Raw genomic sequence first — 72,089 nt, forward strand, 5'->3', positions numbered from 1 at the left:
CAAAATCTCAGCAATGTTATTTGGTCAGAAGTCTTTTGGAAAAACAAATGGTGTAAGGTTCAAAATCAAAACTGTGAGCACAAACAACTCATTTATTCCAACCGTTTTTGGAATAATTAATAATGAATGTTGTGATAAAAATGAGGCAAATAAGAAAGACAATAAATCTTCCTTGATTTGTTCGTTTTGTGGAAATGCAAATCATGTTCAAGATAAGTGTTGGAAATTCAAGAGGAATAATAAAAGGATTGCCAAACTTCAAAATGACATGCAAAGAATGAATCTGGTCGTGGGTAATCAACAAGGTACTCCTGAAGACAAGAAAAAATCCAAAAGAACCAGATTCAGACGAGGTAAGAAGTCTGTTCGTACAACAAACCTTGATATTTCATTGTGTGATAAAAGATGTGAGCATTCGGCTCACTCCGTATTATTTAATACTAGTGATGTCTACATCCTCATCTTTATCTTGAGAAAATGAGGATTACAGCAAGGTTGCTCAAGTTTTGCATTATTATTAATTTATTATGTTAAGAAAATATCTTCTTGTTAAAATAGATAATGGATCATGAACCGTAAAAGACTTGTTCAAAGTTCTTCTAGGGTTTGGTTGTCCATAGGTCTATTTACATTCATTTGTGATCAAAATGCCTTCACTGCTCGTATCTTTGAAAAGATACAGTTTCATGGCTCCTGTGACTAGAGGTACCACAAAAAGGATGCATTTGAAGCAGCTAATGTGTATCTTTGTGAAGGAATCATTTCCTCATGGAAGAAGAAGGAGAGATCCACAAATGATGAAGAAGGTTCTTCCTCTAACTGCCTCTTGTTTGTTTGTCATTTTGATAATAACTTTAGAGGTATGGTGAAGGATTTCATCAACAAAAAAAATGATTTAAAATCTCAAATCATTTTATCTTTAGAAAAGATAACTCACTATGAACGTATGTTGTCTCTAACAAAGAACACCTTGTGTGGACTAAAAAGTGAACTTAGTCAGTTAACAAATATTTCTGAAGATCTGGAGGAATAGAACGATCCCATAATCAATGGGTTTTTCAATAATGATAAGGAATTCTCAGTAGATGCTCTGAGAAAGCTCTACGATGTCTAGGAAACTTCTTATGAGAATTTATTCTTGTGTTTTAAGAAGGATAACTAGGGTTTGGAATAGAAATTATTGTGAGTACACATAGCTATTTCCAACGATTTTCAGCTTGCAATGTTTTTAGATTTATTTATTTAAATTCTAAAGTTTATTTGGAAGATGATTTTGCAGTATTAATCTTTATGGTTTTATATATTGCAATTTGTTACGGGATATGTGTGTTTGCATCGGTGAACTATGATTGTCCCATATTTGCTCAAAAGTCAAGTCTATCATATGTCTTTATGCAAATATTGATAAAAGATAGAATGAACTTTTGACAACAAAAGTTAAGCCTATTATGTCATTATGCAAATATTGATGGAAAATAGGATGAACTTTTGTTTCCAAAGATCAAGTCTATTACATGTCTCTATGAAAATATTGATGAAAAATAGAATGAATCTTTAAATATTCCGCAGTATTGGTTTTTCCCTGATCCACATCTTTGTGTAAGTACTGTGCGGCTCCATAAGTTCTCTTATGTTGAGCATTTCCGATTAAATTAATGATGGGTTCTCTTGTGGTTAATTTAATTGAGTATTTTGGATACGAAATTCATGTTTCATGTGATTTTTTCATGTCCAAATAAATCCTTCTTTTCTTGTGAAAGTAAGATTGCTCTTGTTGTTCTTTTGGGAATGACATTTTATGGGGGAGAGTTCTTAATTGAACTTGTGCTTAATTGCCAAATCTTTGTGGGGAGTGCGGACGTGGAATCTTGTAGGAGTTTTCATGTATCTTTATAAACTCCTTGGTGAATACACTAGTTTCGGCTATGTGAAATCATCGAAACAAAGTTGATATGTTCTCTTTTGGTCATGAAGTATCTCTATGGAAATTTCATTAGGATCCCACTAGTTGTCGTACCTTTGCCAATTTATATTGACAAAAAGGGGACAAAATTAATGTGTAGTTCACACTACAAATACATATAGTTTACAGATCATTATGTAAGGGGGAGTGGTTTTCATGTGAGATGAAGTATTGACTAAGGGGGAGTGATACATATCACCATAGTATTGTTGTCAAATTTGTCAAAGTTGTGATATAAGTGGACTTTGATGTTATATAATAATACCGTGACACTGTATAAAAATGATTGAGAGCTATTGTTTTCTCATTGTTATAGCTACGGATCTTCAACAACTATGATGCTGAGTTGAACACATTCAGAATCACTGGAGTAATTGGAAGTGACGAAGATTTCGAGTAATGTTGAAGAACCAAGTAAATCAAGCATTTGGATTGAGAGCTACAAAGTTTATTTATTTGTATTCCATATGTATTGATAGTTTTGTCACTAAAATTGACAAAAAGGGAGATTGTTAGAGCACTGCTCGGTCTAACTCGCAAGCGTTGATATCTCAAGCTTGCTTGTCAAGTTTAGTTGCCAAAACTATAAGTCTTGATTTTTAGTCTACTTATAGCTAAGTCTCAGATTAGGATAGAATGTGTAGTTGAGCATTAGACTTTACGGCGTTCATCGATTGAAGACGAAGAACTACTAAAGGGAGCTTGTGGAACTTCATCATCAAAGGTATGTGGAGACTTGAACTAATCTATCACTCAAAAGTCCATCTACTCTATCTCCTATTTGAGACAAAAGTCATATATATACATAGACTTCAACTATGCACATTTGATATTTCGAGCTGAATTTAACTCGCTTACATATTTCTCGAAATATGTGTTTGTAAGATTTTGTTTTAACCAAGTTCATCTTATATTCTTGACGAAAGTCAAAAGATGATCATGTGAAAATATCCTGGTAACATCTTACGTGATTTGTGTGAGACAGTCATTTGATATAAACTCGGAATGTTTCGTATTGATCATTTGATCACTTGAGAACTGCTTTGAAGCTAATAGTTTGTGTGAGACAGCTATTGTCGTCTTTCGAGAATGTTTCAATGGTTGAAATGATAGTTTAGAACAATTGGATAAAAGCACAATATGCGTACTTACATATGTGTAATCTAAATCCGGGAACCATGGTATGCATACCCGTATGCGTGCTGATTGGTTTAGTAGATGTCCGGGAACTAAGTACGCATACCAGTAAGCGTGCCGGCGTGAGGTTTATGTTCCGGGACTTTACTGAGTTTGGTGGTATGTGTACCCGTTCGCATTCTGGCGAACCCAAACTTAGTTCGGCCACTAAGGTATGCGTACCCATTTGCATACTTGAGTGGGTTATGTTATAAAATCGGTTTGTTCATGAACTAATACATTTATATATTAAGGAATGCAATCTTTTGCAAACCGTGGATATAATGTTCATGACTTGATTCGAGTGAATCAAAATCGATTTTGCTTCAATCGTGTCTTATATACTTCTATGAGAATATAAACAATTGAAAAACTCTAGAACTAGTTTCATTTGAGTCATTTGAACTATTTATGTTTAAGATGAATAAGGTTGATATGAAAGTGTTCATATGGCTAACTTTTGTTAACTATTATTGAGCCAACAAAGGTGTACACGTTTAGGTACGACTACTCATATCTAAATGAAGTGACTTTTCATTTGTGTGTAACAAGCTAAGGTCTATCTAACGGTTGAAAGATACTGGCTTGAGTCTAATCAGGTTTTCTTCTAACGGTGAAGACTATATAAAGGATAACTCTAGCAACTGGAAAACCTAATCCCCACACCTCATGTGTGATACTGGTTGCGATTAGAGTCGATTCTCCTTTAACCTTAGGTTTTTCCAAAACCCTGTAGGTTAACGACTTGAAGACTTCATTGGGATTGTGAAGCCAGACCCAATTATTTTCTTTGTAGTTGTGTGTTCTGATTTTGTTGTTTTCTATCGTGATTGAGTACTATCTTCTCTAAGATTTGCTCGAGATTTAATCTCCGATAGGCAAGATAAAAAGTAGTCACAAACATATTCGTCTCATCGTTTGTGATTCCACAATATCTTGTTTCGTTTCCATACGATTAAGATTATTGTGAGGTCATTGATATTTCTAGACTGTTCTTCGGGAATATAAGTCAGGTATATCAATTGGTTCCTGTTCACCTTGATTTATCAAAATACGGAACAAAACTCATAGGTATATCTGTGGGAGACAAATATATTTATTTAATATACTTTTCTGTGTAAGAAAGATTGGTTTATCAAGTCTTCGACTTTGGGTCGTAGCAACTCTTAGTTGTGGGTGAGATCAGCTAAGGGAATCAAGTGCATAGAGTCCTGCTGGAATTCAGAGACGTAAGGAGCGTAACTGTACCTTGATCAGTGTGAGATTGGTTAGGGCTCAACTACATTCCAGTCCGAAGTTAACTTAGAGTAGGCTAGTGTCTGTAGCGGCTTAATACAGTGTGGTGTTCAAATATGGACTAGGTCCCGGGGGTTTTCTGCATTTGCGATTTCCTCGTTAACAAAATTTCTGGTGTGTCTGTGTTATTCTTTTTCCGCATTATATTTGTTTATATAATTGAAATATCACAGGTTGTGCGTTAAGTTCAATCAATTATGAATCCAACCTTTGGTTATTGATTAAATTGATTGACACTTGGATATTGGTTTTTGATACCGTCCAATTTATTTCTTATATTCAATCGGGCTCGCAAATTCCTATTTGTTTGATTGCAGATTGAATTGAGAAATTGAGATATAACTCCTTGATAGACTTTTTTTAAGATTGAGTCTGACTGTCTAGTTGATTCTCTTGAAAGTATATTGCAGTTAGTCCATATAGATTGCTAAGCGAAATATTGGGTGTGGTTGTTAGACCCCCGCTTTTTCACATGCATAATAGAAATTTCGAATCAAGTTTATCTTGGTAATTAGTTCTCGAAATATATATGACTAGGCTTAATGAACATTTGTTCATACTTGATGAATTTTGGTTAAGAACAATTTATTGTTCATAATCTAAACCGTGATTCAAGATTATCATTCGAAAATATCCTGGAACGGTGATATTTTTCATTGATGTTATTTGGGAATTTTTGAATTGATTATTAGAGAGATATAAAACTATTGTAAATCTAGATACAGGACATTATGAATACCAGTTCACATACAGGGAGAACTGTTACAAGTCCAGAGACGCAGTACATGTACCCAGTACACGTACCAGCGTAGCTATAGTTCGGCAACGAATTTTTGGTACGCATACTGGTATATAAAAAGTCTATTGATCGTGAACCACGAAAGGTACGCATACCTAGTATGCAAAGTTGAAAAGATCTGGTAGTTTCCAAACCAAATTAGGTACGCATACCCAGTATGCAAACCATAAAAAAAATTGTGAGTTCCTGAACTCGTTTTTGTCTTAAGGGTAACCATACCCGGTACACGTATTATGACAAATATATTCACGAACAGGTACAATACACGTACCAGGTACACATACTTACCCTATCGAATATTTTTAGATGCATCAGAATTATCTCTATGTGATAATCGACATTTGAACAACTCTCTAAAAATACTATCTATACATTTTTGATCATATGTATGACTAAAGAAAAGTCTTAAAGTGTTATATGAAAATGGTTAAGCTTATCATTCAATTGGTTAGTTTCGGCTAACCATCATGAACATGTTAGTGTACATGGTTCGGTTATGGTTAGTCCTAACCAGAGTGCATATTCTAATATGTTAATCTCAGGTCAAGATTTTCATATAATGGTGATTATTGATTGCTTGGTTCCAAATCTATCTTATCTCAAACCTAACGAAACCTTGATCTTGAAAGTCTATATAAGGGAAACCTCAAACAACTGGTGTTAGAGCACTGCTCGGTTGAACCCACTAGCGTTGGTATGTCAAGTTAGTTGTCAATTTTAGTTTCCAAAATGCATTCTTGATTTAGAATACTAAAAATAGTTTCGGACTAGAATAGGTCTAAGAAGTTGAATCGAACCTATCATTAAAGGATGAAGATTGAATACTACAAGAAGACATCAACAAGTACTTCATCAACAAAGGTATATGATTGATTTCATATGGATTCTTGTTCAATTCTACCTTTCTAACCTATCAAGATAAATTCTCACTATATGAAACAATTCCAATGACGGTAAATGTACATTTATGTATATATACTTGAGGTTATTTGATTCATGACCTTAGAGACAATAACCTTTATCCTTACAAAGAATCTCATGTTATAGATAATGATCTTATGAATCCAACGAGCCAAGAATCACTCAATTCCGAGTTCGAACGATGAAGTTATGAGTGATTTATTAAAGTAACAATTATAAGTGTTGCTGTAATGTTACAGTTCGTTAGTAGGAAACAATCCATGGGCTGTTTGTAACAGTTCACGGATTTGGGCCCAATTACGTGACTAAAAGCTATTTTTGGACAAGTTGGTGACGTTTCCTTGTCTAAGCAAGATGGCTATTAATCCAAACATATTTGATTACCATATTAAAGTGTTTGTGATAACTTTTAATTCCTGCCTAAGTTAGAATGTGATTAATTCACATAAATAAATATTTGCTAATTAATTATTTATGCATAATATTTGTAACTTAGGAAAGACTCTCATATTTAGGAGACTCTCATATTTTGGAAGCTATTATTCATTATAAATAAAGGGTTCGTGAGTTTACACGTTTTTATCCCCTTTGGAAAATTGGCGTAAGCTTTGCAGGTTGTTTCCATGTCTTCTGTTCTTCATGAACAAGAGTGAGATAAAAGTCTTTGTATTGGGGATCACAAAGCCGAGTTGGATTTAATCTTCGTGATTGATCACACAAATTGTAATCTAGGTTTTTCACCTCTTGTCCATTCTAAGGTTTTCTCTTCTGATATAAAACCATTAAAGAGTTGTTGATCATAAACCCTAGGTTTTGGTATATTTCAGTTTCCGATCGTATACCAACACTTGTTGGTCGAAATCGGAGACTAGAAAGAAAAACTTCTATTGAGGCATCTCGTAATAATCCTTGAGAAGTTTTAAACAAGATATCTCTAGATTTATTCTAGTTGGTCTTGTTGTAGAGTTATTAGGTTTCTCTTCCTTTATTGAAGAGTATAATAATACCTAATATACAAGTTTGTTTTTGATATTAATTTTACCTAGTAATTGTTTTTACCAAAACAAACACAAGATTTCCAAAACCTTGATTCATATCTAAAGGGAAATCAAACCGGTGTCTTGTGCAAACAAAATATCGAATCGTATCAATCGTGTTGTGGTATCTTCTAAAGAGAGCCTCGGGTTCTGCTAGAAGATTTGTGTGAAGAATTTCTAAAGAGAATCGGTATTCTGCTAGGAGTTCTACAAGTGCTGAAGAATGTATTACATCTAGTCCGAATAGGTAGTAGGAAATTGGTGTAACATCTTATAATCAATGTGTGTTTATTCTGGAGTAGGTCCCGGGGTTTTTCTGCATATGTGTTTTCCTCGTTAACAAATTTCTGGTGTCTGTGTTATTTATTTTTTCTGCATTATATTTTATTTATATAATAGAAATATCACAGGTTGTACGTTAAGATCAATCAGTTCTTGTATCCTGCCTTAGGGTTGTTGAGTGAATTGATTGACACTTGAACATTGGTCTTTGGTACCGTTCAAGTTAATCATCTTATATTCAATCGGTCTCGCAAATCCCTATTTGCTGATTGCGGATTGAATCAAGAGATAGAGATATAAAACTCTTTGATATACTTTTTATGGATTGAGTCTAACTGTCTAGTTGATTTTCTTGAAAGTATATTGGAGTTTGTCTATTCAGATTTCCAAATGAAATATTGGGTGTGGTTGTTAGACCCCTGCCTTTTCAATTGGTATCAGAGAAGGCAAACACGCTAAAACCTCATAAGTCTGTGTTTGTAGCAATCTGGTTCTATGGACAGAGGTGTTATCTCTATAAACGTACCGTCAGTCTTCGATGGAACGAACTATTTATGGTGGAAAATTGCAATGCGTTCTTTCATCCAAGCGCGAGATTTTCAATCATGGGTTCGTATTGTTAATGGTTATGATCGTCCATCAGTTTCAGTAGATGGTGTAACTGTTGAAAAGAATATTGGTGATTATAATGATCTTGAGATTCTTGTTTCAAAGCAAAATTCTGAAGGATTAAATACGGTCATCCACGCCATTACCCCAGATCTTCAGCACCACGTTAATACGTGTAATAAGTCTAAAGATGCTTGGGATATCTTAGAAACCGTATTCGAAGGGAATGCCGCAGAGAAAGAAGCAAGGCTTCAAAATCTAGCTTCTGACTGGGAAAACCTTCGCATGTCTGATGAAGAAACATTTGATGAGTTTAACCAAAGACTTTATCAAATAGTTAACTCCTCATTTGCGTTAGGAAGAACTATTCCGGAGAAAGATATTGTGTGCAAAATTCTCAGGTCTCTACCATCAAGATACGAGTCTAAGAAACATGTCATTGAAGAAGGAAACGATCTTTCTACACTCTCCAGAAATAATCTTGCTGGAAAGTTAAAGATCTTTGATAATGAACACGCAAGAAAAGAGGTGATTTCTCTTAAAGCTGCAAACAATTCTGAATCCTCTAAGGATAAATCTGGTTCGCCAGATACTAATAATGTTACTCCACGATAATTTAGAAACTTCTTGAGAGACAGGAAAAAGAGTTTTTCTAAAAGTGAAACATCTCCTAAGGATGATGTACAATGCTATAATTGTCGTGGTTTCGGGCACTTGTCTTCAGTATGTCCTAGTTGGAGTCGTAGACAAACGACATATGCAGCAGATTTGCCTACTCTTGATGATGAACCTGAATATTATAATCCTCAAGAGATCATAGGCGAGGTTGCATTAGCTTCGGGAAAAATTCTTTCGGATACTGATTCTGATTCTGACGAAGAAGTGTTCCATGTTGATCCAGTTGCTAATAATCTTCTTAAAGAATGTCATAGGAAACTTTCAGAAGATGAGAGCACCATTTCCATTGGGAAAGTTAAATATGACAGACTTCATAGTCGGAATAAATACTTGCAAGACCAACTTGATTCTAGTGGTGCAAGAGATTATCTCAAAGAAATAAGAAAGCTTAAAGAATAAATTGCCGAAGGTCATGATCGGGAAATTATTCTTCAAGCAAAGCTAGATAACTTGGAAAACATTAAGATGAACTTGTTATTTGATTCAGAACGAGAAGATCTCCAAGTTCAATGTGAATCATCCAAGAATGATCTAGTTATTGCGCTTGAGAAGGTCAAAAGTTTGGAAGAAGAAAACTCGAGCTTAAAAGAGAGTTTGTCTAGAAATAACAGCTCAGATAAATGAACCTCGATATTGGGATCATGTAGAATTCATCGTGATACACGGGGATATGAAGGAATAGACGCTCCTAGTATTTGCAAAGAGGTAAAATTTGTCAAAGCTAAAGTTTCTCCTCAACAAAAACCTTCCACGGTTGACAAAAGTGAAGTATCTCTACCAACTGAAGATGACGAAAAAAGGAAATTCTGTCAAATTCTAAAGCAAGCACATACACATTCAGGTAACACTAAACATAACTTTTTCTATTATACTAAACATTGTTTTTATTGTGGAAAACCAGGTCACTTGCAGAGGAATTGCAGATATCTTAAACGAGATAAAACTAGATCCAATTCTGTTAAGATGACAAGATCTGATGTTCCAAACAGGAGAAAAACTGAGTATCATAATATCAATTCTTCTAGTATTCCCTCCAAGAAATTTCATAATTATATTGGGGAGAAAAAGAAATACGTTGCTCCAAAAGCTACTCAGAAATGGGTACCAAAGAAGATCAATAAAGCAACAAGTACTATTAAGAAGGATCTCTCAACAAGAGTTCGACAAGGGATAACATCTTAAAAAGGTATGAAACAGTTACTGAATGTTTCGAGGAAGTTTTTAAATTCCTAGAATCCGTGTATGATTTTGTTTCGAATACCTGTGGTGAGCAAGATTTTGTTCACCTCAACACAACTTGATTGTATTGAAAGTGCATCCTCACCAAGAAGCTCTAATAAATGCGGTGAGGATTGCAAAAGAATTGGGGCGCACATATTGTGTTTGGTAATTTTTGAATATGTGGAACAATTTATTGTTTCAAGCTGAGTCTAACTCTCTTACATATTTCTCAAAATATGTGTTGGTAAGCTTTCGCTTTAACCAAGTTCATCTTTACCTAGTGACGAAAGTCATGTTATGTTTCAATCACTTTGAAAAGTGCTCTAACGAAAAATGGTTTATGAATAGCAACTATATAACGTCCTCTGAGAATGTTTCAATGATTGAAATGAGAGTTTAGATTATATAACCATTGATGGATATAAGCATTATTGTGGAAATACATATATGTATAAGTCCTATTCCTTGAGCCAAAGTTTGCGAACTTTGTTGACCAAGAGAACCGGAATTATTTGCACAGTTTGCGAACTCAGTCCGCGAACTGGCGGAAGTTCTCATCCGAGAATATCTGCTGGAGTTTGAAAACTCACTCAGCAAGCTCAGTCCGCGAACTGGCGAAGTTCTCAAACCCGAGAATTTCTGCTGGAGTTTGTGAACTCCTTCCGGGAACTTAAGTCCGCGAACTTGAGTATGTTATATCTAAAAACGATTGTTCTTGAACTCATCTTTATATTGATTAAGGAATGCTTTTGCAAACCGTGGCTATAAAGTTCATGAACCGATTCGAGTGAATCAAATCATTTTTTCTTCGATTGTGTCTTATGTAGTTACATAAGATTTGCTTGCAATTGAATAACTCTCTAACAAGTTCATTTGACTCATTTGAACTAGTTATGGTGAAGAAGAATATGGTTAAATACCACGCGTATGATTCTTAATTACCTAACTTGATTTGTGATTAAAAAATTCTTAAGCATAACAGGTTAGAAGCAATAATCAAAACTATTGGATGATGGTTTTTATTGTCAAAGAATATTTTTCATACTCTTATGGTAACCATTCTTGGTGTAAATCCTTATTGAAAATGTTATTCTTCCTTCTAAGCATATCAATTCTTGTTTATACAAGTCTGTATCTTAGAAAAGATGATCACAATACTTGTTCTTCATCATTACATATTGTGTATTATTACCATGAGATAGTTCCATTGTTGGTAACACGATCTAATGAGAGACTTTCAATGATTGGTTCTTAGTTCGTATCTCCTTGTGGGGTTTCTAAAATCCATTATATAAATCCTTATCTCTGGAGTAAGGCCACTCTTGTTGTTCTTTCGGGAATGACATTTTATGGGGGAGAGTTCTTAAATGAACTTGTGCTTAATTTCTATATCTTTGAGGGGAGAAGCGGTTGTGGAACATGTAGGAGTTAACTTGTATCTTAATAAACTCCTTGATGAAGTCACTAAGTTTCGACTCTGTGATATCATCTAAAGTAAAGTTGATATGTTTTCCTTTGGTCAAGAAGTTCCTCTATGAAAATTTCATTAGGATCCCACCAGTTTTCGTACCTTTGCCAATTTATATTGACAAAAATGGGGAGAATTATTTTGTAGTTCACACTACATATACATATGGTTTACGGATCATTATGTAAGGGGGAGTGGTTTCCATGTGAGATGGAGTATTGACTAAGGGGGAGTGATACATATCACCATAGTATTATTGTCAAAGTTGTGATACAATTAAACTTTGATGTTGTGTAATAATACTATGATGGATCTTCAACAATTACATGATGAACACATTTGCAAGAACCAAGGAAATCAAGCATGTAGGATGTTAGAGCTGTAATGCTTTTAACAAGAACAATCCATATGTAAAATGGTTTTGTCACTAAAATTGACAAAAGGGGAGATTGTTAGAGCACTGCTCGGTTGAACCCACTAGCGTTGGTATGTCAAGTTAGTTGTCAATTTTAGTTTCCAAAATGCATTCTTGATTTAGCATACTAAAGATAGTTTCGGACTAGATTAAGTCTAGGAAGTTGAATCGAAGCTATCATTAAAGGACGAAGATTGAAGATTGAAGAATACAAGAACACATCAACAAGTACTTCATCAACAAAGGTATGTGATTGATTTCATTTGGATTCTTGTTTAATTCTACCTTTCTAATCTATCAAGATAAATTCTCACTCTATGGAACAATTCCAATGACGATAAATGTACATTTATGTATATATACTTGAGGTTATTTGATTCATGACCTTGGAGACAATAACCTTTATCCTTATAAAGAATCTCATGTTATAGTGAATGAGCTTATGAATCCAGCGAGCCAAGAATCACTCAATTCCGAGTTATAACGATGAAGTTATGAGTGATTTATTAAAGTAACAATTATAAGTGTTGCTGTAATTGTTACAGTTCGTTAGTAGAAACAATCCATGGGCTGTTTGTAACAATTCACGGACTTGGGCCCAATTACGTGACTAAAAGCTATTTTTGGTCAAGTTGGTGATGTTTCCTTGTCTAAGAAAGATGACTATTAATCCAAACATATTTGATTACCATATTAAAGTGTTTGTGGTAACTTTTAATTCCTGCCTAAGTTAGAATGTGATTTATTCACATAAACAAATATTTGCTAATTAATTATTTATGCATAATATTTGTAACTTACGAAAGACTGCCATATTTAGGAGAGTCTTGAAAAAGGAAAACAGCTTTGCTTAGCTTCCAAGCTATTGTTCATTATAAATAAAGGGTTCATGAGTTTACACGTTTTTCCCCTTTGGAAAATTGGCGTAAGCTTTGCAGGTTGTTTCCATGTCTTCTGTTCTTCGTGAACAAGAGTGAGATAAAAGTCTTTGTATTGGGGATCACAAAGCCTAGTTGGATTTAATCTTCGTGATTGATCACACAACTTGTAATCTAGGTTTTTCACCTCTTGTCTATTCTAAGGTTTTATCTTCTAATATAAAACCATTCAAGAGTTGTTGATCATGAACCCTAGGTTTTGATAGATTTCAGTTTCCGATCGTATACCAACACTTGTTGGTCGAAATCGGAGACTAGAAAGAAAAACTTCTATTGAGGCATCTCGTAAAAATCCTTGAGAAGTTTTAAACAAGATATCTCTAGATTTATTCTAGTTGGTCTTGTTGTAGAGTTATTAGGTTTCTCTTCCTTTATTGAAGCGTATAATAATCCCTAATCTACAAGTTTGTTTTTGATATTACTTTTACCTAGTAATTGTTTTTATCAAAACAAACACAAGATTTCCAAAACCTTGATTCATATCTAAAGGGAAATCAAACCAGTGTTTTGTGCAAACAAAATATCGAATCGTATCAATCGTGTTGTGGTATCTTCTAAAGAGAGCCTCGGGTTCTGCTAGAAGATTTGTGTGAAGAATTTCTAAAGAGAATCGATATTTTGCTAGGAGTTCTACAAGTGTTGAAGAAGGTATTACATCTAGTCCGAATAGGTAGTAGGAAATTGGTGTAACAGCTTATAATCAGTGTGTGTTTATTCTGGACTAGGTCCCGGGGTTTTTCTGCATTTGCGGTTTCCTCGTTAACAAATTTCTGGTGTCTGTTTTATTTATTTTTTTCTCATTATATTTTATTTATATAATAGAAATATCACAGGTTGTACATTAAGATCAATCAGTTCTTGTATCCGGCCTTAGGGTTGTTGAGTGAATTGATTGACACTTGAACATTGGTCTTTGGTACCGTTCAAGTTAATCCTCTTATATTCAATCGGGCTTGGAAATCCTTATTTGCTGATTGCGGATTGAATCAAGAGATAGAGATATAAAACTCTTTGATATACTTTTTATAGATTGAGTCTAATTGTCTAGTTGATTCTCTTGAAAGCATATTGGAGTTTGTCTATTCAAATTGCCAAACAAAATATTAGGTGTGGTTGTTAGACCCTCGCTTTTTCAACTGGGATATTTGAATCCCTGACACTATTCTTGTGTGTCATAGTTGTAAAATAGAGTCGTCCTCTCCGTAAAAGCCTTCTAGGGTTTAGCGACTAAAAAGACTTCATCAAGGGATTCGTGAAGCCAGGTCCAACTATCTTTATCTTGATAGTTCGTGTATCCTGATCTTATTTTGATTGCTGAGCTTTCTCTAATAAACAAGATAGATACAAATCACAAAGTATCTTCGTCTCAGAATTTACGATTCCACAAGTTTCGACTTGTGAGGTGAATAATAATCTAGGCTGCTCTTTGAGAGTCATAAGACCAGATTATGAGGTTTGCTATACTTTGTCTATTTCAATCGATTTCCTACCTCATCTTGATCTTTGATCAGAACGGAAATTACATATAAGCTTATCTGTAGGAGGCATATTGGTTTAAAGTCTTCAATTGAGTTGAAGCGACTCTTAGGATATAAAGGACGTCAGCTAAGGGAATCAATTGTGCGGAATCCTGTTGAGATTCAAGAGGCATAGGAGCACAAATGAAACTGAATTTTTGTGAAGGTTTAATTCCTGTCCGAAGTTCTGATAGCAGGCTAGTGTCTGTAGCGGCTTAATACAGTTTGATGTTCAAGTCTGGACTAGGTCCCGGGGTTTTTCTACATTTGTGGTTTCCTCGTTAACAATTTTTTTGGTGTTTGTGTTATTTCTTTTTCCGCATTATATTGTTTATCTTTATAATTGTAATATCACATATTGTACTTTAATCAATCAAAGTAGATATATCCATCCTTGTTTGTTATATACGACTTGATTGATTCTTGGATATTGATCTTTGGAATCGTCCAAGTACTCTCACACATAATCAGGTTCTCGGACTTGCTTCTGTAAATATTCTAATTGTGAGAGAAAGAGATATAATCTCTTCACACAATTTCCGATTGAGATTCATTAAGTTGGACTTTGGAATTGTATTCAACTTTAGTCCACACAGGTTGCCTAATAAAAAGTTGGTGGTGTATTTTGGTACCTCCACGTTTTCAGAACTGATCCTAGATTTTGTTGGGAGTTTAGGTAGATCGATCCCTACCTATATTGGGAGTCATGGTAGAACCAGTCATAGCCTACATTAGGAGTCGTAGTAGAACCGGTCCCAATAGCAAAACCGATTTCCGATAACCACATCTAACTAATATAAAAAAAAAAGGTAATTTCAACCGATTCAACCGTGGCGCAGAATCAGTTTGGAGACCTCATGAGTTAGCCCAGTTGACCAGGATCCCGACTCTCAAATAGGAGGTCAGCGGATCGAGTCTCCGCTCACGAGTTTGGAGATCTCATGAAATACTCCTCTTATGTAAATCTAGTTTAATTTAAGTTGTTAATGTATCTTCTTTCCTATTTAAAAAAAAAAATGTGGCGCAGAAAAGGACTATCTTGCCCCTTCATGTTTTCTATTTTTCTTCTTTGATTTCGTTGAATTATTAACAACCAAGGGGTGAGTTGACTACAGTAGAGAGTAAATTAGTTTTCCATTATCTTTTTCGTCCCAAAACAATTATCCAGATCAATTGAGAGTGAAGTCTTTGATCGATTTAGATAAACCCTTAATGATTCAATCAATGTAATTATTATTCACGACATCAAAATTGAAACCCCAAAAAATTGTTCCAAAAAAAAAATACTCAATCAACAGACTCTACTTTCTGCCATAGATAAAACTAATTTTACCATTTTCTATGTAATAACTCTAGGGTTTATCTGTACTTAAAAAACTAACTTAGAACAGAAGAAATTGGTATGGTGTAAAGACATTGAGGTGCATCTCGGTGAACCCATTACAAATTCGAGTAGATAAAGCGCCTCAAATAGGTTGTTGCTCATCAGATTTCGAATCATCTCTACGAATTTGTCTTGGAAGATGGTAATATGGTTCACATACATTGGTATATTTAAGTTATTATTAATGGATAGTATTTTTAAAAATTAATTTATGAATTTTAGTTGTTTGTGTAAATGCTTAACAGGATATTACAACTTGAATTTATTTTAGTTTGGTTGTTTTATGAACTAATTTTTTTATTTCAACTTCTTAATTCGCCGCTGCAATTATTAACCACCAGATCAAGAGTGACTAGGGACATTTGTCTATGAACTATCAGCATCATGGAGCAGAAGGGTGATGGTGCTAGAAGTAGATAAGTAATGCCAAATAGGCAAGCTTAGTATCAAGTTCATGTGTAAAATTGCACTCAGTTAAAAGATATGATATACAAATTGTGCGTTCTTAATTAGAAATGTCAAACACATGTATTTTTGTTTTTCATTTTTTTCTCGCAGAACCGTGAGGTTCAGGCGCATATTTTGCGTGATTTTACTAGGCTGAGAAAAATGTTGTATTAGAGAAAGTATTTATGTCTTACAAAAATACAATATATGATATATATCACATAAAAAGTTGCATATGAAAGTACGTTTTCTTTATGTAAATGGATTTTTGATCGAAAGACTATTGAATAATTTATTATTTTGTTTTGAAACAGATTGGCAGACACATCGCGTGTACGTCTAGACTAGTATGCTTTAGAGTTTGTGTGAGTTATAGGAAAATTCTAACTGTTGATATAATTTGAACATGTGCATAATTCTTATCGTTAATTATTCAAATATATTCCTTGATACTCATGGTGATCCCAATCGAAATATTGAAGAATCTTTTAATTAAGATTTTTTAATCATAAAGATATCTCTAGAAAACATATTATATTGCAATTATTCAAATCTTTATGGTTTTTCTAGAAATTAAAACATATCTCTAGAAAAACTATAATAGTAAGTGCTAAGCTAATATTAGATATTTTATACAAAGATTTCGAAATTACAGGTTGGACATTAATTGGAAATATGAAATTCGACATTCGGTATTTTATTGCATATCTTGAGAATATTTTCGGTTCTGGAATTTCCCTGTTGTCCAAACATCCTTGGTATATATAAACAGTGAAGTTTATTCTTCTTACAAATGGTCCTTAGCCAGGAAAACTTCATTTTTGTTGTTTCTGGTGCAACCGACTAATAGTATTACTTGTAATACTATTCGGAGAGGAGAGTACCCTAATTAGGTGAAATCTCTTACGTTCGCTCATTTAAAGACTTATGTGGGATCAAAAATCTCTAGAAAGTACCGTTGGGGGGAAACTATATAATTGCATTGTTATTTTAGTTTCCGATTATTCATTTGATTGACTAACGGTTGTTGAACTTTCCATTGCACCTAGTTCGATGATTCTTGAGAACCTTCTCTTCTGATAAGGTCGCTCAAACTAAATCAAAAAATCAACGAGATCTTTATAGCTGTTTTTAGTTCTGAAGAAAACTTGTGATCATCCATTGTTAACAGACTCCGTTCTGCGTGTTATCGATTATGAAAAAGCGGGGGTATAACAACCACACCCAATAATTCGTTCGACAATATGTATGGACTAAAGTCCAACTTAATTCCGAGAGCACCAACTTAAAAGCGAGACTCAATCAAGAATTAAATAAAAGAGTTTATATCTCTTTCTCAATGAAATCATCAAATCAAACAAATATAAATCTGCGAGCCTGATTGATATGAGAAATAACTTGGATGGTACCAAAGACCAATGCCCAAGTGTCAATCAAGTTCTATCCAACAAACAAGTTCGGATTTATCAACTGATTGAACTACACACAATTTGTGATATTTCAGTTATATAAAAATATACCGCGGAAAAGAAATAACACAGACACCAGAAATTTTATTAACGAGGAAACCACAAATGCAGAAAACCCCCGGGACCAAGTCCAGATTTGTACACCACACTGTATTAAGCCGCTACATACTATAGCCTACTACAAGTTAACTTCAGACTAGAATGTAGTTGAGCCTTAACCAAGTTTCACACCGATTAAGGTACAGACGCATTCATTACTCCTCTAGAACCACGCCGGATTCTACGCACTTGATTCCCTTGTGATCAATCACGCACATAACGGATTCTGTTAACAAGCAGTCGGAAGATATTTTGCCTAATTAGGGTACTTTCCTCTACGATTAGACGGCTCCACCAGAAACAACAAAAAGATGAAGTTTGATTGGCTCTTAGGATAGTTTGCTATAAATGAAAATCTAGGTATTTATAGACCAAGCATGTTTGGACACCAAGGAATTTCCAAAACCGAAAGTTTTCTCAAGATATGCAATAAATGCCCATTCGGTTTTCATAACCCTAGTAATTGCTTTGTCCAATATTTCTCGAAATCTCCCAAAAGAAAATCTCCAATTAGTAAATGCACATTACTAATTTTTATTCTCTAAAGATATGTATTTAATTTCTAGTAATTAAAGCATATAAAACTAATAACCTTAATTAAAAGATTCTTAATTTATTTTGGAATAGGATCTCCTTGAGTACTGAGGAATATCTTTGAACAATAAAAGATAAGATTTACTGTACGTGTTCAAAGAATGTTGACATCTATTCTTTGTAAATCCTCTTTCATATTTACAATCTCAAAATTGATTATACCACACTTCCAAACAAGTTTAGAATTGGTTCATCTGTATTCCAAGAGAACTATGTGATTGATCAAGATCATATTTATGGGTTCAATCGGTTCTACCAATCACTGGGATCGGTTATACCCTAATATGGAAGCACTTGTGATCGGTCACATAAGTTACCAGGACCGGTTACATCATTTACCAGGATCAGTTATATCAATTACCAGGACTGGTTAACATATGAAAAAGCGGGAGTCTAACAACACCACCCAATATTTCGCTTAGCAATCTATATGGACTAACTCCGAAATACTTTCTAGAGAATCAACTAGACAATCAGACTCAATCTAGGTAAAAGTATCTCAAGGAGTTAATATCTCTCTCTTATTTTGATTTACTCAAGCTAATAGAAATCAGCGAGTCTTTAATCAAACACAAGGAATAACTTGGATGGTACCAAAGACCAATATCCAAGGATCAACCAATGACAATCAACAACCAAAGGTTGGATTACTCTAATTGATGATCTAACACACAAACTGTATCATTTCAATTATAAAGATAAAATAATATAATGCGGAAATTGAAATAACACAGACACCAGAAATTTTGTTAACGAGGAAACCGCAAATGCATAAAACCCCCGGGACCTAGTCCAGATTGAACACACATTGTATTAAGCCGCTACAGACACTAGCCTACTCCAAGCTAACTTCAGACTGGACTGTAGTTGAACCCCAATAAGTCTTCCACCGATACAAGGTACAGTTGTACTCCCTACGCCTCTGATCCCAGCAGGATACTGCGCACTTGATTCCCTTAGTTGATCTCACCCATAACTAAGAGTTGCTACGACCCCAAATCGCAGGCTTTGACAATAAACAAATCTGTCTCACATAGACAAGTCTATCAAAGTATCAATATGTCTCCGACAGATAAACCCTAAAGGTTTTGTTCCGTCTTTTGATAATAATCAAGGTGAACAGGAACCAATTGATAATCCGGTCTTATATTCCCGAAGAACAGCCTAGAGTTATCAATCACCTCACAACAATCTTAATCGTATGGTAGCGAAACAAGATGTTGCAGAATCACAAACAATGAGACGAAGATGTTTGTGACTATATTTTATATTTTGCCTATCGGAGATATCAATCTCAAGCCAGTCAATCTGATTGTACTCGTACAATAGAAGATGCAAGATCAGATCACACAACTACGATAAAAGTAGTATCGGTCTGGCTTCACAATCCCAATGAAGTCTTTAAGTCGTTAACCTAGTATTAGAAGAAGAAAACCAAAGGTTAAAGGAGAAACGAATCTATCACGCAAACTAGTATCACACGTAAGGTGTGGGTATTAGTTTTGCACAATACTAGATGTATCCTTTATATAGTCTTTCAAATCAGGGTTTGCAATTAAGTTACCTTGGTAACAAAGCAATCAATATCTATCGTTAGACGAAAACCTGATTTAGTTCAAGCTAATATTTCTCAACCGTTAGATTTAGCTTGTTACACACACTCGACAATGCACGCTTCTAGGTTTGTTAACCGTACCCAAACGTATGCACATGTTGGTTCAACAATAGTTAACCAAAAGGTTAGCCATATGAGCATATCATATCAACGATGTTCTTCTTCACTATAACTAGTTCAAATGACTTCAAGATGAACTAGTTAGAGAGTTGTTCAATTACAAGGAAATCTAATGTACTACACAAGACATAATTGAATCAAAGATGATTTGATTCACTTGAATCGGTTCATGAAATTCTATAGTCACGGTTTTCAAACTGCATTCCTTAGTCTTTTTAAGTTTAAGTTCATAAATCATCTTCAGATATATAACCTTCTCAAGTTCGCGGACTAGGTTCGCGGACTGAAGTTACCGGGCAGAGTTTACAAACTCCAGCAGATATTCTCGGGTATGAGAACTTCTCCGGTTCGCGGACTGAGTTCGCGGACTTAGCTTCATTCAAGTAGTTTGTCAACTCCAGCAGAAATTCTCCGGTTTAAGAACTTCGGCAGTTCGCGGACTTGGCTCACGTTATTCTTCCGGTTCTCTTGATCAACAAAGTTCGCAAACTTTGGTTCAAGGAATATGACTTATACATAAATGTGTTTCCACAACAATGCTTTATGTAATCTAAACTCTCATTTCAATCATTGAAAAATTCTTAGAGGACGTTATATAGTTGTTACACCATTTCTCGTCAAAGCAATTTTCAAAGTGATTGAAACATATCATGACTTTCGTCACTAGGTAAAGATAAACTTGATCAAAGCGAAAAGCTTACCAACACATATTTCGAAATATAGATAAGAGAGGTATACTCGGCTTGAAATACCAAATGTGTATAATCAAAATCTATATATATAGCATACGACTTCTTGTCTCAAAGAGTAGGAGATAGAGTAGATAGACTTTTGAGTGATAGATAAGTTAAAGTCTTCACATACCTTTTTGTAGAGAAGTTCCACCGGTTCCTTGAGTAGTTCTTCTACTTGTATGATGAATCGCCATGAAGTCCTTGAGCTCAACTACACTTTCTATCCTAGTCCGAGACTTATCTATAATACACTAGAAATCAAGACTTATAATTTTGATCACTAACATTGACAAACATGCTTGAGATAGCAACGCATGCGAGTTCGACCGAGCAATGCTCTAACACCATATACACATAGTATTGCTTGTGATCGGTCACACCAGTCACCAGGATCGGTTACACCAATTACCAGAACCGGTTACACCAATTATAAGGATCGATTACACAACTTCTCTGTGATCGGTCACACCAATTACTAGGATCGGTCACACCAATTACAAATATCGATCATACCATCTCAGGTGATTACTTATGATCGGTTACCCTAATTAATCAAAACTAGTCATACCAAATCATAAGTCAGACATTGTGATTAGTTGTACCAAGATACATAAAAAAGTTACGATCGGTTCTACCATCTCACACATATTGGTGATCCAAAGATTTGCAATGAATAGCCGTACCAATAAGCCTAGCGATTTCCCTTTCGATTCATAAAACAAGTTCATGAATGTACTTCCTTTAAATAAATTTAAAACATTGCTTCCTATGATGAAATCTTCAACTTTACCCATACACATAATCATAACAACATTCATAAGATTATGTTGATGTCATATCTATGAAGTTCAGAAGATAAGTGTTATACTTCGTAGTCTAATTCCTAATAGTATGATCATATGATCATGTCTCACTACTAGAGTAATATATCCATATACAGCTTCGCAGTTATGTTTTCAATATAGCACGACTTGAAAGATACGTTAGGAATGAATAGATCAAGTCAATATTACTAACCTCAAGAGTAAGGATGATGTCTTCGTTGTAGTTCCTTACTTCTTTACGTTCTTCAGGTCTTCGAGTAATACTTGTATGTCTCAATATTCCTATACTTTCTAGTCTAACCAAAACGAAGTTGTCTCTATTACATAATCAAGCGACTCATAGATGAGTTTTGATTCACTACAATATGACAACCAAATTTGACATACCAATGCTTGGTGGATTCGACCGAGATTTGCTCTAACATCAGACACTTTTAATTATAAAGAATATACATTCAGAACCGGTATTGTGCTTCTGCCATCCTGTACCTAGTTCCGAATCCAATATAATGCTCCTCGATAGATTGCCTATTAGTGTAGACTATAGAGCGACTTATTAATTAATTCTAATAATATATTCACCAATTGAATTCCTAGAAAATACTCTATTTTTTACGAAAATATATCACTACTTCTATTTATACCTTTTCTCCGCAAAATTCTATAAATTAATGGTGGATACTTGCCTTTTAGACATATGAGATACCACCAGTTAGCCCTAAGAAAATGGCGTGAATGCTGTAAAGCATATCAAAATATGGTTTAAAGAGAATAATGATAGAAAGAGAAATAAAATAGAAGAAAAATAAAAATTAGCGGGACCGACTGGCCCGGTTGTCCGGTCCCCATCTTTTTGGTTAAGTTATTATTATTATTTCCTTTATCTTTTTTTTTTTTTTTTTTATGGAGATCACATTTCAATTCATTCAAACGAAAATAGTAATTACATGATTGTTTACAAGATTATCAAAAACACCAAAATACAAGATAATCAAAACCCAAATGCAAATGACGACACCAATTGCAAGTACATCACGAAGGGAAAGAGCCATGAATTGCAAAGACATCCAATTTTTGTAGACGTGGTAGTGGTGAATGATGGTTTGAACTGAAATCAACTCCAACCATTTAAAATTATTATCTTCTTCTATAAGAGATGCTCCAGATAAAATGGTGTATTTTGCCAAAATCTTGTGGATCTAAACGAATCTAGATGCCCTAAATCCCTCTTGTTGAACATAAATCTAAGGCGACCCCGAGCAGAATCGTTGATGTTCTTGATGATTCGATAATAGCAAGCCAAAAAACACCATGGAGATTTGAAAGAATTGTTATTAGAGCGAAGAAAAAATCGTCATAAACACGAAGAAAAGGTCGCCCAAAAAACGGAGAAATGTGTCCACAGACACCCAAAACAACAACAATAAAACCTAAAAATATAAACTAAATTATTTTTATCATAAAAAAACTAGAAATCCTTGCTCAGATCTAGTCAAGATGAAGAAGGAAGTTCTAAGGTTTTTTCTCTTTTATGAGAGAGGAAGAAGAGGAAAAAGAAAAGAAATATTATTTCCTTTATCCAGGACTTCCTCTTTCTACCCAACTTTTGTTTTTTGGTCTTTCTACCATATCTTACCAAATCTTGCTTCAAAGAGCATGTGATGTACAAAATGAATGGTCCTGCTACCATTCGGTCTTTACATCATTTAATATATTTGAATATTTTCAAATCTTGGTCTTTATACCAAAAATGATACTAAGTCGTTCCACTAATATTAGGTCTCTCAGTCAAGATCAAATTCTTCTAAAATATACCAAAATATGCTAAGAAGACCAAGAAAAATACAAAATAATTATAAATGGTCCGTGCACCATCCAACCATCATGGTCGGTCCCACTACCACCAAATAATCGGTCCTCCTTCCACCATTTGGTTTGTGATACTTACACCATTCTGGTTACCCCTTTTCCACCATTTTGTCTGGTCCCTCTTCCCACCATTTGGTCGATCCTCCTTCGCCACTTCTTGGTTGCTCCTTCTACCATATTAAGTTTTACTTCCTAATGCTCTGATTAGCAATAATTCATTGATCTAGCTACCATCATTAATATTATAATTTGATATCCAGATAGAAAACAAGGATCAAGATCAGGTCGTGAAGATTTCTTGGCGGCAAAGTAATGACGCTATCAACACGAGTCAATACGCGGAAAGCCAAGGACAAAAGTGTAGTTTTATAAATAACCGCATTATAATTAGTATAAAGTCCCACTTGCAAGGACAAGTAGTGGATCTTCTTCTCTTTCCTTAATTGATTGTCTCTAGAACTTTCTCTCTCCTAATGGAAAAACCATGTAATTTATACTCCAAATCTCCATTAATGGAAATAATCCCAAATCTCCGTGGACGTAGGTAATTAATGGCTGAACCATGTAAATAATTGTCTTTTTTACCTTTATGCAATCTACTCCTAACATCAAAACTAACCTCATGAAGATCCAAAAAAATTATGCATCTTCACTAGTTTTACTTATAATTATGTTAACATCCTAGAAAACGTAAAATCTATTTAGACAATTTGATTGACAGTTAAGAATACCACCATAACCATGAAAATTTGATGTTATGTAACGAAATTTTAAAATTAGGTTTTTAAATATCGACCAGTTATAGAAAATCTCATTGACAAAAAAAATGTGATGTCGCACCAAACATTTGTTTACTTATTAACTCCCATAAAAGTGAAAACTTACGTTTGCACGACAAGTAGAAAAACTTTTTCGGCCCTTCTGCTCAAAGTTGATTTTGGTCTAGATTGGCCCAAAGCCTTCCCGGCTGGGTATCCTTTCGGATATTCATTATGGACAAGGGCGAGATAGGTTTGGATGTTCATTAGCGTCATGGGTGAGCAATAGGTAAAGCCCGTGGATTTGGTGCCACCCGCATACGATTCATATAAATGACGGGCTGTAAAGTTTCATCCATATCCGATCTATCATCCGCGGATTTGACATTTGCGGATGAGCGGGTGGATTGTCTGGATACAGGTGAATCCAAATTTTTATATTCAAGTAAGATGAAAGAAAAACAAATAAAATATTATTTAATTAAACACCCCGAAGACAAAGCCAAACTCAAATCCAAATCCAAAAGCTTTTAGTCCCATAAAAATTAGGGTACGCTAGAAATGAAAAGCAAGACGTAACTGTCATGCTAAACATCCTTACATGTTTAAACATGTAAGTTACTAAATGTAAACATCCAGAATCATCCTTAGATACTTATTCTTACATGTTCAACTAAACTTTTTTCGTCTTTCTACTAGGAACATGTGTAATCATGGATGAATTATATGAATTACAAATACTGGGTATAAATTACTAAATTTACTTTCGTACCTTGTATAGTTTTAAAAATACCCATAACCTAGTGGATGTGGGTGTTCAATAGACTTCTAAACATTCATCCTCACACGATCCAATATTTAATAGATTTTCAAGAACTAACCCATACTATCCACTCATGGATAGCCCAGCAAAACAATTACGATTGGCGAGTTGGGCCATACTAACATGGACAAGACCTTAGCTGATACATGTGTATCTTCCTTTTCCCGGGAACTAGTGATTTTCAAGATGAATTGAGGATAAAATCCTACTTTAGGAAGGATTTCCTTGTTTAGGATAAATTCCTAGTTAGGGAAGAGTTTTGTTTTAAGCAATACTCTTAGTTTAAGTAATATACCTGGAAAAGGAAATAGTTCCTAGAAGGTTTGAGAAACCAAACTGAAAGCTATAAGTAGAGATGTTTAGCTCATATCTAAGATATCTAGTGTAACACCCCGTGTTTTTAGCATGGCGCATGCTAAAAGATGCGCCATGGATTGAGATGAAGCTTCATCCAAAGATTCTGTTGCGTAGGAGAATGAACATTGGGCCTTGGACAATGGGTTGGCAGTGAACAACCAACATGGCTGGAAATCGGGTTGGCAGCGGACAACCAACATGGCTGGACATCGGGTTGGCAGTGAACAACCAACATGGATGGACATCGATTGGCAGCGAACAACCAACATGGCTGGACATCGGGTTGGCAGCAGACAACCTTCATGGCCGGACATTGAAATCGGTCTGTGAGCAGAACTGAATGTACAGCCATTACGGTCGTACATCGCAGTTGTCCAGAATGGTAAGGTGCATCCATCATGGCCTGGGGAGTTGATGAATGATTTTTCTCCCCCAATTTGAGTTGTAAAAATGTCAAATTAACATATATAGGGAGGGGTAGTTGGTTGACGGTGCATATGCGGACTATGCACCAAGTAAGCTTCATAGCTTATCCGGAAGAGTATAAATGATGCCTAAGGCTCATTTATAGTTGCGTAGCCTCGCGAAGAGGGCATTTGATGCTTAGGCATCGTTATGCCATATTGCGGACCAAACGTGCATCATTTGGATGCATTTTGACAGAACGGCATATACGGACTAGGCCATTACCTTTATTGCCTGGCCACGGCCTCGCAAACGAGTTGGTTTAAGTTTCTGTCCCTTTGAGGATGAACTACGGTCTGTGCTTGATCCTTTTAGAGTGGGGAAGGGTACGTAGGCAGCCACAATGAGTTGCAGCACTGCCGGTCCAGCACTTTATCGCTCATATCATCTAATTGGGAGATGATTGCGACATTCTGGCCTCTCATATCATCTGGATCGGTAACTCGATGCAAGAGATGATTGTGGCCAAACTTGATGAGGCTAGTTGCATTCCATTCCTTGGATGCTCATACTTCCTATCAAGGCGTTCGACATAGGCTAAAAACCCGAGTGTCGTAATTTAGCTCAAAAGGAGTCCATTTTGATGGAAACGTCTCAAAGATCAAGACATGTTGATCTATAGATTCACATGGTCACCATAATTTAGCCAAATCTCATCGTTTAGGGCCCCAAAAGGCCGTTTTTTTCCGTTTTAGGAAAGTTTATGTTCTTAATAAACCCTATGCGAATCAAGGGTAAGTTGGAACGGTGTGGAAGCTAAGTTAGCTGCATAATGTGGACGTACATTTGCCTACCTTTGAGGCCTGGATTCTAGCTTCATCATGGCGCATCGGAGAAGTTACGGCCTGCGGGGCAACACGCCAAAGGCGTAATTTTCCGGTCCGTCACATCTAGTTAGTGTGTTCTTGATATTGACGCACCTAGACAGATACTAGGCACAGAAAACCTAGGAGAAGCTTGAAACAATACTTGTGCAAGCTAGCAAACAGTTTAAGGTTGATCCACTGTTTAGAGAGATTGTGAACGTAACAAAGAAAGCATTGTAATTGTTTTCTTGATCATAATCTAGAAAAGATATTTTTCTTCGAATTACTACTTGTGCTCCGTTTTCTAAATTTCTCGTCTATTATTATTCTGAATTCCGCCTTTATAGTAATAGCTATCAAGATATAGGAATCAATACGTATCATTAGCCCAGCAAAACAATTACGCACGAGAAGTGGAGAACGAGGTTTTGGGCTACAAAAATAATAGGGCTGACACCACAGTATATTTGTTAAGATTCTTAAGAACGTTGACTTGTATCAACATGTCGGTTCTTGGTGCTCGACGCACCCATTGTCGTAATCAACTTTCTGTCTGTCATTGCGATAACTTTCAACTGTCGACCGCCGCCACCGCGTATGCATAAGCTCCCACTACAGCGTAAGTTTTATGTTAATCACTTACTTAATTAGTAATTAATTGACCTATTCTATTCCTATCTGATTATGTTTTTCAAACTATGCAAGCAGAAATTACTAGTGGAAATCGCATCATTATTGATTAGTTTAGAGTTTTAATATGGGGTTGACCTAATTTAGTTTTATGATTCCAGCAATGCTTCTTTAATGGTTTAAAATGAATGTGACCTCCATTAATCAAAACTTTGATGGGGATTTTAATAAAGTGCCACACTTTCAATTTCGTGTTTAAGAAAGTGCCACCGTTTTTTTCAGAATTTATTTAGTGCCACACATTTGACCTTTTCCATCCAGTTTTTTTCCAAGCAAAAGTTTACATCCGTTAGTGCATAGGTGGCAGTAGTTCAGCTTAGAAAAAGACATTTACACCCTTGAAATATCTCACTACAGTTCATGTCTTCTTTGGGTCATTTCATCGAACAAATAGACCGCGTTGTGCTCATCCAGCAGCAACAACATCATTTGATTCATTTGCACTTCACAACAGATTCTAGTGTCAAAAGCGAAAACAAAGTGCATTTCCATTCACATAGATTTCTACAAGTACAAAGAAGCAATCACACTAACATAAAAAACGATGCGCCTAAACTTACATTTTCCTTATTATGTACTTAAAATCACCACTGAGCAGATTTCAGAACAAAAAAAGAAAACACAAAACTCAAAACATAGCTAGGATACTTGGCAGTATCATCCTCCACTATCTCTAGCACAACAACAACGAAGTAACTAGGATATTCAGTTTAGACCCTCAACCCCGGTGGTACTTGTTTCATGGCTTTCATTCTTCCTTCTTTCGGCACCAGCATCAGCAACCTTCCGCACCTCATCTGCTGAAATAAAAAACAAAATTACATTTAGAATTGATATAGAACATTGTACTTCACTCAAAAATTAGTTATCATAAAGTTGCTAATGCGACTGCAGCTTCTGCTGAATCAGTTACTTTATCCATATTCAGCTTCTGCTCATCTACTTGCAAATTCAGCTGTAACTCACGTCCCTTAGCAACAATCACTAGCACCATCTCATCTTGTATGATTCACCATTGCAACTGCATCTTCTCCAATCTCTAATTCAACTCAATCCTATAGCAACAACATTCATATCTGTTTGTCTTTCTCTGCAGCCATCACCTTCAGCTCAGCTCAACACATCAGCTCTCCACATTAACATAGCCTCAACATCAATTCCTATCAACTCAGACATGCTAGCTCGGTTCGACTTCAACCAACACCAAATAGCCATCCCAAATCCTTCCCTGAGTTCTTCTCATGAAACCCTATATTTTCACTGCAAACAGAGATTCAATCAATAAATCCTTCTCCCTTCCTCGTAACAGTAAAAACCCATTATCAATTGATCGATTTTGTGATCAATTTCTCACAAACCCAAAATTCTCTTCAGTCAAAATAGAACCCTCACCAATTCATAACTCCACAATTCCATCTCCTTCATCATTCATGCAGTTCACTAACTAATTCCCTTTATTCAAATCCAGAAACCTTAACTAAGTCTTTGATTTATTTTTCGCCTGAGTTTGAAATGAAACCATTAGTGAGAAAATCAAACCCTACTTTCAATTTCAAACTCAGAAAAAAATAATGAAAGAAAAATTTCAATCTCAATTTCAAATCCTGATGGAAACCCATTAGTCAGATATGATTAGAAAACAAAAAACCCATTAATCCGACCAAAATCAAAGCCTAATTTCAATTTTAACACAATCTGCAGACCCTAATAGGTTCGATCTACAGCAGCAACTCCATCCTCTTCATCCCGTGCTCAAACAATCACAACAGCATCACCGACAACCAACTCTTAACGTTTCTCTTAAGTTTCTGATATCATAATCACAAAATCTTCTCACGGAAACACGAGAAGAGAAGAACAGGGGAAAGAGGAAGAAGAAAGAACTAACGGGGAAATATGGTGAACCCATGACTAGTATAATAGGATTTTCAAGGGTAAATATGTAAATCGCGACAGATTATTTTGACCGAGTCAGCTAAAAAGACCAAGTGTGTGGGTCCTGACGGAAAAACTAACGTTTGTGGCATTTAATAAATTCTGAAAAAAACGGTGGCATTTTCTTGAATCGGGATTTGCAAGTGTGGCAGTTTGTTAAAAATCCCAACTTTGATTTCGAGTACGTTTATGATGATTCTACCCCAATCAAATTTGGACACCTTATCCCCCACTTTGCAAAGTCAAAACCTATTTTAATCAATATTTAAAAGCATAAATTAAACTAATGATTAAATCAGTATAACCCCCCATCATCCAGGATAAGCTAATACAATTAGTTGTTTATAGGTTAATCAATTTTATAATCAAGTTTAAGACACAATAATCTCCAACCTTATCAAGATTGGTATTTAAATTACTTCATTTGACGCCGAAAGAAGGTATAGTTTTGGATGATACTAAACTAACATAGTAGCTCAATTATAGGACGTACAATATCAATGTCGTGTTCTATCTTTTTATTTGGTAGAATGTGTCGTGTTACGAGGGAAAGAAAATTAGAAAAGAATACGAGGAGAGTAACAAGAGGTATAATTCCAAGAATAAAAAGTCGTGTGAAAATCGACACCAGATGCAACGTAATTTGGATGTGCTACCCACTTCAGGCTTGCAGGATAATGTTATTATTCCAGTTATGCGATCCGAGCATTTTTTGCTCACCTCAAAGCTCATCTACAGGCATATGTTCATCTGACTATGCGATCTGGCATATGTTAAGAGTTGCTCCCAACTAAGATTTCACGAAAGTTAATGAGTACCAATTTACTTCATATGACTGAGTCAACTGGATTAGACTCTCTCTAATATATTATTCCTAGGACTAATATGGTATTTCTTACTTTACTTCATGCCTACTAAAATATTTGTTGGCAATCTTGTGTATATAATGCAATAAAACAAACAGAGAAGAAGAGAAACGCAAACCCAATTAGACAAAATCAAAGTCGAGGCAAGGATTATACCCTTAAGCCTTAAGACAGATTCACCCCGCACCGGTGCTTATGAATTATCGATGTCTGTCTCCCAGGATACACGACTTTCTTCTCGATGTAGTAGCACTTCAAACTTCGAGAAACGGCGAACCAAAAACTTAAAGTGATGAACTCTCTTTATTGACACAAACTCAGAAGATTTCTATTGAATGCAATTGGATGATTACTGGTTTCTGATTGATTGATTATAATCTAAGTGTTCAGACTAATACCTCTTCATTGAAACATCGTGATGCTTCATGGAGTCGCTTTCCTTTCCAAGGGTTTCATGTGAAAGGTTATGTCCTTTCACGATGGTATATATTTCTTGAAAACTACCCGACTCAATGGACCGGTTCTAGTAGGCCCAAACCTATTAACCCAAAACCACTTACTCTGGTAGGTATTACAAGAATTTTCTATTCATTTATGGCAATTTTCCAACAATATTTTATTTTATATGAAGTTTAGCACCTTTTTCGGGGAGATGGCACCTCTATTAATGGTGTTGTTTTATTTGGGGTACCAAAATCAATAGGTCGTGTTTGGTATCCTGGATATCCCATCTTAGGTTGGGTAATCTGTTAAATGACGATTCACTAATGGAACAATACTCCAAGCAAATTGGTACCTTGTTAGGAACGTCACAACTAATTGTTATTAAATTTAATCAATCTAGTAAATTTATGATAATTTTTTTTATCAATATCTTTCAAATCGATCAATATGGCTCCAATCTTAAGGAGCAGAAACGAGCAACTGATGATCTCTTACCAGTACCTTTCATTTTGGACTCCCCATCTGTGCAATTGGTCGAAATCCAGGTAACCCTAAATAGATAATTTCTAGTAATCTCTCTTGCTAATTTGTCTCAATTGCTTGCCCTATATTGTTTAGATAATTCTTATTATTAATTACTTAGTTTCCTCTGTTGAAATTAGTTCATTGCATGTCATTAGAACTCTGATACTTTGGTAGCCTAGTAACAATTATGAAAATTATTGCTTGGAATGTGTAAGGATGTAGTAATCCTTTCACTAAAAATCATCTAAACCAGTTAATTTCAAAAGACAAACCAGAAATTTTATTTCTCTCTGAAACTAAATCCAAGAAACAATTATTCAAGAATCTTCATAAAGATTATCCTAATACACACATTGTGAATCCTATAGGACTAGCAGGTGGTCTAGCCTTAACTTGGGTGGATGGATTCTCCTTTGAAATAGTTCATTGGAATATCAATATGATTGACATTTTAGTTCAAACTAATTTTGAATCTAAGAAGTGGTTACTCACATGTTTCTATGGAAGCCCCTATCCTAATACTAGAAATGTAGCCTGGGATTTCCTTACAGAAATCTCTGAACAAGTAGATAAATGCTCAATGCCATGGGTTCTAATAGGAGACCTCAACATGATCTTTTGTCAAGAGGATAAAAATGGAGGATTGCCCTTTAAAAAATCTGATTGTAGTTATTATCATAATATCTTAAGTAATGCAGGTCTCCTAGATTTAGGTTTTAAAGGTATGAGTTTACTTGGAATAATCATAGAAAGGATGCTAAAATATCCAAGAAAGACTAGATAGAGCAGTAGCTAATACAGAATGGAACACACAATTTTCTAATTCTGAACTTTCTCACCTTGTGGCAGTTGGTTCAGATCACTGCCCAATCGCTTTAAACTTAGATACTAAGTTTTCTAAACTTGAATTCACTTTCAAGTTCTATGATACTTGGAAAAAGGAAATCTCTTGTGTTCAAACTATAAAAGAGTCCTGGAACCATATTATTAGAAACACACCAACAGATTCCTTAATTTTGAACCTTCAATCTCTTCAAACCAATCTTGATTATTGAAGGAAGAATGTTTTTGGATTACCTTCAAAGCAAATTAAAAGAGTTCTAACCCAAATTGATAACTTAAATACCTCAACACATGTTTTCAAAAAAGAAGAGAAGATTAAGAAAAAGCTTTCTCAACTTGAAAAGCTCTATGCTACTCAAGGAGCAATAGCTAAACAACAATCTAGGGATAATATGTTTCAATTAGGAGAAAAAAATACTAAATTCTTCCATACTAAAACTATGAAAAGAAGAAAGTGGAACAACATAGAACGCCTTAGAAGGAGTAATAATGAAATAACATTCAAAAGAACTGAAATACAGGACACCCTGTCAGAGTACTTCTTGAATCTATTTTCAGCTCCTTCTCCTCTCCCTTTACCTAACCTTGTTCTTTTTCAGAACATTTCCTCTTGTATCTCTTCTGGTGAAAATGATCATCACAACTCTGTTCCCTCTGGTGAAGAAATATGGTTAGTTATTAAAAAACTTAAACCAAATAAATCACCAGGACCAGATGGTTTCCCAACTAGTTTATTCAAACTAAACCGGGAAACAGTAGGAGTACAAGTCATCTCTGCTATTCAGCACTTCTTTATCTCCGGGAATCTACATCCAGAATTCAATAAAACATTTCTTTTTTTATACCAAAAAGTAGGCATCCAAAAGATCCCAGTGGATTTAGACCAATAGGACTTTGCAATACTATGTATAAAATTATAGCCAAAATTCTAGCTAATATAATGAAACCGCTGCTAAATACATTCATTTCCCCTTTACAAGTTGCATTCCTTTCTAAAAGGAAAATCTCAGACAATATAATTATTGCTCAAGAGATAATTCATTCATTTAAAAAAAAAAGTGAAGCATACTGGAATGGGAATCAAATTTGATATGTCTAAGGCATTTAATAGGTAGATTGGGATTTTTTGATCAATGAAATGAAAGCTTTTGGCTAATAAATTTTGGAATCTGATACACCAATGCATTTCTACCTCTTCTATTAACGTCTTGCTCAATGGTTGCCCAGGGAATTACTTCAAACCTACTAGCAGTCTTAAGAAGGGGGTCCTCTTTCCCCTTACCTATTTATAATTTATATGGAGATCTTCTCTAGACTGCTCATTTCTGGAGAAGAGGAGAAATTAATTCATGGAGTGAAAATCACTCCAAAAAACAGTCTCATCTCACATCTCTTTTTTGCGGATGACTGCCTGCTCTTCACTTAAGGTCACAATATCCTTGCCTTGAATAATCTTTTAGTAAAGCTTCAGGTAAATTAATAAATTTTGATAAATCTGGTGTGTTCTTTAGCAAAAATGTTCAACCTAAACATCAGAGGATGATTAGTAAAATACTGAAAATACAAAAAAATTAACCCAACAGACTCTTATCTAGGACCTCATCTTTTCATTAGTAAAGCAAAGATACAATTATTTGAGGGAATAGTGGAAAAAATGGAACATAGAATACAAGGCTGGATAGGAAAAACTCTAGCTTAAGCTAGTAAAATGGTACTCAATAAAGCAACTCTAGCTAGTATGGCTAGCTACCAAATGAGTTGCTTTATTTTACCAAAGAAAATCACAAAAAAATTTTGATGCATTGCAAAGAGATTTCTGGTGGGGAAAGAAACTAATTACACAGGATATTATCAAAAATCATACTCTTGTGTCTGTAAACCTTTGAAAAAAAGAGGGTTAGGACTTAGAAGTGCTCATAAATTCAACTTAGCTATGATTACTAAACTAGCATGGAGATTATTAACAGAACCTAAGGCTCTGTGGGTGTCTCAACTAAAACCTAGATATTTCAGAAACTCATCAGTGTTTAAGGCAAAAACTCCCGCAACTAGTTCTTGGGTCCGGAAATACATTAGTAAAGGCATTCAACTAGTGGAACAGAACAGTATTTGGGAAATAGGAGATGATTACAGTGTAAATATTTGGGAAGATAAATGGGTACCACATTTGATAGACAATCTAAGTAACTATAGAACAACTACTAACTCTAACTTAATACTTGTGAAGGATTTAATTGCCTTTCACTTTGAAGTGAAATTCTACTATAATTTTTGAAATGTTCCCTGCTCACATAGCTAGGAAAATTTGCAATATCAGATTAGTCAGAGATAAGCCAAATATTCTAAGGTGGCTTCTTAGTTCTTACAAGCTCTGGCTCCTTTACTGTTAATTCCATGTATAACAAACTTAATGAAAGAACTGAAAATCAATATAACTTAGGGCAACAGGATTCCTTTTGGAAACATTTATGGAACCTCAAGGTGCTTGGAAATGTCTGTATAATGCAATTTCTAAAAATCTGAAACTTTCCAAATTCATGCATGATGTTCATCCTAATTTCTCCTTTGGTTGTAATGAAACGGAATCTCTAGAACATTTATTACTCTTTTGTCCCTATGCTAAGTCTGTTTGGGCAACATAACTCTCTCCTGTCACTCTGCAATTTGATAGTTCTATAACTTTCTTGGATATCTGCTAGGAATGGATGGGAAAGAAGGACCCAACCACACCTTTAGAAACAATTATGAAAAAAGCTTGGTTCATATGGAAAGAAAGATGTAACAGAGTCTTTGGGAAAAAACCAGCAAATAAGTGCTCAACTAGGATTAGAAATACAAAGATATCTAGATTATTGGAACAAAGATAACCATTCTCTTAGTTAGGCATCAACAAATACAGTTGGAATCCCGAAATGGATCCCACCTAAGAGAACTCAATTGAAACTTAACATAGATGCTGCCTGGATTTCTAGTGTTTTGGCTGCAGGTTTTTCTTTAATTCTTAGGAATGATGCATGAGACTTTGAACAAAGAAGAGCAGGTTCCTTCACAGCATCTACCCCTGAAGAAGCGGAAACCATCGGATTGTTGAAGGAGATTGCAAAAATCCATATGACTACTTAAATGGGGAATCCTCTCGAATTGAATAGCAGAATCAAGCACTTATGGATGAAGTAAAATGTGATTTCATCAAATGCAATTTTTTTTCGGGTTTCTTTTATATTCCTAGACTTGCAAATCAAGTGGTTGATACACTTGCTGAGGAAGCAAAAATCTTTGTTAATTTCGTAAATTGGAATAATAGTCCACCTAATTATATTTTACAAAACTTAAAAGTAAATAAATCTAATACAATGGACAAACATCATATCTCTACATTAGAAGGCTCTATTAAAGATGTAAGGGTTGCTACCACCGCAAGTTAGTTTCTTCCAAAACATTTTAACTAAAAAAAAATAAAATATATCAGAACCAGCCATTTTCAGTTGCCTCTTAAGTAAATTTTCCTTTTCCATTAGGAACGTTGCAAGATTTTTTTAGAGTTGGACGAGAAATTCAATAAAAAACTGTTTTTGAGATATTTACACAGAGGCGGGACCCAGTAAAGATGATAAACATGATGATGACTAGAGGAGTGTGATGAACAATTTGGGTGGACCACCGACACGTGCCGACTCCACCGACCCTTACAACAACTATCTTGTTTTCTCTACTTTTTAAAATCAAAAATTCTTCGATCATCATAAGATGATAGATTTTTCTACCTCAGATATAACCGTTTTCTTATACTACGGTACTACCAATGTTGTTGATTACCTCACCGAAAGTGAGAGGAGAAGCTGCAACCCCAACCTCCCAAAACGTTGAACACGGACCTCCTTTCCACCACGTGCTTCTCCCCTCTCTTTCTCTAATCCCTTGCACGCGCAGCTGCATCTGTGGAAGTTCGCACGAGCTCGTGCATTACTATCAAAAAGACCCATTTAATTCATGAAGGCTTTCGCAGCGAGATTTTCTGATTTTGGTACTTTAGAAGGAAACTTTTCTGTCAAGAAGATATAGCAGCATGGAGATTAGTTTCATCAAAAGGGAAAATCTGTGAAGTTCAAGCCATCTCCTTGTAACCAGTCTTTTATTGAACGGACTACAGTCATGCCATTTGGTGACCTAACAAGAAATAAAAGTGACAAGAACATGAACTAGGTAATGGAACCAAAAATGTCATCAGTCTACTTGGTAAGATGTTCTCCTTTGACCAAAACAAAAAAACATTCTCATAGAATTCCAAATGCATCCTGATCGTTGATTTGCATCCCAGTCCGTCGAGAAAATCTTGAAAGTCCAACTATCCTTTGGGAACAGGACACGTGTCTAGATCTTATTCTGGTGTCTCATTGGTCCTCTTTCAAAACTGTGGGGAGAAGATAACGAAATGAAACACGTCAGAATGTGAGAGACTGAGTGTGAGAAAAAGATTTTCTCTTTAGAAAAACAACGCGTGGGATCCACTCCCTCTCTCAAATTTTCAGTCTCTCGGCTCTCCTTGTTTGTTGCTACATAAATACCAAAGAAGATCGTCCTCTTCTCTAAAACAACAACAACGACTCAATATTCGAATCAAAGCCAAACTATTTCTGCAAATCAACAAAAGAACTTCAAACAGATTTCTTCTTCTGGGTTTTATTAGTTCTCATCTTTTTTTCTCTCTAATCTATACAGTCTGGTCTCTTTTTTTCTCCCTTTAGGTAGGTGCATGTGGGTATGGGTTGCTTCAAAGTTATATGCATCAAACAAAATCTATTAAATTCAGTTCACTGTATTATTATTACTGATTGTGATTGCAACCAAACTTCTTTTTGAGTAAATTTCCATATTCCTTTTTTGTTTCTCTTTATATCTCACTCCTTCACATAATTTTAGACCTCGGGCTTCTTTTTTTCCTTCCTTTTTCTTCTTCTTCTCAGATTTCCTCTGTTTTTTTTTCTTCATTTGCAACCCATCTCACTCTTGTGAATATTCAGTTCATATTCTTTGGAACTCAGATTCAAGATTACTCATTTTTGTTAGCATTATTATATATAAAAACAACATGGTAGGAAAGGGTAAAGATCAGAGTGGTAGTTCAGAGAGGCATCAATGGAAGCCAAATTTTAAGGAAGTTTCCATTTCACCGAGGCCTCTTAAAAATACTCATCAAGAATTTCACCATCCTTATTCTTCTTCTTCATCTTCGAATTCACCTACTACTAATACCAATTCAATTTCTATTTCTAGTTCTAGACTTGTTTTTCCTTTTTCTTATGATGCTTCTCAACCAATTTCATATCCTCAACCACCACCACCACCATTTCAACAACAACAAAACCAGCAGCAAATGATCTCTTTTGGTAATCCTAGTCAAACGGGTTACCCTCCGTTTTTGCAAGGAGGAGAAGATCAATCATTGCAGCAGCAACAAAAACAACAACTTCTTCAGTACTGGAGTGACACACTTAATCTCAGTCCTCGTGGAAAGATGTTAATGATGAACAGATTAGATCAAAATTCCAGAAACCTTTTCAGGTTTGTTATTAGCAACTTTCTAAATTTAGTAACTTCCTCAGTTAATATACTTTCTTTTTTTTTTGTTTTGCGAATCAAATTTGGACTAGATTAATTTTTCTCCACTATGTTATTGCAGATTTCCTACACCTCTTGGCATTAACACAACCACAAAGCTCTACAGAGGAGTAAGACAACGACATTGGGGAAAATGGGTAGCTGAAATTCGTCTCCCTCGTAATCGAACACGTCTTTGGCTTGGTACTTTTGATACAGCCGAAGACGCTGCATTGGCTTATGATCGCGAAGCCTTTAAGTTACGAGGAGAGAATGCTCGGCTTAATTTTCCTCATCTCTTTCTTGGTAAAAATAAGGAAGACAAGGTTAACACGAGCGCACCTCCGTGTTCATCGTCTTCTCCACAACAAGATAGCAACACTCTAAGTGAGCAGACTACTCATGATGCGGATATCACTAGTATGGCAGCAACACAAGAAAGTCCCAGTGACGATAATTCGTATATACCCAGTTCTTATCAGGACACTAATTATATGGAATCCGGAATTGGATCGAATGAGGTCGAAGCTAGTAGCAGTGATCAAACCATGGATGTAAACAATCAGGAATCAGTGAAATGCGAAAGATTTGCTGATGACTCTCAAGAAATGATCTGGGGTGATATGGAAGAAGCTTTGCTCAATTCAATCCAAGGTGGTTGGGGTCCAAATAGTCCAGTTTGGGATGATTTTCCTACAATTCCAAATTCTCATCATTCTGATCATCAATTCTATGGTGGTAATTCTACCTTTGAAAATTCTTCATCTACCTGTCCCATGCAAATGTTTTTGTGGAGAGATGGTGACTAATTTCATCACCAAAATGAAGCTTTTCTTTTCTCTACTTTGCTACAGAGAATTGCTTCATATCTGAGTTGGTGGTGGACAAGTCATGACTCTCTCTCTCTCTCTCTACCCATATCTCTCTTTCTCCTCCCTCTATCCTAGAGTTGGGTAGGAAAACTTTATTTTCACTGGTTGCAGATTTTTTAAAGGTCAACCAGTCATTTCTCTAGTTAGTTATTGCTGTCTAGTGCAAACTCTGAAAAGCCTTCTTTTGTTGCAACTTTTGGGTTTTGGGGTCTATTGCTACATGAAAGGCTGCATTATTTAGAAGTCTTTATTTAGTAAGAATCCCAGAATCCAAATGAGTCTAAAAACACAAGCCAAAACCTTTCAACATCTTTTAGTTAGGTTTTGTTTGTTTATGGGTTTATTAGATTTTGTGGTGTGTAAATTAGAGAGGGGTATTGTCATTGAGATAGTGCACGGTCTTATTATGTCCTATGTAAATGTTATGGTCTAGTTTAGTGTTTGTAATGTCGAAGCTTGGTAATTTAGTAGCGTGGTTCATCACAGCCAATGTAGGAGACAGTTTTGTGATCTCCTCTCTCCCGGATGGACATCTGTTTTTGCGAATCTATTATGTATACCATTTGCATCATGTTTATGTTTATGTTTATGTTTATTAATGATATATTCACTAGTTCCGCCGCATACCCACATATGATATCTTTTTTTTAAATAGGAAAGAATAGATTCAATAATAAAATAGAGGGACTACATGAGAGTTTTATCTTTTTGGATCAAAGTTAAAATCATTCAGGTATGATGCTAAAGTATTGAAAGCAAATAAACCGAAATCTTGCAAACTTAGCTAAAATGGCTGCTAAATGGTTTCATCTCTATGCGTATAAGAGCATGTCCAATATGAGAAAGAACTAAGAATATCTAAAGAATCTTTTATTATGTTATATGTAGTCTACATTACGGTAGTTTGTTTTACTTTTACAACTTCAATCACATTCAGACAGTCACCCTCCAAGTGTACCTTTAACATGCCTTTTTATTGTACCCATAGAACTGCTTTTAAAAGTGCTCGAGCTTTCGCTTGTTCAGGGTATATTGCAGGAGATGCACCTCCTCGCAATCCATCACAGTCACCTGCAAAATTTCTAGTTATTAGAGCCCATCCAAAAAGGCTATTTCTATCAACATGAGATGCATCAAAATTAATTTTTATAACATCATTAGTTGGAGGGAGACCAGTAATACTGAATCTGACTTCTAGCATGATTATGGTGGGATTGAACATTTAATGGTCTTTTTCAATCATTCATCCACGTTACATTAGAACCGACAATACTATATATATATATTAGGAACCACTTTATCGAAAGTTTTTTCATAACTTGCTTTCCATATGGACCACATACAAAAAGCAGCAGTCTCATACAATCTGAAGTCCATAACAGTTGAGGTACTCCCTGTTGTGAAGAAACTACACAACCATTGATGCAAACCAATGTTAATTAAATGATTATACGGCCTAGCATCTATATTATTCCAAACAATCCTGGCAACAATACATACAAGGAACAAATGTTGTGGGCATTTGTTAGAGCACTGCTCGATCGAACTCGCAAGCGTTGCTATCTCAAGCTTGTTTGTGAAGTTTAGTTGATCAAAACTATATACTTAACTTCTAATCTGCTTATAGCTATGTCTCGGATTAGGATAGAAGTGTGTGGTTGAGCTTTAGACTTCATGGCGTTCCCCAATTGAAGAAGAAGATCTACTGAAGCGCTTGGAGGAACTTCATCAACAAAAGGTATATGGAGACTAAAACTTACCTATCACCCAGAATTCTATTCTATTCTATCTTCTAATGAGACAAAGTCGTATAGCTATATAGACTTTTACATTATACACATTTGATATTTCAAGCTGAGTTTATCTATTTCTCGAAATACGTGTTGGAAGCCTTTAGCTTTATCTAAGTTCATCGTATTCTTGACGAGTTTAGTTGGAGACAATTTATTTGCTGGAAACTAAATATTAAGTCATAGATGATCATGTGAAAATTACCTTAAACATCTTACATGATTTGTATGAGACAATCATTTGATGTCAACTTGGGAAGTTTTGTATTGATCGAATCACTTGAAAATTGCTTGAAGCTAGTGGTATGTGTAGCATTACCATTGTTATCTTCTAAGAATGTTTCAATGATTAAATGAGAGTTTAGAACGACTACTATGTCTGGATATAATGCAGAGTGTATACCTTGTATACTAAATGTGTAAGTCTAGTTCAGAACGGAACTTTTGTTTGCGAACCTTGTTTGCGAACTGGTTTACCTGTAAAGGTCCTGAGTTGTTGTTCGCGTACCTTGTTTGCAAACGGGCTAGGCAAGGCCATGTCCAGAACAGTTGTTCGCGTACCTTGTTTGCGAACGGCTGGACAAAGCCAAAGTCCGAAACTCTTATTCGCATACTCAGTTTTCCAACAGTGTGGTCAAGTTCTAACATCGGCAAGTATGGATTTTCATACTCATGAACTCAGGTTCGTTTGCGAACTAAAGTCCCTGGAACTTTAATGTATTAAGAAATGTAAACTAGTTTTACAAACCGTGGCATTATGTTCATATGAATTGGTTCTTGTATAGGTACTTTGTACAATTACAAACCAAACCAATTTTGTTTCCAATGGTTCATATATCTATTTCTATGGAATGAAGAACATTTGAATAACTCTCTTGAAACACATTTTGATCCGTTTGATTATCCATCATGATTGATTGGTCATCATACTTGATCTAGAAGTGTTAGATGAATACGGATAAGTTATAAGTGTTAATATGGCCAACTTCGGCTAACTATTATTGAGCCAACAGAGTATATACATTTAGGTACGGTTCATCATAATCTAAATATAGGTATATTTCATTTATGTCTATCAAGCTAATACCATCTAACGGTGGAGATTGATTGCTTAATTTCTAAGCAGACTTAGCTTGAATCTTAAATCAGGAGTTCATCTAACGGTGAATATTGAATAATTTGTTACTAAGCTATCTTAGTTTTGATTGTAAGCAACCCTGATTTGAAAGACTATATATAAGGGAGAACTCTAGCGTCTGGGAAACCTAATCCCGACACTTCCATGTGTCCTAGTTGCAAACTAGAGTGGATTCTCCTTTAACCTAGGTTTTCCAAAACCATTATTAGGTTAACGACTTGAAGATTCCATTTGGATTCGTGAAGCCAGATCCAACTATTTTCTCTATAGTTGCGTATTCTGATCTTACTTGTTCTATTGTATTGAGTTTTATATTCTCTAAGATTTACTCGAGATTCATCATCGATAGATAAGATATAAAAAGTAATCACAACAGTTCTTCATCTCAGACTCTTGTGATTCTGCAATAACTTCTTCTGTTAATCAGTTAGGCTATTGTGAGGTGACTAATATTTCTAGGCTGCTTTTCAGGAGTATAAGACCGGATTATTAGTTTATTTAAGTTGACCTTGATCTTTGTATCAAAAGACAGAATAAAAAGAATAAAGGATAGACATATCTTTGAGAGACATATCTGTTTATAAGTCTTCGACTTTGGGTCGTAACAACTCTTAATTGTGGGTGAGATCAACTAAGGGAATCAAGTTCGTAGAATCCTGCATGGTTCTAGAGGCGTAAGGAACGCGACTGTACCTTAATCGGAGTAAGACTTGGTTAGGGATCAACTACATTCCAATACGATGTTAACCGGCAGTAGGCTAGAGTTTGTTGCGGCTTAATATAATGTGGTGTTCAAATCTGGACCAGGTCCCGGGGTTTTTCTGCACTTGCGGTTTCCTCGTTAACAAAATTTTTGGTGTTTGTGTTATTTCTGAAAAGACGAGGGTATCCAAATATACCTCAATCTAAAACTTTTCCTACCTATAAGTCATTTCTCCGAAAGTGATTGTCTATGGACTGAGTCGAGACAATGCAACCAATCGGTTCACACTTCGTGTGACCGTCTATGGATACGAGATCGAGACAATACAACTTGCGAAGTGTGTTTACTTGATAAAAAGGTTCGGACTTAACTAAACACAATATGATTCATTTATCAAGTAAATATGAATTAAGTTTTGTGTGATTTACTTTAATTATAATAAAACAATTATAATGCGGAAAATAAAAGTAAATGACACAACAAAATTTTGTTAACGAGGAAATGCAGAAAAATCCCGGGACCTTGTCCAGAATTGAATACTCTCAGGATTAAGCGCTACACAAAATTACACCTAACTTCGTATAGTTGAGACCAAGCAACTAAACCTATAGTTCACCTAGTTCCGTCTATATTCCCACGCCTCCAACTTATAAATAAGTCACGTACTTGGAACAATTCCTTTGGTTCGTATTCCAAACAGTAAAGGAACAACAAATATGTTTCGTATCAACTCTCTTCAACCGAGTGATATGAGTCGTACAAAGGCTCTTCTGTTTATCTTAATATAAACTCCTTCACCAGGTCCTTAGATCTATCTTATGTTCAATTACCAAAGTAATCGTTAAGATTTTGCAATCAACACTCTTAATCCAAAGAATTTTGTTGATGCCAATCTACTCAATTAATCAATCCAATTCTATCACAAGGATAAAACCGATTATTAATTGGATCCTCTTTTTACCGAAGCAAGTATTGTGCACACCAAAGATTATGAACCCACAAATCAGAAATCTTCAATATCTTATTCGTCTTCAAATCTTCTTAGATCTTCAATAAACACCTGCACACAATCAATTAAATCTCTTGTGATGAGTCACGCACATAACGAAATCTGTTAACAATGGATTATCACAAGATCGTCTTTAGAACTACGAGCAGTCTAAAGATCCCCGTCGAAACTCTGAACTAGTTTGAGTGAATCTTATATCAGAAGAGAAGATCCTCAAGCATAAACAAACTAGGTGCAATCAAAGTTCAACCACTGTTAGTCAATCAAATCAATGAAAACAAAAGATAAACCGCAATTATCTAGTTTCCCACCAACGGTACTAATAGAGATTCTCAATCCCAAAGAAGACTTTAAACTGAGCGGCCGTAAGAGATTTCGTCTAATTAGGTTACTCTCCTCTCCGAATAGGAGGCTTCACCAGTAGCAGCACAACAAGAGGTAGTTTGTTGTTACGAAGGATTAGTTTGCTAGAAATGCAAACTTCAAGTATTTATAGAGTAGGAAGTTTGTACACCAAGGAATTTCCAAAACCGAAAATATTCTCAATATATTCATTAAAGCACAATTTCGGTTTCCATAATTCCTGGAAATGCTATGTCCAAAAATAATGATTGAAATCTCTCAGAAAATCTTTAATTAGTAAATGCACATTACTAATTCTTATTTTCCTAAAAATGGAATTAATAACCTCAATTAAAAGATTCTTAACTTATTTATGTTTGATCATGGGATTCTCTTCCCTTATTTATTAAGGAATAACTTTGAACAATTAAATAATAAACATTCACATCATGTGTTCAAAGTGTGTCGACATCCTTACTTTGTAAGTCCTCTTTCATACTTACAACCTTGAAACTGATTTGCCACACTTCCAAACAAGTCTAGAATTGGTTCATCTAACTTTCAAGAACTATGTGATTGATCAAATAACATGCAATCACAAATCATGGGTGTTACGGTTCTACCAAAACAAGTTTCAGTTCTACCTCCATGTGAGTATTGTGCATAGTCACACTAGCTTTCCAAAACTCGGTTGACTAGGTACTAGGATCGGTTCCCCACATATATATAGTATCTAACTTGAATGTGTTGCACATGTCCATAGGATCGGTTCCCCTTTACATAAAAACGTGTTGCACATGTCCATAGGATCGATTCCCCTTTCTGCTATAAACCTGCTTCACCTCATACAAGGATCGATTCCCCTTTGTGATGTACTGCACCTCTTACTAGGATCGGTTCCCCTTTTCCCAGATTTGGTCAGACATAAAATCACAAACTCGATCATACCATCTCAGGTGATTACTTAAGATCGGTTTCACTAATAAAAGTCATACCAATACATAAGTCGGGCCTTTGTGAATAGTTATACAAGAACACAAACAACTCATGAGAGGTTCTACTATTCACACATATTGGTTGTTCATAAGATATGCAATGAATAACAAAACTAATAACACCTGGAAATTTCCTTTTCGATTCACAAACCAAGTTCATGAATTTACTTCCTTAGAACACATGTAAACATTGTTCCCTAGGATGAAATCCTCACCTCATACCCATACATAATCACAATAGAATTCAAATGATTATGGTGATGTCTTATCTACAAAGTTTGATGGTTAAGCAATAAACCTCGCATTGTATTCCTTAATACTATGTCTATATAGAGTTCAAACATGCTTCGCAGTTTTGTTTTCAATATGCACGAGTTGAAAGATATGTTGGGGAATGAAATAGTTCAAGTCAAATATCACTAACCTCAAGTGGAAGGATGATGTTGTTGTTGTAGCTCCTTGATTCTTCACATCTTCAAGTCTTCACAATACTTGTAATGTCTCATATCCTAATACTTTCAAGATAACCTATACAAAGTTGACTCTTTACATAATCAAGCGACTCTTAACATGAGTTCCGATTCACTAATGACAACTAAACTTGACATTCCAACGCTTGGTGGGTTCAACCGCGCTTTGCTCTAACAATTTCTTTTGCGCATTATATTTGTTTATATGATTGAGATATCACAGGTTGTGCGCAGTTCAATCATAGTTGATAAATCCGACCTCGTTTGTTGGATAAAACTTGATTAGCACTTGGGCCTTGGTCTTTGGTACCGTCCAAGTTATTCTTACTTCAGTCAGGCTCACAGATTTCTATCTGTTTGATTTAGTGATTGTATTAAGAAAGAGATAAAACTCTTTGATATATTTCTTGATTGAGTCTCACTTTTAAGTTGGTGCTCTTAGAATTATATTGGAGTTTAGTCCATAAAAATTGTCGAACGAAATATTGGGTGTGGTTGTTAGACCCCCGCGTTTTCAATTGGTATCAGAGCAGGCAAACACGCTAATACCTCATAAGTCTGTATTTATAGCAATCTGACTCTATGGACAGAAGTGTTATCTCGATAAACGTATCGTCAGTCTTTGATGGCTCGAATTAGTTATGGTGGAAAATTGCGATGCGTGGCTTTTTACAAGCGCGTGATTTTTAATCATGGGTTCGTGTTGTTAATGACTATGATCCTCTAGTGGTTACAGTAGACGGTGTAACTGTTGCAAAGGATATTGATAGATATAATGAAGTCTATATTAGTGCTGCAAAGCAAAATTACGACGGTTTAAATGCTCTCATTCACGCTATTACCCCAGATCTTCAGCACCATGTGACTACGTGCACTCGGTCTAAAGATGCTTGGGATATATTAGAAACCGTATTTGAAGGGAATACGTCTGAGTAAGAAGCTAGGCTTCAAAACCTAAATTCTGATTAGGAAAACCTTCGTATGGGTGATGAAGATTCATTTGATGAGTTTAATAACAAAGTTTTTGAAATTATTAATGCATCTTTTGCATTGGGTAAGACTATTCCTGAAAAGGACATTGTGATAAAAATTCTCAGATCGCTACCAACTAGATACCATTCTAAGAAACATATCATCGTTGAGGGAAATAACCTTGAAACACTTTCCAAGAATACTCTTGTTGAAAAGTTAAAGATCTTTGATCATGAACATATATCCAAAACTAGAAAGGATATTGCGTTCAAAGCACAAAAGAACACTAAACTACTTGATAAAAGTAAAAGTATTGGCAACTCTATGGTTGATTCTATTGAGACTGAATCATCAGATGAAGATCTTGACAATTCAGTTTCCCTAGTCACAAGATGGTTTAGAGATATTCTTTTGAAGAGAGGTAAACGGTTCACCAGAGACAAACCTAGATCATCAGTTAAGCCTCATGATCGTGTTACTCATAAAACAGGGATACTATCGACATTGATGATGAATATATGCCACAGTGCTTTAAGTGTAAAGGTTTTGGTCATTTCGCTAATGAGTGTCTAAATCGTAGAAAATACTCCGGGAACAAAAGTCTTGCTGCAATTCTTGATGAAACATCTGATCACTATGATTCAACTGAAGATAAAAAATCAAGTGTAGCATTTTATGGTAAAAATATCAATTTTAATAATTGTAGAAATACTCACATCAACCTTGATATTTTTCCTAGAGAAACACCATTGACCACATTGGAGGATGAAATGGATTTTTCTCTATCTAATGAAAACTCTACTTCATATGTTTCAGGTGCTTCACTTTGTTTAGAAGCATGTTCGGATATGGTACCTGAACTCCACATTGACATGTCCTTACTGTACTATTAATGGTCATGAACTCTCTAATTGCTTGTACAAACACAAAGTAAGGTATGTCAACAAACTGCAACGGAGAGCCAGTCGATTAGCAAACAAGCTCAAACTTGTTCTAAAGATGGATCCATCCAAGGTATGTAAATTTAACTCATCTCCTAAGAATTTGATTTCTAAGGAAAAAGTTAGATCACTACATAAAAGAACGAGGTCTAAACGATCTACAAAAAGGGATGTTGATAATTCCGTGCAGGAATCCTGCGGTGAGCAAATTATTGTTCACCCCAACATAGTCTAACTGTGTTGGAATTTCTTCTTGTCTCATGTGCGCTCATTTAGAAAAGAGACAATAATTGTGCACAATCGGATTTCAGGGTCAGAAACTACTTTAGTTTGTATCTTGAATATTGTTACTTGAATTTCTCTTTCAAATAATGGTATTGAAAAGATTTCACTCTTTTTGAATAAACAGGTTCAAATCAACATTTCTACCCTCCTAGGGTTGTTCATGTTGGTTGTATGCTACATACCATGTATATAGGTTCAGTTGCCTTATAGCCTTTTTCCTTCTCTAAAACTCTTTTCATCAAAAGATTGCTTATGGAGCTGTTTTTTCTTGTGATTCTTTTCACAAAACCATATTCCAAAGATATGGAGACTCCAAGCATCATATCTTATGATGGAAAAGATGTTAATATGATTGTTAATCCACCAGTCATGAAGGAAAATAAAAATCCAATTCCTCTACAACTTTGAAGAGAAAATGAAGAATATGAAGAAACCAAGGGCTAACACCTCAAATCTTCAAAAGTTTTCTATTGTTCTTGAAGAGTTAAAAGAAACAAGGATGGAGATGCAGCAAATAAAGGCTATTTTTCTAAGATCTCTTGAAATTCGGAAGTCCCTGGTTCGGCAACAGTCAAGAAGGTTTGTTGGAATTGACTCCTTTCTTCATAAACCTTATGTTACAATGTCTGTTGACGACAAGGAGTCGGGGACGATAAAGAATTTTTCAAGAATCTTAATGTCTAGGAAACTTCTTATGAGAATTTATTCTTGTGTTTAAGAAGGATAACTAGGGTTTGATATAACAATTATTGTGATTACACATAGCTATTTCCAACGACTTTCATCTTGCAATATTTTTTAGATTTATTATTTAAATTCTAAGTTATTTGGAAGATGATCTTGCAGTATTTAATCTTATTGGTTTTAGATAATGCAGATGTCTTATAAGATATATATGTGTTTACGTACGTGAACTGTGCTTATCTCATATAAGCTCAAAAGTTAAGTCTATTATGTCTTTATGAAAATATTGATAAAAGATAGAATGAACTTGTTGAGAAATTTCGCAGTATTTATCTTTCCATGATCCACTTTTATATGAAAGTACTGTATGGCTCCGTAAGTGTTCTTATGTTGAGTGGTTAAATTAATCAATAATATCTTCTTGTAGTTAATTCAGTTGATTTTACTGTATACAAATCCATGTGATTCGTTAATGTTCAAAGGAATTCTTCTTTTCTCGTAAAAGTAAGGTCGCTCATGTTGTTATCTTGGGAATGACATCAAATGGTGGAGAGTTCTTAAATGAATTTATGCTTAATTGCCATATCTTGTGGGGAGAGCGGTTGTGGAATTTTGTAGGAGTTAACTTATATCTTTATAAACTCCTTGGTGAATATACTAAGTTTCGACTATGTGAAATCATCGAAACAAAGTTGATATGTTCTCTTTTAGTCATGAATTATATTTTGAGAATTCATTATGATCCCGTAGTATTCGCACCTTTTGCAATTTATATTGACAAAAAGGGGGAGAATTATTTGGTAGTTCACACTACATACATATGGTTACGGATTATCATGTAAGAGGGAGTGGTTTTATTGTAAGATGGAATTATTGACTAAGGGGAGTAATACATATCACCATGGTATTATTTCAAAGTTGTGATGCAATTGGACTTTGATTATATATAATAATACTATAACATTGTATAACAATGTTTGAGAACTTTCGTTTTCATATTGTTAATGCTACGGATCTTCAAAAACAATAATGATGAGTTGAACATATTCAGAATCGATAGAGAACTTGAAGTAACGAAGAATTCAAGAAAATTGAAGATCCAAGGAAATCAAGCACGATGGATGAGAAGCTACAAAGTTTATTTATTTTGTAATCCATATGTATTGGTAGTTTTGTCACTAAAATTGACAAAGGGAGAGATTGTTAGAGAACTGATCGGTCGAACTCGCAAGCGTTGCTATCTCAAGCTTGTTTGTCAAGTTTAGTTGATCAAAACTATATACTTGATTTCTAGTCTACTTATATCTATGTCTCGTATTAGGATAGAAGTGTGTAGTTGAGCTTTAGACTTCATGGCATTCGCCAATTGAAGAAGAAGATCTACTGAAGAGCTTGGAGAAACTTCGTCAACAAAAGGTATGTGGAGACTAAAACTTATCTATCACTCAGAATTCTATTATATTTTATCTTCTAATGAGACTAAGTCATATAGATATATAAACTTTTATATTATACATATTTGATATTTCGAGCCGAGTTTATCTCGTTTATCGAAATACGTGTTGGAAGCCTTTAGCTTTATCTAAGTTCATAGTATTCTTGACAATTTATTTGTTGGAAACTAAATATTAAGTCAAAGATGATCATGTGAAAATTACCTTGAACATCTTACATGATTTGTGTGAGACAATCATTTGATGTCAACTTGAGAAGTTTTGTATTAATCAAATAATCACTTGAAAATTACTCGAAGCTAGTGGTATGTGTAAGATTACCATTGTTATCTTCCAAGGATGTTTCAATGATTAAATGAGAGTTTTTAGAACGACTACTATGTCTGGATATAATGCAGAGGGTATACCTTGTATACTAACTGTGTAAGTCTAGTTCAGATCGGAACTTTTGTTTTCAAACCTTGTTTGCGAAATGGTTTACCTGTAAAGGTCCAGAGCTGTTGTTCGTGTACCTTGTTTGCGAATGGGCTAGACAAGGCCATGTCCGGAACAGTTTTTCACATACCTTGTTTGCGAACGGCTAGACAAAGCCAAAGTTCGGAACTCTTGTTCGCGTACTCAGTTTGCTAACAAAGTGGTCAAGTCTAAAATCGGCAAGTATGGATTTTCATACTCATGAACTCAGGTTCGTTTGCGAACTAAAGTCCCTGGAACTTTAATGTATTAGGGAATGTAAAATAGTTTTACAAACCGTGGCATTATGTTCATGAATTGGTTCTTGTATAAATGCTTTGTACAATTATAAACCAAACCGATTTTGTTTCAAATGGTTCATATATCTATTTCTATGGAATGATGAACATTTGAACAACTCTCTTGAAACACATTTTGATCTGTTTGATTATCTATCATGATTGATTGATCGTCATATTTGATCTAGAAGTGTTAGATGAATACGGCTGAGTTATAAGTGTTAATATGGCTAACTTCGGCTAGCTATTATTGATCCAACAGAGTATACACGTTTAGGTACGGTTTATCCATATCCAAATATAGGTATATTTCATTTGTCTATATCAAGCTAATACCATCTAAAGTTGGAGATTGTTTGCTTAATTTCTAAGCAGACTTAGCTTGAATCTTAAATCAGGAGTTCATCTAAGGTGAATATTGAATGCTTTGTTACTAAGCTATCTTAAATTTGGTTGTAAGCAACCCTGATTTGAAAGACTATATAAGGGAGAACTCTAGCATTTGGGAAACCTAAACCCGACACTTATGTATGTCCTAGTTGCAAACTAGAGTCGATTCTCCTTTAACCTAGGTTTTCGAAAATCATTATTAGGTTAATGACGTGAAGACTTCATTTGGGATTCGTGAAGCCAGGTCCAACTATTTTCTATGTAGTTTCATAATTTGATATTACTTGTTCTATAATATTGAGTGTTGTCTTCTCTAAGATTTACTCGAGATTCATCTCCGATGGGTAAGATATAAAAAGTAATCACAACAGTTCTTCCTCTCAGACTCTTGTGATTCCGCAATAACTTCTTCTGTTAATCAGTTAGGCTATTGTCAGGTGACTAATATTTCTAGGATGCTCTTCGGGAGTATAAGACCTGATTATTAGTTTATTCCTGCTCACCTTGATCTTTGTATCAAAAGACGGAATAAAAAGAATAAAGGATAAACATATCTGTGGGAGACATATTTGTTTATAAGTCATCGACTTTGGGTCGTAGCAACTCTTAGTTGTGGGTGAGATCAGCTAAGGAAATCAAGTGCGCAGAATCCTGCGTGGTTCTAGAGTCGTAAGGAACGCGACTGTACCTTAATCGGAGTGAGACTTGGTTAGGGCTCAACTATATTCCAGTACGATGTTAACTTGTAGTAGGCTAGAGTTTGTAGCGGCTTAATATAGTGTGGTGTTCAAATCTGGACCATGTCCCGGAGTATTTCTGCATTTGCAGTTTCCTCGTTAACAAAATTTCTGGTGCCTGTGTTATTTCTTTCATTATATTTGTTTATATAGTTGAGATATCACAGGTTGTGCATAGTTCAATCACAGTTGATAAATCCAACCTTGTTTGTTGGATAGCACTTGATTGACACTTGGGCACTGGTATTTGGTACCGTCCAAGTTATTCTTATTTCAATCAGGCTCACGGATTTCTATCTGTTTGATTTGCTGATTGTATTAAGAAAGAGATAAAGATCTTTTATATATTTATTAATTGAGTCTCACTTTTAAGTTGGTGCTCTCAGAATTATATTGGAGTTTGGTCCATATAAATTGCCGAACGAAACATTGCGTGTGGTTTTTATACCCCTGCGTTTTCATCATTCATCATTTTTCTCACATAAAGAACAAGTAGTATTATGGTGTCTAGTGATTCTAGCTAATTTAGACTTACATGGTAAGCATTTGTGAAGAAATTTCCACATAATATGATGGATTCTAGGTGGTAGATATCCACTTTATGGATGTATTATTTTTACTAGGACTGGACAATAATTTATCATTCAAAATCATTTTATAAGCAGATTTTACTGTGAAGAATCCATTGCTACAATGAAAGTTTGGGTTAGCTAATATAATACAACTTCCATTTCTAGAAAATGAATGCTATTACTTTTTCATTTTTGCCTAAAAATCGGCAAAGTTGATAAATAATAGTAAGTCTTTTCTAGAATCAGAGAGAGTATGATGCTAAGATGTGCTAAATAACTTATGTATATTAATGAAAATCGTGATCTTAATTTGGGCTAGTTATAAATTGTAATGACCTTTATATCATAATATTAATGATTTTTCTCAGTCACGCCTTAAGGAATCTACCTTCGTAATCCATATTGTAATAATCGACATCATATTGGAGAAATACATAAAAATTGTGATAAGAAGAATTATTTATGTATAGTTGTTTGAGAAAAATAGGTAACTTTTTGGGTCGTTGTCGCATCTTTTAACTTGTGGATGCGTAATATCTCATCTACATAGACACCTTTTTGTTCAGTGTTTCAAACTTAGCGAACTTGTTTAAAGTTCCTTGGCATGAAACTGTTAGCGTTTTTGTATTATTATCCTCGCGGTTATCTCATGTATTATTTATAGATACAAACATGTACTTATTCAAAAAAATATGATTTGCCTTATAAGTTCTTAGATACATACATGTAGTTGTTTATTTGAATTTTGAACTATAAATATGGAGTCCAAATTTGCACATCCTTCCATAACCGGGGTGCATGCACATTATGCCCCTCCTTATTGGAGGACTTTTTAAGATAAAACAACTTATCTTCACTTCAAAATTAAGGCGAGTTTTTTCTTCTCTTTCCCCTCCCTTTCCCTTGTTCTTATAATTTCGTGTTTCTGGACTATTGTAATCAAATATTTATGATGATATTGATGTCACATAATTATAGTGACAATTGGGATATATCAATAAGTCAACTACTTTAAAATTCCCAATCTATACAAGCAATTCTGGTAAATTTCTTACTTCATCAACTTAATCAACCAACATGTGAAGTAGAAACTTTAAAATGTTTCTTTAAATCTTATGCAGTTTAATCGTATTTAGGAAAAGAAAAATTGGCCAGACTTGGATGTGGATGAAGCTATTAGGTCAAAACAAGGTGTCCGGTCCTGGTGGTTTTTCCATTAGTTTTTATTTGTTATGCTGAGAGATTTTCAAGGATGATTTCATGAAGATTGTTCAAGAATTGCAATCTAAGAGCTTTTGGATTGGATGCTCAAAAACACTTTCATTGCTCTTATTTTAAAGAACAATGAAGGAGATAAAATACTTGAGACTGATTAGCTTAGTCCATGGAGTGTAAAAAATTGTTTATAAAGTTCTAGAAGAAAGGTTCAAAATTGCTCTTTACTCTATAATTTTTCAGAAAAAACTGCTTTAATAAAGCAAAGATCAATTTTAGATGGTTTGCTTGTGTCTAACGAGTTGATTGATTTAAGAATAAGAAGTGGCAGACCTGGTCTTTTGTGCAAAATTGGCTTCGAGAAGGCTTTTGACCATGCGAATTGGGATTTCTTAAATGAAATTTTCGAAAAAGTGTGTTTGGTGCCGAATGGAAGAGTTGTGTGAAGTATTGCGTGGAATATGTCAGATTCTCTGTTATTATAAATGGTTATGCAGCTGGTTATTTAAGAGCAAAAAAGGAGTCAGGCATGGATATTCTTTATCTCCTTTTCTTTTTCCTTCTTGTAGGTGAAGCTTTGTCTTACGTGATAAAACAAACTCAGATTACGTCTTCTCTCTTTTGAGATGATAATTGGTTTGAAAATTAATTTTGCTAAGAGTCAAACAAATGGTGTTGGTTACGAGGGTGATTTACATCAATTCTCTAGTTTACCGGGTTATTATTCTGGTAGCTTACTTACAACTTACTTGGGTTTGTCTTTGGGAGATAAATACAAGGGAATAGCAAAACGGGATAAAGTGATTGACAAACGCATTTACAGATTGGCAGGCCAGCATAAACCTTTGTTGACAAGAGTAGGTAAAATTACTTTAATCAATAGTGTATTGGCTTTCCCACATACTTTTTGTCTCTATTTGAAATGCCGGTTTATGTTGCTACGAAGATTGAAAAGTTAATGAGATTTTTTATGGAATGCTAAAATGGTATAAATAAGTTGCATCTGGTGAAATGGGCGATTTTATATAGAATATATTTTTTGTGTGGGTCTAGGAATTAAGAATCCGACTAAGATGAATAAAACTTTATTATCCAAGTGTCACTGGAGATTTGTAAATGAAGAAGATGCTCTATGGAGAAAAATTATAGCTGAAAAATAAGGGATTGATGGTGTGAACTGGTTGGCTAAGTTTTCTAACATTTTTTTTTTGGCAAGATTGTTTGGAAAGGAATCTTGAAGTGCAAAAATCTTTTTTAGAAATCACATAAGATTTAAGATCAATAAGGGTATTAAAGTAAGGTTTTGGCAGGACAAGTGACTCTTACAATCTCCTTTGTGCATAGTTTTTCCTAACCTTTTTCAGCTGTCAAGAATGAAGAATTGTTTTATGTCAGATTCCTTCACTATTTATGCAAATGTTATTATTTGAAATATTGGTGTGCCCAGAAGATGGATTCAAATGTTAGGACTAAGACGAATTGTCTTTAGTTAGAATTAAATAGTGTAGTTATAAATTATGATGAAGAAGATGTCTTGGAATGGTCACTTTCTGGTAAGAAATTTTTTACAGTTAAATCAACTTATGATTTTCTTACTAATGATCAGATGGAATTGCCCTTTCGAAATTTCTTTAACATTATCTGGCATTTGAAAGTTCCTCCGAGAGTTGGCTTTTTGTTCTGGTCTCTAGCTCACTCAAAACTTCCTACCAGAGATATATTAAAAATAAGGGGAACGTCATTTCCTCAAACTTGTTTGTTCTGCAGTGAACCTGAAACAACTGATCATGTTTTTATCCACTATGAGTTTGCTAAGAAGGTTTGGGTTCATTTTATTGGACATTTGAAACGGTTTTTCATAATATCTCCAGATGTAGTCTCTTTGTTATTTGCTTGGAATTTCCCCACAACAAAAAAAATCATTCCGAAGTTTGGAGCATCATTCCTACGGTTATTCTTTGGAGCTTATGGAAAGAAAGAAATCCTAGAGTTTTCAATGGAAAGGAACACACAGAAGCAGATGTTATTTCTAAAGCTCAATACGAGATGTTTACTTGATTTCTTGTTTTTAAGGAATTTCAGAATCTTTCGTACTCGGATGTAATTGAGCATTGGATTTGAGCTTATTTTAACCCTCCTTAAGTCATGTAGGCGGTGATAACTTCTGGTCTGGGGAGTGTTTGCTCAAGCTCATTTTTCTTCTTCTTTTTCTAGATAGTTATATTGCTATCTTTGTTTTGTAACTTTTGTATCTTGATTGGATGTCATGTGTACTTAACAATTACTTTCGAGTTTTAAAAGTCAAAATTAGAAGTCAAAAAGCAAGAAGTTAGTTTGGATATCGAATTTCAAAACGTTTTCTAAAAATAAAAAAATTAACTTTTATATGAAACAAGATAATTTTGCTTCTGACTTCCACTATCCAAACGCGCTATTATATCCTTTTTTGCAGATCCAAAAAAAACAATAATATATTCCTCTAAATTCTACCTCTGGCACTCCAATCCCCACGGAGATCATTTATCATATACGCGTATTTTTAAAGTGTTGGTCTCGAAAGCCTATCGATGTAACGTCTATGTAGGACGGTTAAACCGCCCAATATAAAGGATGACAAATACTCGGCTTTAGTCGATTATTAATTTCATCCTAAACAAAATATTAGGTTTGGTAGTGACTAGTGAAGGCGGCCATGATTGCAAATGGCTCCATTGAATATATGAATTCGTCTGACCACCATTAGTTTACAGTAGTTTAGTACTAACTAATCCTCCTATGTCATGGTGTTGTTGTCCTGATTAACTAATTAGCTTTGTTATTTTATTCCGACGATAATGATAAGCATGCGTTAAATATAGACAGCGGGCCATTTCTTATACCTCACGATAACAATTTCACTGCAAATCTTGTAATTGACCATGGCACGCTAATAATATTAAACTCCCTTAAAGAATATTAAACTACCGGCTCAAATTTTGTTCTCCCACCTGATTAATCTAGAATATAAAACACAGTTTGGTTAACTTTGCCTATGTAAGTGGCGGTTCAGATTTGTCCTCACAATAGATAAATGGAGGAATGTAATCGTTTGTCATAAATGGTGGTTGTGATTGAGTTTAGAAATGCATCTAACGAACAAAATTTATCATGTCATTAAGGTTGCATAATTATTCATTATAAATAGTCCATTAATTAGCCATGATAATATTTGTTATATGTCAAATTAAAAATGATAATATATATATTTTTATTAGCTAATACTTAGAATTAGTTTGTGCTTTACAAAAGTGTTTTTCCGATGTACATTATTGTGCTGAGCTATGTAAAAAAAGCAATTGAATGGTTGCAAATTATACTAAAGCTAAAACTATTTTAAAAAGCAGACATATCTCTGAAAATATCAGGTTCAGCTATAGTTAGTGAGAAAATGACAAAAGCATACATATCTCTAAAAATTGTTTATTTTATTTTATTGTGCATAAAATAAGTAAATTTTTACTATTAGGGTACATACATGTAATATTAAAGTTACTAATTATTACTAAAAAGTATTATTTTTCTTAACCACTTTTAAAAATTCAATAATTTCTTAATATTTATTGTTGATAAATAAAAGTATAATTCAGTGATACGATATAAAATAAAACGTAGTTTGAAAATAAAAAATAATTATCTTTAAGAATAAAATATCTAGAATACAAAACATAGTTTGGTTAACTTTGCCTATGTAAGTGGCGGTTCAGATTTGTCCTCACAATAGATAAATCTAGGGATGTAATCGTTTGTCATAAGTGGTGGTTGTGATTGAGATTAGAAATGCATCTAACGAACAAAATTTATCATGTCATTAAGGTTGCATACTTATCCATTGTAAATAGTCCGTAAATTAGCCATGATAATATTTGTTATATATCAAATTAAAAATGATAATATATAAACTATTCTACTAATGATGATAATATATATATTTTTATTAGCTAATACTTAGAATTAGTTTGTGCTTTACAAAAGTGTTTTTCCGATGTACGTTATTGTGCTGAGCTATGTAAAAAAATCAATTGAATGGTTGCAAATTATACTAAAGCTAAAACTATTTTAAAAAGCAGACATATCTCTGAAAATATCAGGTTCAGCTATAGTTAGTGAGAAAATGACAAAAGCATATTTTATTTTGTTGTGCATAAAATAAGTAAATTTTTTTACTATTAGGGTACATACATGTAATATTAAATTTACTAATTATTACTAAAAAGTATTATTTTTCTTAACCAGTTTTTCAAAAATCAATAATTTCTTAATATTTATTGTTGATAAATAAAAGTATAATTCAGTGATACAATATAAAATAAAACGAAGTTTGAAAATAAAAAATAATTATCTTTAAAGAATAAAATATGACGAATAAAAATTGGTGATCATATATAGATTCAAGTATATTTTTTGTCAGTTATAAAAAAAGATGGGATAGAATTGGAAAATAAATATGAAATTTGGTTGAACCATAGTATTTGCTTTTGAAGATTTTAAAAGCTCATTTTCCCACACTTTTAAAATTGATAGATTTTCGAAGTGTTTTGCATAAAAAAACACTTTATGAAATTTTACCTGCACTAAGATGAAAACATATTGCTATAAATATGTTTTCAAAGTTTTTCTTTTTTTTACGGTGGCAAGTATTGGTGCGCAGCAGCGCAGTGAGTAATTTCGCATTGTCTCACCTATTTCTTGATAAATGGTTTAACGTTATGCTAACTCAATGATGATGGATAACAGAGTTTATTGTTAATAGAGCTTATTTTTATTAGGTTAAGTACCTAACGATTTGACTTACTACCTAATCATGGTTTTATTATTTTTATGCAACGAATAACCTCACATTCGGAAGCATAATGTCGTAGAATGTAATGGCCTGACGCACCGATAATGTCCTCACTTAGCTACTGCGGTCATCCGACACTATTGGGTTTTCAATGGTCATCGCCGCGGTCATCCAGCAGCAGCTTCTTAGGAGGTTACCCACCCCAAGATTACTCAATACCGAGCATGCTTAACTATAGAGATTTTTCGCCAACTATGAAGCTAATTATAATGAAAAGGTTTCGGTGTTAGGAAAGGACAAACCACTACCTATACTCCAACTTAATTTGCATCCGTTCTCGGCTTCGGAATATGTTCAACCCTAGACTCTGACGTTTTTTCTCACTCATGAGACCCTTTCCCGAAACAATCCGTTATGCATACTCTTTCACCCTCGACAGGTAACCCGTGGTCGACTCTAATACCATTTGTAAGGACCCCATCCCCCGCCAATACTGTCCCCACTTAGTCACTGCAGTTACCCGACAGTGTGGGATTTTCAACTGAAACCGATGCGGTCATCCAACTCTCGCCCGAGAATGCATAAATTCAGTGATTTTTACCAACTTTGGATCCAACTATGTTGAAAAGGCCACAATTTTACGAAAGGAAAAGCTATTACCTATGTTCCATTCGGTTAACTCTTCTTACCGAATTGAATTACATACATAATATATATGGGAATTTTGAAAAACTAGAACTACATCGTATGTGAGTAAAATGGTTTCCGTCGAAAATGAACTAACATTTTAAAATATAATAGCTTAAGTGAATGAATTCGATTTTAATTTTGTCATTGAAATAGTAAGAACATACAATAAGCTTGGGCATCTCCATACATAGCACCGAGGCTATTTAGTTAAAAACCCCACACCTCTTATCCCAAGGTGGTCAAGTGGGGTTCGGGGTTATGTGGTCGGTCCCTGAGTAGTATCTGATGGTCCATGAAGATCCTAATAATTGGTATTAGAGCCCATGGTTGGGGATACTGTATGAACGTAGAAGTGGTTGTGAATGTCACCCAGTTTAGGGCGCAAGTGGAATCAGACTCAAGGTGAAGAAGGAAATGTCCAAAGTTGAACTGACGCTCAAGGTGGAGTTAGTGTCTCACCCATTAACTCAGGTGGAGCAGGGTTCTAGATCGGCAAGGAAATACTCAAGGTTAAACTGGCGCTCAAGGTGGAGTTATTGTCTCACACATTAACTCTCAAGTAGAAGGGTTCTATGTGGGCAAGGAAATGCTCAAGGTGGAGTTAGTGCTTGCCTTCTCATTAACTCAAGGTGGAGTAGGATTCTAGGGCGCATGGTGACAATAATCATGATCGATGGGTAGCATATACAGATGCTAATCATATGCTGAAGTCGGACTTGTGAAGTGGTTTAATGTAGGGGTGTAAATTCTGCCCGGCAGCCCAAGGCCCAGTACCGTCCGCCCTGTCCCATGACAGATCATGGGTTCCCGTGGCCCATTACGGGCTGGCCCGACCTAGACCACTTAAATAAGAGGGCGGGCATAGACCACAATTTAAATTTTCTTGCCCAACCCAATACCTTCCCTATTAGCCCGTCAATGTTACCCGCCCTATTAACACGTCAATGTTATCCATTTACCTAGCCTAAATAACTATTTTCATTTTTTTTATCCTAGAATATACTTGGTACAGATATTTAATATAGTCAATCCTCATAGTTCTCTTATGTATTTCTTAACTTTTACTTCATAGGAATCTAAATTTGCTAACTTTTTAGAGAAAATATTGAGCAAAATCTAAGGTAGGAAAAATTATAGGAAGCTTGGTTTATCTTGTTCCCACTCAATCTCGTATTTGATTATTAATTTAAAGTAAAATTTGTGTATTATCACAATTACTTTATTTTTATTTTTAATAATATATATATATATGTATGTAATATATTCAAGGCCTTCCCAACCCTACCCGCCCGAGCCCAAATTACATAACAGGTTTGGGCAGGCCATGGGTACTAACTGTAGATAAATAACCTTGCCCGCCCGGCCCTTTTAATTTCATGGGTAAGAGATGTTCTGGCCCGCCCTGTACCTTCCCATTTAATAATTAGGCCAGGCTGCCCGGCCCAATTTACACCCCTAGTTTAATCTCACCAAGGTGGAGATTGTTGAAGTATGTGGCGCGATAAACCACATAAGTATAGCTAGGGATAGCCCACATGGAAGAAAGAGGAGTACATGTGGAGCTTAATAAGCTTGGGCATCCCCTTACGTAGTACTAAGGCCTTTTAGATTAAAACCGCACACCACTTATCCCAAGGTGGTCAAGTACGGACATCATCGGTGCTAAGTTCTTGGGACCATAGTAGGTTCCTATTGTCCATGAAGATCCTAACATCCTTCACTAAAAATAAGGAAGACGCGGAAAGGTAATACCATTTCAAAAGATCGATAAGATATCTTTGTAAACTAAAAACATTTCAAACAATTTTTTATTTTTTATTTTTTGCGGGACAAAATATGTAAAAATTAATTTCGATATAATTTCATTACTGGCTTGAGGATACAACTCGAAAAAGGAGAGACATGATATGGGAGGATGTCAAGACGGAAAATGTTAGAAAGGATTTGTGAAGTGGAGAATAAAAATATCTATCGGATTTTCCTTTACTTTTGCAATGATAAAATGGGTAAACTTGATATTAATATATATTATATTTAATATTATATCGGAAAATGCATAACTAAATAAAAATTATGCCCGTGCCGTAAAGACGTAGTTTTAGTATATTTTGAAGATTATGGGACTGGTAACTGATATTAGAGGGATTTGAATTATCTGAGATTCTTATATTTAAAGAAAATATTGTACATTGAGATGAATAGAGGATCTGTTGACATGATTACTTTTATCCTATATCACATTTTCAAGACCTTAATTATTCTTTAGGAAATCCAAATACCAATGAAGTCGATGTATATTTTTTTATTTTTTACTCCATCCGTTTCAAAAAGATTATCTTCTATTCCATTTTCGTCAATTTCAAAATTGGTCTATTATAGTCATATTTTTTCCAATGAACTCTCTAATATATCCTTAAATTTTTATATTCGTAAATTCATTTTTAACGGGTTCCGATCTAAAATATTAAAAAAAATTGTATAATTAAAGAAACAAATATATTCTTCATTACTTTTAAAAGAATATGTATTTGGCTCCAAAATTTAAATTTAAAGACTTAAAGGCCTAGGCAAATAAAGCTTTCACGTTGAGCGGTGAGAAAACTCTCACTTCCTATTCGCCGCCGAAATAATCTTTTTTTTGGGTTTTGTAAAACGAAAATTGTGGTGAAGACACTTGATAACGTATGGTTAGAATAATAGGGAAAAGAAGAAAAAAGAAAAACAAATTAAATTTGGAATTCAAACCGTAACAAGTTGGAATTCAAAAACTGACTATGTTAGAAAACTAAACCCAGCTAAAAAGGAAATCTAATAATATATATAAAGGCTCTAATACAACCCCATTAAATATTACATACCACTGCTACGATCAGAAACAATGGCAAAGAATTCAAACATGACAACCAGTCAAAAAAAACACGAAGTATTGCTCACCCCTAGAGGTCGTGGATTTGAGCAGACAGTGGGCTATGTATCTCAAAATATTAAAGTACACACAACGCCCGATTCTTTATCGGACAAAATTAAAAGCAATTTTCTCAAAGGTGTCCGATGCAATCATCTGCAGTGAGTAAAACAGTTATGCCTTTCTTGAATAAGACGGGTAAGGAATGTACGTAATACATATTTTTGCATGTTGTACGATATCACTATACAACTAATGATTTATAAAGGGGATACCACTATTATCGGGGTGGTACCAGTTCAGTGATCCGACGGTCAGGATTACTTTAATATTTTTTTGTCTTATATGGATCGGTATCACCCCCAAGTAATAATGGTATTCCTCTTTGTAGATCGTGATAAAGCTGGATAAGATTATACTTTCAAAAGGAATCCTATTATTGGAACGTCACATTCCAATAGAAGGGCTTCACCTAATAGGACAAAAACGGGTCACTCATAAATAATTTCAAGAACCCCTTATCTAAAATAGTTTTGTAATGACTAAACCACCCTTAAATGGTTAGTGCAAATAATCTAATTAACTAATAATTAGATTGATAAGATTTTTTATATAATTAGTGATAAAAAAATCATTTTAAGTGATTTTGGTGGAAAGAAAAAGTTGAAAAAATTGAGAAACTTTGGAGATTTTTTTCTAACTAAATCCTAGATTTTAGATCACCAACCAATGTTCTTTTTATTTCTCAAAATTGATGAAAGTAAGTAAAAAAAAGTTGAATTTTTTAGCTTTTCAGAGCGGTTTACGATTGAGTTTTTCCTTCGTAACAAATCGTAAGACAAATTTACGGTTAGGTGATGATGAACTCCTAACCGTAACTAGGTAAAATTAGGAAAACCAGATTTTAAACCAGTTACGACTGGGTTTTTTAGGTCGAAACCCAATTGTAAATCAGTGACGGCTGGGTTTTTTTTTGTCGAACCCAACTGTAAAACAGTTACGACTGGGTTTTTGTGATTGATCCTAACTGTAAATCAGTTAAGGCTAGGTTCTTTTTGGTCGAACCCAACTGTAAAACAATTACGGTTGGTTTTTTTTTGTGAGGAAAACCCAACCGTAACTGGTTCTGAAACCTATTTTTTTCTATGGTTTCAATCAATCTAACCATTTCAGAGGCAATTGGTTTGTTGATTACCATCACTTCTATCAATATGCATCTTCCGCACCTTTAATAGAGAATTCAATCGACAATTATAAGTTTTTCGAACTGTCGATTGATCGAAGTTGGTGAAATCATTTTGATTGGAAAAAAAGGAGGGAATGATTTATGGTTGATGAAGGAGAGGAAGTTAAGAAGAAGAAGAAGAAGAAGAGCAGATCTTTGAATGAGAATTAGGTTTTGATTTTATTTTTAATTTTTAGGTTTTTATTTTAGTTGAAGGTTATTTTAGACATTTGGTATTGAATCAAGAATACCCCATAACCAATTATTCGGTCACTAGAAATCCAAGTGAATTCCCTCTATTGGAATGTGACGCCCCCATAATAGGTTTCTTCAAAAGAGACGACCTTTTACTTACCGATTTTGTCATTTTATATAAGTCCAAATTCAATTCAGAAGTTGGGTACCTATCATATTAGGATTTTTTTTCCAAATTAACACATAAAGGAAAAAAAATCCACATATTTCACGCATATTTTCTGCGAAAATAAAAGGATAAAATAAATTAAATCCGTACATATTCCATATCTTATGCTTCAAAAAAAATATGTCGTATCTTTTCTCTACCTATTTAATATCTTCGCCCCACCACACCGAATCAAAAATGCATCGCCACGGGGCAGGAAAAACCCCGTGCACACCAAATCAAAATGCATCGCCACGTGGCAGGCGAAGCCCTGCGCACACCAAATCAAAAATACATTGTCACGGGGTGGGGGAAGCCCCGCGCACACCAAATCCAAAATGCATCGTTATGGGGCATGGGTGAAGCCCCACACACACCATGTTAAAAGAAAAAAAAATGTCTGATGCATAGCACGGGCACAAATCTAGTTCATTGTAAAGTGTATACTCCATAAATTCAATATATTTTAATTTTCCTTTTATATTTCACATTTATAATCCTTCTAACAATTTTAGGTAGTTTTATTTTTATTAAAATAAAATAGGTAAGTAACTAAAGGTAGTCAAGTAAAATACTATGGTCTCCTTAATATTTTAACAAAGTCAAAATGGACAATCTTTTTGAAACGGAGGGAGTACTTTTTTTTATTGGTAAAGAAGAATTTATAGATAAAAAAGAGTTGGTACAAAAGGCTTGTACCACCCTCAGAACGTTACAAAGAAAAGAAAGAAAAGAAAATAAAATACGCAAAAGAAGTAACAGACTACCTCTGAAGCTAAAGGAAATCAAAATACAATTTTGACCGCTAGCCATTACATCATTAAATGTAGGAGTTTCAAGATCTTTTAAGACCAGACACCAAGTCAAAAGAGTATACTTTGTCCTCTGATGAACTGCAACCACATGGCTTACTTTTTTATTGAGATCCCTAGCATTTATTTCAAATAATTGCTATAGATATCATGTGCCAAATCTGCATTTGTTAATTAACAGGAAGTGAAATTCTCCAGGGTTATAACATTGGGAAGATATCATCAAACATAACAAAGTTCCATTTCGGTTCTTCTTTAAAATGAGACCAAACTGTTTCTGCAAACTGACAGTGAAGGAAAAGATGTGAAACTGATTCATGTTGACCGCAGAAAATACATGTATGTGTAACTTCAACACCTCTTATTCTAAGCATATATCTGGTAGATAAACTGTTGTGAGCTAAAGTCCACAAGAAGAATAAGATTAGAGGGAGTTTATAACCCTAGATATACTTGAATATACATAACTGAATAGTATCAATATCAGTATTAACAAGTACATCGTAAGTACATTTAACAGGAAACAAACCCTTTTTGTCAATGGAACAAACAATAATATCTTCTTCTTCACTATCGAGAACAACCTGACTTAAGTCTCTTTAAAGATTAATCAACTCATGTCTTGCTGGAGTATTCAATCTTCGGAACTAACAAATTCCAATGCTCTTCTACATAACCAGACACTTCAGCCACTGTCAGATTTTTTGATCTGGAAACAACAAAGAAATTAAGATATTTAGAATAGAAAGGTTCTTCAGTAAGCCACTTATCTATCCAAAACCTGGTACCACTGCCAAAATTAACTTTGCATCTTATGTGACTTCTAAAGATTATATTGCACTTCATGATACCCTTCCAAAAAGACATACGATAAGTAATAGTAGGAGTTTTAGAAAACCAGCCTAAATCTTCAATGCAATTTTTTTCAGAAATAATATCCCTCCACAAATTTTTTTTCTGTAACAAATCTCCATTGTCACTTAGATAAAAGTGTTTTCTTCATCTTTCTCAGAAATTTAACACCCAAACCACCAAATATTTTTCTGTTACTAACAACATGCCATTTGAATAAATGCATTTTTTTTCCTTTGTTGTCATTCCAAATAAAATCTCTCATAATTTTTTCAAGTTGTTTTGCAACTGAAGAAGGCATAACAAATAAGGATATATAATATACAGGAAGGCTTGCAAGGACACTATTTAAAAAATTGATTTTACCTGCTCTGTTAAGAATAGGTTTCTGTCATCCTACAAAATATTTTGTGCACTTATCAAACATTTTGTCCCACTTATCCATACCTCCACTCTTATCACCAAGAGGAAGACCTAAATAATTAGTTGTCAAAGAGCCAGTATAACACCCCAAAACTGAAGAAAACTACAGAAGATCACCAGAGAATGCAACTCCAAAAATATTACTTTTTGCAAAATTTATCTTAAGCCCTGTTTGCTACTCAAAAGAAAGAAGAATTAATATTAAGTGCTTAATCTGCTTAGTGTCTACATCAAGAAAAATCAAAGTGTCATCTGTAAATTGCAAATGACTAATAAGAGTGCCACCGTTCATCAACCTTAAGTTCATAAATCAAACGTGTTTTTGTGTTTTTTTATTCATAAAAGAGATATCCTCTCCCACCAAGAGAAAAGAAAAGGAGAAATTGGGTCTCCCCGTCTAATCCTTAAGCTTGAAAACAATTGATTAATATTGAAAATCTTACATACTCTACACAACACTTCACCCAACTCCTCCATTTGTCTCCAAAACCCATAAGAGATAAAATTTTATCTAGAAACTCCCAATTAACGGGTCAAATGCCTTCTCAAAATCCATCTTCACACGAAAACCCGGTTTTCCACTTCTAATTCTTGAATCTATGAGTTCATTGTCAACAAGCACTTCATCCAAAATCTGTTTTTTCTTTATGGAAGCATCCTGATGAGAGGAAATGATATCTGGTAAAACACTTTTGAATCTGTCAGATAAGATTTTAGAAGATAATTATATACTCCATGCACAAGACTTACTGGTCTTAAGTCTTTTATCTCCTCAATGGTGTCTATCTTAGAAATGATAGCTATAAAGGTATTTTTGATCCTCCAATCCAAGAAATTATTTTGCTGCAATTCTTGATAACCAACATCAAATCGTTCTTAATAACATCCCAAACAAGAACAAAAAAGTTTGTTAGAAAACTATCTAGACCTGGTGCATTTGATTGACCTAATATCTTCATAGCAACCAAACATTCTTCTTTAGAAATATCACTCTCAATCCAAGACTTAACTTCTTCAGTGATCCTGTTGAAGTGCATATATTTCATAGAGACATTTCTTGCAGATGAGATTGAAAGATATCTTGGAAAATCTTCACAATACTATATTTAATCTCTTCATTATCATAAGTCATAGCATTATAGACTTTAATTGCACCAATGTAGCTTTTTCTTCTTATTTATGTTGTTATCCTGTGAAAATACTTGGTGTTATATCATGCTGCTGTATATGTGTAACTCTTGCTCTGGACCTCCACTTTTCTGCTTTAAGAATAAACAATTTACAAAATTCTTGTCTAGCTTGCAGCTTTGTATCCCATTTCTCTTCAGTTAGATCATTGTTGATATCCTCTTCTGCATCCAACAAAAACATCCTCTAACTCTTCCAATCTCCTATCCAAGTCACCAAAATGTTGCTTTGCCCATAACTTGAGTATGGGATTCAAAAGTTGCAACTTTTTACAAAAAGAAAATCCAACTCCACTTGAAACAACAAAACAAGACCAAGTAGAAGTAATAAAATAAATAAAGTCAGGATGAGAAAACCACAAACACTCCAGTGAAAAGGCCCTGGACCAGTCTTACCACCCTCACAAAGAAGAGCAATAGGAGAATGATCAGAAGAAGTTCTTCAAAGTGCTTGTTGCATGACTCTAGGATATTGTTGTTCCCATTCCATTGATATTAGAAGTTTTTCAATTATGCTTCTAATACTATGAAATTAATTATTTATCCAAGTAAAAGAAGCACCATTTAAAGGAAGGTCAATCAATTGATGTCTTGAGATTAAATTGTTCAATTTCTTCATACCAGCAGTAACTTCACCTCCAGAGGATCTTTCATAAATGAATTTGATTTCATTAAAATCCCCACCTAACATCCAAGGCAAATCTAACCTCTTCAATTTCTCTCCAGAAGAATTTTGTTTCACTAGTGTTATTAGAGTTAGGAGCATAAACACCAACGAAAATCACTCAAATTTAGAATCACACATCTGACATAGAATAGTGATTGAATAGTGACTGACAAGAGAATCAAGCACTTTAATTTTTGAATTATCCCAACAACATAACAATCTACCTGATCTTCCTTCAGATGGAATAATCTGACCATTTAACATTTTTATTTCCCCAAGTTTGCCAGTCATTACACTGTTGAATTTTAGGTTCCTGCAAAAGCAAGATACCAGGCGTCCAATCTCTAGCTTTCTTCTTGATAATATCCCTTATATCAAGGTCGTTAAGACCCCTTACATTCCAACAAATTATTCTGAAATCTATGAAAAATGAACCCAAGAAACCAAGAACCTTAAAAGAATCAGAAAAGGCTAAGTGAATTTACCTTTTTTCTGAATTGAAGTTCTGGAGATGAGTAATAATTAGTCCATCATCACCTCTACATTTTCCTCTTCATTGTCTTTAAAAAACAAACCCAATTTTTGGCCTAACTGAATCATCTGAGTAACAATGTTTTTAAATTGTTGTCTCAAAATTGGATCTACATTATCTCTGACTTGCTACATTGTCCTACAGGATGAATTCCAATGTTGAAACTATAAGATGAAATTGCATTATTATCCACCAGAACAACTTCACTGACGTTTGGATCTAATTTTTGTAGAAAATGAATTGAGATCGCTTCCTTAAGATATTCATCCACATCTTCTTCTGAGGAAAAGTTGGTTAAGAGAGTCGTTGGAGCTTGGCTGCCCAAATTCGAAACTCGTGGGTGGACAAAAACAAGCGCTTTCAAAATTGATGGTGGTCCCAAAATTAACTTTGAGATGCCCTGATCCAAAATTAAAATGCGTCTAACCTTACATTTTGGCTTCATTGTCTCATTCAAATTAAAATTCAAACTTGCAGAAGAAGTAGTTGAGTGTTATTTCCTATTTCTAAGCGCGAGAATTTCTATATGCCCAAATCTTTGCTAGAATTATTCGAGATTGATTTGGACTGCTGGATATTCGGCCAATCAATTTGGAAAGACGAAAGATCCTAAGAAGAAGATCCAAAATTCAAAATTATAGGGTTAGAAGTGGTAACCATATATTTTTGAATGTTTAATCAGGACTACCATTGATGAAGATTAAAGTTCATGAAAAAAGCTAGTTTTTTCCTGTTGATCAAAATTTTGAACCAATAGACGAATTGCAGAAGCATCCTCCCATGTTAAAGTAGAAGTATGGACTTCCATTAGACCCCCAAATTTGACTCCAATATTCTCAAAAATCTATTGCATCCAAGATTAAATAGAACACCTTTGACTTCAATACAAGTTCCTTATGCAACTTTTGATGGAGAAGTTATGGTGTTAACAGAAGGCCACCATGGATATAGGCTAATTTTCCACCCTCGAAAATGCGAAGTCCCTTTTTAAGCATAAGATTTCTAAAATTGGAAGAGGAAAACAGGAAATCTTTAGAAAGGAAAACGGTCTGAAATCTCCTTTCTAATTTACACCATGAATCCATTGTATGAGGATTCAATAATAATGGCATTCTCCTAACTGTTTTGAGGAGTATCTACCATCTTGTCTTCAATAATCACTATAGCAGACACCTTTGAATGTGTAACTTCTTTAGAGATGAAAACTTATTTTACCTTATGAGCTTCTGAAGTTGTAGTTGAAGATTTTCCAGATAATAGTTCATCACGACCAATGGCAAACCTCTTTTACCTGTTGATACCCTTCTCAACAGGTATGACAGTGTGATACTTATTTTTGTTATCAGAGATGGATAAACGAAAAAATTCACCATATTTATTCTTATCGCAAACAAGAAGCATATGTTCAGATCCCTTCTCAAAGAACCATATTTGATTCTTTACGCATATTATTTTTCATCCAAATAAGAGATCAAAATCTTTGTGTTTCTGGACTCTTCCTTAAAAAGAATATCACCATCTTTTTTGCTTACAACAAAGGATTTGTATTCACATTCTATTTTGATTGAAGAAGCAGGAACTACATTCGATTTCTGTTTGTGAGCTACTGAAATCCATTCCTCTTCATCATTTTCCTTATCAACTTCATTACTTGTATTGCTGCTTGCTTACCTGAGACAACTGAAACCCAATATTTAGACTTATGAATCTGATTTGATGACTGTTGATACTGAAACCTATCTTCCTTACTTGTATGCTTACGTTGTTGATCATCAATCCATTGCTCTTCCCTGCTGCTGCGTGAAGATGAACCCAAAACCATTTTCGCCGCGAGAAAATCGGACATTCTATCTCCTCAGTTATGTGTTTAATTGGGATTTATTTACTTTTATTTTTAAAAAATCTATATTATAAGAAAACATTCTCTCTATCGCAAGACAGATCCACCGTCCAAAAGAGGTGGGACAAATCCGAATGTCCGTTGACCACTAAACCTAATCAAGTCCTTTTTCCCTCCTTTCTGATTTATATTCTCTAATTCACGTTGAAAACGTCCTGGTCCTTTTTATTTTGTTGTTGTATATTTATTTCAATCTATATTATAAGAAAATATTTCCTCTGTCTCAAGACAGACCCACCGTCCAAAAGAGGTGGGACAAATCCGGACGTCCATCGACCACTAAACCTAATCACGGCCCTTTTTCCCTCCTCTCTGATTTATATTCTCTAATTCACGTTGAGAACGTCCCGATCCTTCTCCCTTTCTCGCTGAATATGCATTCTCTAATTCACTTTCAAGGAGAAGGTAGTATTTCGACCACTTAACCTAATCATGGATAATAAACATACGGTTTAGTTTCCTACCACCGATACTACTACAATTTTCTTAATTCCACTGAAGACTTTAAAGGAAGGAAATACAAGAGATTTTACCAAATTAGATTACTCTCCTTTATAAACGAGTTGGCTTCCCATAAATTAATCAAGTAGGATACTAGAAGGATGAGTTTGTAAGAATAGGTTACTCTCATATTATCAATCCCTATTTGGTTCAAATCACCAAATGCTCTATGTGATCCCGTGTTTCGGTGTGCACGGGGTGCCAATTTTCCCAACAATTAGTATCAAAGCCTTGGACGGGTATGTATGATTGACCTGATATTGTATATTAATAATTTATTATTCGGATGAAGAAATATGTTTTAATCGGTGTTCACAAAAAGATGGATTTTTTATGTGATTAACAAACTGTATGTTAAACTTGGTAGAGTCTATGTTCATCCTTTAGGTTTTATGATGTAATATGCATAAGGATACGAAATAAGTATGAATGAAGTGGAATACATATATACTTCTTGAAGGGTGTCTGTAATCATATACCATAAAGAATGGGTTACAAAGTTTAAAGGATGAGGTTTTGATGTCTCATGCAGAAGAAAGTCCAGCAATGTTTTGAAGTTATGCATATGATATTATATATTTGTATTGTTAAATATACGTTAACGTGTTACTGGTGGCTTGCACGTGATATCAATAATGTGCCCGATCTCGAAAACATGTAAACCCTAATATGAGCATCCACACAGTACATATTTTGAGTGAGTATGTCGGGTGTACTAGTGGTAAAGAGTATATCTGATTACTGATGGCTTTGAGTACATCTCAAAGGATTAAGCATGTTAATCACAATTAATGAATATGTCTGATGGGTTGCTTCAGACACACGGTAATCATGACATGTGCTCAGTGGCGGAGCCAGGTTTTCAAATCATAGGGGGCTAAAAAAAATTAATTATCGTGAAGTAACAAGGCATCCGAAGGTCGCGACAATTTTTTTTTTGGACGTAATGGACTAAACTAGTGAAAGTGATAGACCAAATATTTCAGCCCTTCAACTCTTCTTCTTGGCCTCTCCGTTTCTCTCTTCTTCCTCTCTACAAAATAACCTCTTTGTTTGTCTCTTCTGCCTTTCTACAAAAAAAAAAAAAAAATAGTATCTAAAGATTTTGATTTTGTAAGGTGTATATTTGGGCTTTGGTGGACTAAATTACTTGGACCAGGTGGACTGACTTAATGGATTTTATTTGGCCAAGGGAAAAACTACTAATATGTTAAGGTTTTTACATGAATAAGGGAGGTTACAACCAGGTTATCTCCCCCTCCCCCCTTTAGTTCCGCCACTGCATATGCTAGAGTACGATTCTGAAGCTAACTCTTCATTTCTAAGTTAGATTTTAATATGTTGTTAGATTTCTGGTTAGGTGGAACTAGAGGTGATTCTTCTGGATGGTTCTCTTAGATGATCAACAGTGGATTCCAATGATTTGTTGATGGTGATTGAATATTTTCATTGTATTTGTGAAACATAATCAGTTCCACAAGTATTCTTCAAGTAGAAAATGGTGTGAAGACTTTTATCAATGTCAATGTGTTTTGGTCCGAGTTTCATAGTAATTTTACAAGTTTATAGAGATAGTAAACAACTCTTGAAAGATGGGGTAATTTTCAGTGATCGTCTCATGTTTGAAAGGATGATCCGAGGTGGAGAATTATAAGGAAAGCAAAGAGTTTCTAGTTAAATTAAGAAAGAGTTTGAGTTTCCCAATCCTAGGAGACTAATATTTGGTGATCAGGTTTGTGTTCTCTCTATATATGGCTAGAATTGTAGGTATATGGCGCCAGACCAACCTAGAAGAGTGGTAAAACCTCGTGCTTAGCTTTTTGGTTTCTTTGTTAGGAGCGTCTAGCGCTACCATAATATATGTATGAGAGAAAAACTTGTAGAGAGAAGATTCAAGTTTCTAAAGTATTTCCAGGTTTCTCTTCTGTTACTAGCAACTATGAAGAAGGGTAGATGAGAAGATGTAAGGGCAGTTTGAAGAATGGTTAACAAAGTTTTCTTCTAAGGAAATGATGTTCTCGGGTATGTTTTGGTAACTCTTCTGTCTGTGTCGTTTCTTGTGTGTTGGGGAAAAGAGCACGTAATGATTTTTATATAATAAAAGTTTTCCTAATGGTGTTGGTTATGGATATAACCTGTAATGGTGAACCATATATATCTTCTGTTGTGGTTGTGTGCTTGTTTATCTTCAGTTTCTTATAATTTTTCTCGGTTTGGTTCAAATCACCAATTGTCCGTTATCATTTTGTATTTCTCTATGTGCGGGG

General features: G+C 34.7%; 1 protein-coding gene across 1 annotated transcript; it reads left to right on the top strand.

Annotated features, from left to right (window-relative positions):
- The first annotated feature begins 36,591 nt into the window (after positions 1–36,591).
- On the top strand, positions 36,592–39,046 carry LOC113348849 (ethylene-responsive transcription factor ERF054-like). Its single transcript, XM_026592736.1, has 2 exons — positions 36,592–37,549; positions 37,668–39,046. Exons 1-2 carry the CDS (start codon positions 37,077–37,079, stop codon positions 38,392–38,394), a joined length of 1,200 nt encoding a protein of 399 aa, XP_026448521.1. The 5' UTR covers positions 36,592–37,076; the 3' UTR covers positions 38,395–39,046.
- Positions 39,047–72,089: the final 33,043 nt, after the last annotated feature.

The sequence above is a fragment of the Papaver somniferum genome, chromosome 2, assembly GCF_003573695.1.
Source record: "Papaver somniferum cultivar HN1 chromosome 2, ASM357369v1, whole genome shotgun sequence".
NCBI classification, from domain to species: Eukaryota; Viridiplantae; Streptophyta; class Magnoliopsida; order Ranunculales; family Papaveraceae; genus Papaver; species Papaver somniferum.

Bases quoted from the DNA above. Each gene is read 5' to 3' on its own strand.
- LOC113348849 (XM_026592736.1), top strand. From the start codon at position 37,077: ATGGTAGGAAAGGGTAAAGATCAGAGTGGTAGTTCAGAGAGGCATCAA. The intron at 37,550-37,667 runs GTTTGTTATTAG...ATGTTATTGCAG, and splicing joins AATTCCAGAAACCTTTTCAG to ATTTCCTACACCTCTTGGCA.